This window comes from Erithacus rubecula (assembly GCF_903797595.1).
Source record: "Erithacus rubecula genome assembly, chromosome: 6".
Classification (NCBI taxonomy): Eukaryota; Metazoa; Chordata; class Aves; order Passeriformes; family Muscicapidae; genus Erithacus; species Erithacus rubecula.
Genome location: NC_136688.1, coordinates 16,624,480 through 16,695,791, shown reverse-complemented (window position 1 = coordinate 16,695,791; position 71,312 = coordinate 16,624,480). Strand labels below are relative to the sequence as shown.

Below are 71,312 nucleotides of genomic sequence, written 5' to 3'. Positions count from 1 at the left end.
GCTCACTCAGCACAGCCTCTTCAGTGGGGGCACTGGTGTAGGTCCCTCTTTTTCTATTGAGCTGCCAGCTCCTTGAACTTTGTGCTCACTCAGCTTTGCTGGGAATGTCATGTCTGTGCAGAATTTGGCTGAAACAGGTTCTGAGGTTGAGAAGTTATTTGAGAGACAGATGGACTGGCAGTGCAATCACACAATCCTCATTTCCTAGGGGAACCTGCCTTCAAATGCTTTGCTTGAACCAAGATAAAGTGGTTTTGCTTTGTTTTCCAAGACTTGTTAACTGCTTGGATTAAACTAAATGTGTGTATTAAGTGACACTGTGTGCATGTGAGTACTCTTCTGCTAGTTTATGCTTTTCTTTTTTTTTTTTTTTAATAGCAGTGGATTTATTTCTTTACATATTTTACAAGCAATGCATGGCACAGCTAGCCCTGCCTAGTTTATGTGTTTATGTTGGCTTCACATAACTTTTGATGTCATGATGCTATTTATTTTATATCCCCCTTCTCTTCCTCTGCATTTGATGGATCACCCAAACGTTGCTGTCTTTACAGGAGAAATACACCATGTCTTTGAGCACTTGCTGTTTTCTTAAAAGATTATGTATTAGTCCAAAGCTATTTTTCTCCCCACCTTTGAGTGGTTTCAAGTGTTTCATCTTTACCTAAAACAGAAGATCAAAAACTAAGTACACTTTAAGTATTAATAAACTTTAGAAATAACAAGCCCTAGTTTGCCATTTCCTTGAATAGGCATCATGTCCAATCACTCTGTTTGGACAGACACAAATGAATACTGGAATAAGTTTTTTGCACATATTCCCATATCATATTTAATGATAAAGGTATTTAGCTTTCCTCCTTATGAGTCTAGCAGCCATCAATATTAATAAATAGCTCCTCCTCATTTAAAACAAAAATACTCTTAAATTCATATCTCATTCACAAGACCCATTTTGTATCAAATGTTTATCTTCTTTTTCTTAACTCATTCTACAGTTATGGTCATCACTCTGTACTTCACTGCAGGGCATTAAGTACAGAAACACAACACAATCAGGGCTTTTTCTGACCAAGGATATCTGCACTGTAATATAGAAAGAAAAATTATACAAAGATAACTTCAGAGGGCCATCAATGTTATCATATTGTATCTAACTTTAGAGTAAAAAGAATTGTGCAAATTATAAAAAGGATGCAACTGACAAAATTATCAATAACTCAGAAGCGTTGAAATCCAGGTCCTAATTCCATAGTACCAGAAGTCAAACTAAGCTGTTAATATTTTCTAATTATCACTTTTCATCTGCTGCTGTTTTTTGTTTGTACCACTGAAGCACCTCAGAGCCCTGGTGGCAGACCAGTGCCATACTGTTCTAAACACTGTATAAACAGTACTAAATGAAGATTCTTGCATTTAAGGATTGTGAATTCTCAAAAAATAAGTCACTGCTTTGAAAACCCTCAAGTCATGACACTATAAACTATTAATCTATTCAGTAAACTGTATTTTGTCTTTTCATCTGTATTCATCTCCAGATCTCATTCAGAAACATTCTTCTCCTGCATATGTATTTAATTTTTGTCCTGTATTTAATTTAATCCATTGTTTAAAGGTAGTAAAAGAAGTTTTACTTTGAGAGAATGATGTTCCATTCTGCAGGTGAGTTTTAGTGCATTGGCTTTGCCAAGCTAAAAAGGAAACACAAATGTAGATTAGTAGGTTATACTGTCTTTTATTATTACTGTATTCAAATCCAGCTTTGACTGTATTAAATGCTTCATTGTGACACTGCTGGCTGCTTGGTGCCTGGTAAATGAAGTTCACAGGGTAAATCCTGCTCAGAGGAATAGCCAAACTTGATGCTAATTGCCAACTTTGTTGCCATGGTTATGCAGAACAAACATCTCCCTAACCCCCTGGGCAGGAATCAGGCATAGCACAAAGGTAGCTAATTTACTGCTCTGAATAGAAATGGGCTGAACAGAAAGCTTTGGTCAGCAAGGGTTTCTAATCCAGTTCCAGTCATTAAGCATCCCCATGTAGAGAAGTGATCTTACAGCTTACAAATTGTTAAAGCAGACACACAGTTGTGTTTGTATTTTCTCTGTTACAAATATCAAGCCCATTTGCATTTTCTGTTCTGAAATTTGACAAAGAGGAGACAAAGTTTGGCCATGAAATCATTTCTACACATCCTTTAGGTGCTCTTGTCAATGCATAGAGGGTTGGTTCAGGGAAAATATGTTTGTTATCCACCTGCTCAGCTCTACAATTTCTCCCAATGGGGCTGAACTTGTACAATGAAAACATCAGAGTTTTGCTATGTTGCATGTTCTTCCAGAAAACTACACAAAAATATATTTTTAATTAACTTCTTCAGCTATAAAGGCCATTTCAATGACATATGACTTTCAAAACAAGATATTCTATGGGGTCCATACATCTCTCCCCACTCCTATGTTTTCTTTTCCTGCTTTAGCATTTGACATTAATGTCTGTCATTGAACATCTCAATCTTTGCATCTTTCTCATGGGAGACACAGATCAGACTGTTCAGGCTTTGCAATTTGGTGTTGCTGGCAGGTTTTTTTTCCACCACAAATGTTTCTGATGGTCCTAATGACATTTCAGCAAGTTTTGGAAGAAAAAATCATTAGGAATAGAATAAAAAGAAAAAATCCCGTGTTGATCTGAAGTGCTCTCTGAATGAGTTCTGGGAAGTTTATATTCAAAATGGAATCCAACCTTTCCATTTGCATTAGAAGTGAGACTATTTGCAGTTACTGTTTAAGAGAAACCCAGTGTTGAAATCTTTAGACAAAAGGTTTCGGGTTTGTTCCATGGAGGGATGACTATTGATCAAAAATACATTCTATGTGTTTCCAGTTTAGTGAGGCACACTCATTTCCAAGACCAAAACTGCTGTCTTTTTATTTTTACAGTCTTTGTTTGAACTGAGATCCACATTCATTGTTACTGAGCTTTAATAATCTAAGGGTCACTTGAAGGGCTTTTGTTTGAGAGACCTTTCAAGCCAAGCCAAGGCAGCAGTTTAGAGAACGTTCCTTGTTTGTAGACAAAAATATATTAAAACAACCAAGGGAGCTATTACTCTTCCACATAATTATTTTTAATGTCTCATTGGACATGTATGAAATGCCTTTCAGTTCCTGTGGGAGAATTACTTTTTTGCCTTTTGCAGCACAGCTTTTGTTAAATTTCTGCTCTGCTTTTCCATTGAGCAATGCTCACCCCAGAAGACTTTATAAACACGAACAGTATCTCCAGGAATATGCTTCCAACATAATCCACACAAGTACTCAGAGATTTGTCAGCAGTCATGGGCCTGATACCTTGCATACCTTGTGCCATCTATTTTTTTTTTTTTTCTGGCCACAGACAGGAGAGAACGTGACCCCAGTTCACAGTGGGAGAAGTCAGAGAACAGCCAAGAGTCCTGCAGGAGGTGAGGCAGAGCCATGTGCTGCAGCAGCCCATGGTGAGGGCAGGAGGGCTAAGGCTCTCTTCACCCCTTTTTTCCTGGGAAATACATGCCAGGCAATCAGAGCACCTTGTGTCTTTGGAATAAAAATGATCAGCAAGTGTTCTGTGCTGTGTAGCTCCTTCCAGTTATCTGGGGAGAACTGCAGTGGTGTGCATCCTTCCTTCTTATGACTGGAATGCATTTGTGGGGAGGAGAGCAAGCACAGGAGCTGAGCAAAGAGGGAAAGTGGGAAATAATAGTTTAATGGAAAGACAAAAACCATCCTGCAAAACTGTAATTCCAGTAAAAATATTTTAGCTTGGCTTGGAAAGTGCACATTTAGTGACATTTGTGCTCCACAGAGGTCCAGGCTTGGCAGGTAAATGCAGGTACTTGGCTGGGATGTCTTCTGTTGAGCATTCATGACCCTTTAAATCTGCCAGTTGCCCTTTTCATTTTGAAGGATGCCCAGATGTTTCTTGCTCAGATGTTGGGAGCTCCCACAGATTCTTATTTCTGCAGCCATCGCCCTTCTCCTGAAAATGGTGAAACTTCCAGTAATCCCAAATGGACCTTACACAAACACACCTCATTATCCATGTCTCACCATAAAGCTCATAAAAGGGTATATAGACAACTGGAGTTGCTAACTGGATGTAAACCAAACTTGAAATATATAGTGCTCCCAGGTTTCAAAGAGCTAAATTACTATATTCATCATCTTCAGGTGGCTGAATTTGAAGTCTTTCAAACTAAGCTCATAAAATTTTAAGTTAGATGAGGTATGATTTGCAAAATGCTCTGGTTTGTAGAGTGATCTTGCCTTGTTTAGGGATGAAACCCACATTCTAGCAGTTTCTAGCAGGGAAGGGCTGTGGAAGCTGCATCTTTGAGCAGAATATGATGATAGGAGAAAATTATTGTAACTCTGTAACACAGTGATGTTCTAATGTCTGAAGCACAAATTGCTCAACAGTAAGTGATTTAACTGAGTAAAACGTTGCCTTTACATGAACTGCAGTATACATCTTGGAACAATAATTATGTTGTAACTCAAGAATATATTGTGAGCCTGTAAGGGTAGTATGCACTTACCAGTATCTGACTGATGTCACAGTGGCAGAACACTTCTGAAATATTCTCTGCATAAAAATCACTGCAGATGTGTACCTCACAAAATATTCCTCGAGACAAGGACTGTAAAGCAAACTTGGGCTTATTTTTTAATATATCTTTACTTGAGGGCTTCCTGTGAAGTTGATCTTTCAGTGTCATCCAAAGTTCCCTGTCCCAATTTGACAATTTTATGGCTTTGAACTCTCACTCAGTTGTTCAAGGTGATTTAATCATTGGTTTGCTTGTCTTCATGTTTAGAGAGTGCCAAATATAATTGTTTGTAGAATATCTGTTCAATTTGGAGTGTTTCTATTCAGCAGAGGTGCTGTTAGAAGCAAAGAGGGAAAAATGGGAAGGACTAAACATGTGCAGCCTGAATAAGGGGTAGGAAAAGCTTGGATGAAAGAATATAGGTGTCTATATGTAGCTGAAATATGGAAGCATGAGAGAGAGACAGAAGAATTATGTGGAGTTTGGCAGGAGGATGTAATGAGTAATAGATGGAATGATGAAGGGGAAATAAAATGAAGAAAAGCTTCCTGACCACGAGATCTTGTTTGATTACTGGGGTTTCCCAGGGGACTTCTGTGATTTGGGAAAAGTTGTACAAGACTGTTCAGAGCCTCACAATGCACAGCTCTTAGTCACCTAGAAACATGGCATCCAGGAGTGGATAGTGCTTCCCTCTTTTCACTGAGTTTGGATTTGCTGGGCAGCCCAGAGCATCTCTTGAGTGCTGGCTGGCCTCTGGCTTCTCTTTCAGTTGTTATTATCTAAAAAATATTACAGATCTTGAAGAAAATCTACCTCCTCTGAGCTTGTGCATGCAAATCTACCTCCTCTGAGGCTGTGGGGTTGATCCTGGATCTTTGATGCTGAGGGCAGGAGAGTGCAAGGTTGGATTGAGCTGTCCAAAGGATCTCTGAAGATGCATTAGGTGGCAATTGCAAATGCCTTTGTGAATGTCCTCAGGACTCTGAGCCCAACCCTTTACAATATCTGGATTGATATTACTGATACACGGTGTTGGAGTGAAGCATGTTGCAAGTGTTAAATACTCTGAAATCCGTATTTGGCCAGAGAACTTACCCAACTGATTCAAGAACTTTCATTCCATGATAAAGCAGATGTAGCTGTTATGGGGTGTTCATGTTACCCAATCATAAAATTATTTCATTGTAGATCTGGTGTCTGGCTAAAGCTGACTCCAGTAGTTCCTCTGAGAGAAGTTTATCAGATGAAAAATTAAGTGTTTTTAGCTGATATCCAACCAATTTGCTGAACTTATTTTGACTTCTGCCCATAGGCTCTGAGAGTATGTTCTATAACTGAGAGTCCATTTGGGTTTGAACATTCAAAAACCAGAGGCATTGAAGACCACATGGCTTCTATAAACTGGGGAGCTCAGATCATGAAGGCAGAAAAATGGGTGGACATGCTGCTCTCCTGGTGGGTCTCTTCTGCTTGCCTTTAAGTTTTCAGGCAGCTTCTCAGAAGAATAGGACTCATTTCCTCATTAACACAGAGAAACTGCAGAGGCTGCTGTTGCTCAGGGTGAAACTGAGCTAAACTGGGATCAGCCCTGTTCAACGTGGACAACTTCATGGACTGGAAGGTGTCCCTGCCCATGCCAGGAGGTTTGGAACAAGATGTGGCCATTTTCAACCCAAAGCATTCTGTGATTCTAAATATTGCTAAGAACTCAATTTTGAAACTGCACACATTCCAATGTCTACTTTGCTCCTCCAAGAACTTTCACAGTTTTGAACTGTGGAAGCCCTGAATTTTGAAACAAATGACACAGAAATGTGAGATCTTTCATGCAAATTCAGCCACAAATATATTTTTAAAAATTTTCTTGTGAAGATAGTCCTTCTTTGAAATATCTTCTTATTTGAATTTAATATTTATTATCTAATTGGGTGCATGATTAACTCCATATCAGTAGGTACATAACTTGTACATTCTGAGATCTGTCTAATGTCTACCAAAGGAAAAAAAATAAATCATTTAGATCTGGAACAGTGATCACAATGGAAGTTTCATTTGCAAAGGATTTATGAGGACTTGAAGTGAGCATTATGTTTTGAATAAATGCACCATTGACCAGTATCAGATTTCTGTAGGCTTTATCTTGTTTTTCCTAAGCAACTGCTCATAAACTTTTAAAATATCTTGACTAGCATGATGGTGCTACTTGCAAATCTGTTCATAGAGCTATTAATCTATGATACTGCAATCTAGAGAAAGGAATCACACTTACTTGCTCATTCCTTTCACTATTTCATTTAAAAAACATAAATAACAAGTTGACAAGGTTCCTTTGTGCTTCTTTCTTTCTGACTAATATGTGATAAATGTATCAGGAAAGGTTTGTCAAGACATCACAAAGTAGGTCTGAGTTCTGATCTGAACTTTATTGAACTCTGCTTTCATGTAATAGGAAGAAAAACAAGCGGTAGATTTGATCAGTCTGCGCCCATGACTCAACAGCTACAGCAAACCCTCGGTGCTTTTAATTCCTGTGTCACAGCAGTGCTCAGATGAATTTAGTGCAATCAAACAGACATAAAATCTGAAGGGAAAGGAATGTCCTGCAGCTCACGAAGAAGAAATTTGACTTCTAAGGCAAGTTCAACACGTGGGTTCCCTCCCTCCTCGCCTTTCTTCCCCCACCTCTCCCCAAGCTTCATCTCTAGCTGTCTGTTCTGCTTAGCTCATCTCAGCCCGAGCTTTGTGTGTGCCACAGTGGCAGTGGGGGCAGCAGAGGCTGCAGCTGGACAGTGACAGTCACAAACCTGAAAACACTGACAGCTGCAGCCCATCTGAACTGCATCTGATACTGTGGCTCTGTCCCTCCTTGCAGCAGACCTTTCTTGGGTTAATGCCCTGAAACCAGGGACTTTTCAGATGGCTTTTCACACTATGTCCAAACCAGATATCCCACACCCACACAAGAGAGAGAGAGAGAGACTGACTGTAAATCTTCAGGTTTGACCAAAAGCCACATTGAGTGGGAAGCCTCGGAATTAGGAAAACTCTTCTTTCAGTTGGGGGTACATTTTTGCAGCCTGTTGCTTCCAGCCATCCAGATGAGTAAAATGAACTTCTCTACTCGTGTATTGCTGCAATCCACACGTACCAGAACATGCAGTGCAGAGAGAGAAGAGACACACACACACAGACACACACACCTTCATGTAGCTGTGGTTAAAATGGGCTGGGTTTGCTCGGTTTCTAAGGAAGCCAAAGGGCTGTGCTGGGGGCTGGGGGCAGTGGAATGTCTGCCCAGGCTGCAGAGCTGTGGGTGTTGGCTGTGCTGTGCTGCTGGGGCTGGGAGGAGGGACTGGCCGTGTTGCAACAGCTCTCCAGCCCTGCCACCCCCTCACAGGTCACATCACTGACACATCACACAGGGCTCTGCTGCAAAATGCAACCAGCTGCCTTTCTTTGCTTACCCAAGCACTCCACAAATACTGCTGGAGTCCCCCACTTTTCTGGCAAAACTGCAGTCACCTCTTCCATTTCCCTGGGGTGTGCAGAAGGTGTTGAACAGAACTCAGGAGCTTTTTGGTTCTCTTCTGCTTTAGGCATCAGGCACATTGTCCCCACTGCTTGTCTTCTACACTCACCAAACATCCTCAGGCAGAGGGTGTGCTTGGCCTTCCCCACTGCATGGACTGACATCCTTAGGCACTGGTTTCACTGGGAACACCTGCCCTGCAGCCCTTTTAGTCAGGAGCTTACATGGATTAACTCCTCTGAGGTGTGTACAGTGAACAAAACCCAGTGAAAGGGGGTTTAGACCCTCAGCTAAGACAGCTGCTGGAGCCCTCATTTCCCACTGAGGGCAAGTGGGTGTCTTCACACAGGGCTGCAAAAGGGCTTTGCAAGAACAAAGGGAGATTTGGGCTTTGCTTTGCATTAGTGAAGTGTGTTTGTTAAAGAAGTAAATAGATAGATAAAAGGCGTGGATAGTTAGTGTTTAGGAAAACAGGTTCATGTCCAGTCTCTGAAGAAAATGGTAAAGGACAATTCATCTTTTGTCCCTATCCTGTAATCCCTACAGTCAGTGAGACCTGAGGCTGTGGGTGCCTTTCCTTACCCGTGTTTGTCCACTGCAGCTGGAGCCTTTCTAATTCTTTTGAATATATAAATGTTTGGTTTACATTTCCAGGACTTATCCATATTCAAAGATGTTGTTCCAGGTGGCTCAAAGAATCCTTTGAATCGGTGTCCGTGCCAGGTATTGTTACTGATGTGTTTATACATTATTATATTTAGAGTTCAATGGGTTCTGCATGCTACGACCTGGGAGTAATTAATTCCTTAAATCTCAGTTAACAGACACCCATTTATAATGCACTACATTTTAGAATACTTTTATTTTCTCGTGCTGAAATAATAATTTTATTACTTTTGAAGCCATTAGCAGAGCATATTACCTAAGAGCTTTTTCCCCCAAAATTTCTTTCGTACATAAATACAAAATACCTATAAAAATTCTATGCAATAGTTTTAGCTGCTCCATAAGCATATCCCATTGTATATTAAGACTTTAAAAACGTCACATACCCCAGATCAGAAAGATGTTACCGATACCCAGCTTTCCATGAACTCCTATTCACCAGAACCCCGGCGAGGGCGGGATACACAGGGATGCTTTATGGCCCTATACAACCCGGTGATTTATTCCGAGCCTCATCCTAGCAGCACGCTAATAAATTCCGCGCGGTACCTCGCTGCCGGCCAGCCCCGGGCACCGCCCGCAGGTGCGGGAGGCGGAGCGGGGCCGCCCCGCGGGTTGAACGCGGGGTCAGGGCCGCCGTCCCGGCGGGGCTGGGCCGGCCCGGGCCCATCAATTTCCCGTGCTCGGTGCCTGCGTCCCGGCGCGGCACTAATGCGGAACAAATTGAGACATATCCTCTCCGTAATTAGTTCCAGCGTTCCCAAGATTTACGGTACAGTAATGGCCCGGCGGTCTCGGCGCTGGGGAGGCTGCCCCGGCAGAGGGGAAGAACCCAGGAGAAGGGAGATGCACAGGACACCGCGGGGATTGTCACCATCCCCGCACCCGGGTCCCCGCCTCGGAGGGACGGCAGCGCCCTGCTCAGCAGTGCTCCTCTCCCATCAGCTGCATCTTCGCTTCTCTGTGCACCAAACCCCCCCTTTTTTACGCCCAGGGGATAAACAAAATGTCCTCTACGCAGCTCGAAAGCGCCCCGGAGCCCACGTCAGCCCGCACAGGGAAGGCTGGTCCCGCCTTGCCGGCGGCGCTCGCAGCGCTCCGCAGCTGATCGGGCTCGCCGGGATGGGTTCCTGCCCCTCTGCCCCCTGCGAGATGCTTCGGGGCTTTGTTTCTGCTGCTCTGGGCGCTGAAATAATCAAACTCTGATCTGCCCCCTGAGTGAAAGGAGACAGATCCCCCTGCGCGCTGTGAGCGGCGTGAGCAGGAGGGGAAGGGCTGGGGATTTATCTCTGTTTCAGTCAGTCTCGCCCACCTCCCAATCGCGGGGGGATCGTTTAGGAGTTTAGCAAGAATGACGGTCCCTAAATTGGTTAGCATGGCAGAGGGAAAACATCGGCTGAGGAGGTGTGGCAGCGGTGCGCAGGCTGATGCAGGTTCCCGAGCCCGTTTTTCTCGGGACTGTCACTAGAATAATCCTCCTCCAGCTATTGTTTAACCTTGCTGAGTATGCCTTCGAGCACAATCGAACGCTAAGCGTTATCAGGAATTACCATAGCTATGGAACAGCGGGCAAGGAAGCCTGTCAGAGTTTTGGATCGGGCCGTGTTTGGAGGGGACGGGGCAAAACGTTCCGGACCGCTCGGGTCTGGAAAGCGACAGAGGAGATGCTGTCCCTGAAGCGCTACCTTCTGGATTTGGGGTTGGCATCTCTGGGGAAGAGGCGGGCAAATGCCTCCTGCAAAGAGGGAGCAGCTCCTCTCGGCATGCCGTGCGCCCCCGAGGGAGCTGCTGCCCGCGCTCCCGGCCTGTGCTGGAGATTCCTCTCTCTCCCTGGCGCTGGCTAGATGAGAAGAGCTGAGGGAAGTGGCGCTGGCCGTTTCCCAAAAGTCCTCAGCCCATCCCTCAGAAGAGTCCGGGCTTTCCTCCCCTCCTCAGGCTGCCCCTCTGAGGATTTCTCCCGGGACGGCCCGGGACGCGTTGGCGGCGGGCGCGCTCCGTGCCGCGCACGGCTGAGGATAGCCAGGCAGGGAGCAGGTGCCGGCGCTCGGAGCAGGGCTGGGCTGGGCTGGGCTGAGCTGAGCTGGCAGCTCTGGTGTCCCCCCGGCCTCGCCAGCAGCCAAGGAGAGGAAGGATGCGCTAATGGCCAAGGGCTCGTCTTGTTTCAATGCTGCAAAGTGCGAGAGGAGAAGGTTTGGAAGGACTTCGGCAGTTCTTCCTCCCAGGTGGAGTAATGAAGAGCTGAGCGATCAAGAAAACATTTTTTTTTTTCTCTTTCGAGATGATTTATCAAGCTTGGTTATTTCAATAAAAGAGAAAAACCCCATGCTAGCTCGAAAAACAGCCCACTGCAGGAAACGCATTTTATTTTTGCTCCTAGAGAACTCTAGCTTTCATGGGAAATTAAATACCCTGCTTAGGCTGGCCAAAGACTTCCATTCTTTTATGTACGCTGTCCATGAGCTGGAGATGATAGAATCGATCATGAAATCGTTTAGGTTGTGAAAGACCTTTAAGGTACCGAGTTCAACCAGCCTCGTGTGTCGGTCCGTCCCCGAAACGAGCAAAGGCAGCAGCCGCCCCTCTCCCGATCCCGCAGCTCCCCGCGGGTGGCGGGCAGGGGTGACCGCGGTGTGCAGAGCGGGAGCCCGCGGTGTCAGCGAGGTCAGCGCCATCCTCCAGCGCGGGCACGGGCTGCCTTCACAAGCGCCGTCCGAGGGTGCTTTAGTTTGCGTGGATTCTGTAAACTTAGAGGATATTTAATATCAGCAAAAATAGTGAACAAATATTTCGAGCTTACGTTACACGTGGATATTTGTAACACATAGATGCATGCGTTAAAAGAGAGGTTTTGCAAGGGGTTTACCTGAAATAGTTTGTGAAAAAATAATTTTGCTAATAACAAAACCCGACTGTTATGACTAATTAGCTTTAAGAGAAAATGAAATTATACTTGGCTACTTCAATAACCACCTCTTTTAATTTCTTTTGTTGTAGCATTTACACTTTGAATCTCAAAACACCTCTTCAAGGCTGGCGATGCTGGCGACCTTTGATGCCGCGAGGGAAAGGAAACCCCGAGGTCACAGGCAAGACAAGGGGCTCGGCGTGTCCCGCGGCAGGTGAAGGTTTCACGGCGGCTCTGTCGCTGCTGTCGCTGTGGGGGTACGGGCTGAGCGCCCCGGGGGTGTCACGGGGCGGTGGCTCTGATAGCGATCGGTGACAACGCGCAAGGGACAGGGCGGCGGGGCAGCTGCGACCCGCGGGCTCCGCCAGTGCCCTGAGCTGGCAGCTGTACGAGCAGCACCCCGCATCCCCGGGGGATTATTCATCAGTATTTCTGAAGGAGGCGGCAGGATTCCCCTCCTTGCCCGCGACAGGGCAGCCGGTCTAGGTGGGCTCCCGCACCGCCAGAATCACGGCATCCCTCTCTCCCGGAGTCGATCCCAGAGCTGCCGTGTCTCCTGGGAGGAAGGACCGTCCGGGGATAACGTGTCCCTCCGGCCGCCGCCCCCGGGATGGACGCAGAGAACCCGCTGTGCAGGAGGCTGGAGAGGAAAAAGCGACTCCGGGCCTTCCCGGGAGCAGTGCCAGGTGAATCTCCCAAAAGCAGGTTACTCACAGCGCTGCTGTCCTACCCCGCCCGCCCAGCTGCTTCCTGGCCCTCGCACACAGGCAGGTCGGAGGAACAGGGCTAGGGCCGGGCACACGCCGACCTCGGGCCCCTTGCAAGCGATGCCCATCCTTTTCTGGCCGGTGGACCCCTGGATACCCCAGCCCTGCCCTCCAGGGACAGGCAGCTCGCACCCCGCGGGAGCTCATGGATACGCAGGTTCCTCCCGTAGTGGGAGAGGCACCTGGAAAGAAGCTTTCCCCTCTCAGGAACGGGGTCCGCCCGCCCCGGGTCGTGTCACTTCCCCCGGTTCCTGCAAGGGCGGAGGCTTCTCCGCGCGGTCCCCAGGGCCTGCGACCTCGCCGCCCTCGGGAATCCCCACGGACACGCACGGGACTGGCGGGGGAAGTCAGGCAGCACGTACTTACTGGCCACCTGGATCCCTCTAACAGTCCCGCAAGTCTCTCCTAAAGCGGGGAAACGTTAGGGTGAGATTTAGTGTCGCTCGCAGCAGAAGAAGGGTGGGAGTGATGTGTAGGGGAGATATATTCTCCCACAGTCACCTCTCCCCCTCCATCCCCGGCTGTCCTGGGTCTCCCCTCCCCCCCGCGCGTCTGGTCCGGCTGGGTTCAGCAGAGCGGGCTGTGGGCAGCCCCTCGGCGGAGGTTGTGTGAATGGAGGATCGGCCTGCCTGACTCCTCCTCCCCTGCAAGCGCCTCTATTTGAGCTTTGCAAAGTTAAGGGCGAGCAGGCATCCGAGGTGAGGCGTGCGCCTCGGCTGTGCCCCCCAGCTCGGACAGACGGACAATCGTATAGACAGACAGACACACGCCCGCCGCACCCTGCCGTGCGCTGCGAGCGGGTGCAAGCCCGGAGGCGATCCTGGAGAACAACCTTTCCCTGTCGCTGCTGCCGGCTCCCGCAGGGCTGGACCCGGGGAGCTGCGTCGCGGAGCAAACTTCCCCCAAAGGGCTGAGCTCGCCGGCCTGGTGCCTGCAGCCGGAGCCGGCCTCCGGCTTGGCGGGCAGGGGCCAGGTGTCCTGGGGCAAGTGCGGCCCGGGAGGAGACTGGCTGCCCGGCGGCAGGCAGAAGGTGTGCGAGCAGATGGGCTCCGACGTGCGAGACCTCAACGCGCTGCTGCCCTCCGTGCCGTCCCTGCCGGGCAACAGCAACTGCACCATGCCGGTGAGCAGCGCGGCGCAGTGGGCGCCCGTCCTGGACTTTCCCCCGGGGGCCTCCTACGGCTCGCTGGGACCGCACTCCTTCATCAAGCAGGAACCGAGCTGGAACGGATCGGACCCGCACGAGGAGCAGTACCTGAGCGCCTTCACCGTCCACTTCTCCGGCCAGTTCACGGGCACGGCCGGCGCTTGCCGCTACGGGCCCTTCGGCGCCCCGCCGCCCAGCCAGCCGCCCTCGGGCCAGGCTCGGATGTTCCCCAACGGGCCCTACCTGCCCAACTGCCTGGAGAGCCAGCAAGCCATCCGCAACCAGGGTAAGGGCCGCGCTGCCGGGCGCCCCGGGCTGGGGGGCGGCCCCCGGAGGCGCCCGCTCAGCCCCGCAGGGCCGCGCCTGCTGTAAACACCGAGGCCAGGCTTTCTCCGCCGCGGCCGAGCCGGGTTAGCCGAGCCAGCCCTGCCGTGCCTCTCCCTTCCCTCCCCGTGCGGCAGCCACGTCGCTCCGGGGAGCTTTAGGAGCCGCGAGTTGCTCGCCCCCCACCCCTCCTGCGGGGCAGCGGATGCAGCGGGCGGCTCAGCCAGGCGGGCTGGAACCCCCGGCCCCCTCCCCGGGTTGGAGCAGCCTCTCGCCTTCGCAAAGGTTTGTTCGGGCCGGAGACGGCACAGAATCCTGGAATGGAGATGGGGCCCGTGGCCCGAGACAATTCCCTCTGCGCATCTCGGGGGTGATGGGGTCGTGGCTGGGGTGAACCTCCAAACTTCTCCCTGAACCCGAAAAGCGCTGTCCGCACACTAGTGTGTACAATCCCCTTGTCGAGTTAACCGAGGGAGGGCTGAATATCCCCGGGCTGGAATGCACAAGCAGGGGCGCCTCGTTTCTTGTCAGCATCTCCGTGACCGGCTGCGCAGTAACTCCCTTCGGTCCGCGGTGCTCGCACCGTCCTGAGAAGCTCCCGAGATTGAACTGCCAATGGGTCACCCTCGTGTGGCACCGGGGTCGGCATCTAATCCCTTTTCTTCCAGTGCCTGCAGTATAAACATTTGCGGGTGCAAAGGCGAGGAAGAAGGGAAAAAAAGGGGCCAGCGTGTGGAAAACTTGTAAGAGACCTTTCGGGTTTCCTTCTCCCTCCTCCAGCTGGCCCCGGAGCGGCGGGGTGCCGCGGTTTGCCCCGCACTGCTCGGCCCGGGGGAATCGGAGCGAGGGGAGCCGGGCAGCCGAGGCTCGGGGGCCGGGGGATCGCCAGAGTGTGCGTGACCCTGCCGGAGCAGTGGCTTTTAGCGTGGGGTTTTCCCAGCTAAACCCAGCGGAGCTAAACCCAGCCCGCAGCTCAGGATTGCTGTGCCCCGCGGGGACAATCGCGTACCCACGGAGGGGCTGGACCGACCGTCCCGGGCGATTTGGGCGAGGGGCAGAGCAGAGGCCGAGGTCGGGGACGAGCTCGGTGCTGGCCGCCGAGGGGTGGCCCGAGGCCCGGGCGATGCTTGCAGCGAGGGCCGGGGGTTGTTCAGCAGCGTGGCAGTGTCGGTGTCGCGGTCCCGGTGCCACCTTCGAGCCCCGGCCCCTGCCCCTGTTCGCCCGGCTCTGGGCTCCAACTTGGGGAAGCGCAGAACGGGGCTCCTGGGCCGTGCTGCCGATCCCGGCTGGGGAAATGGGATCAGCTCATCCCTGGAGCTGGGGAGAGGCTCGGCCGCGCCGAGGCCCCGCAGCCGCTGCGTGCCCCGCGGGGTCCCAGCTCCAGCTGAGGGATGGGACACGAACGGCCCAGATCCCGCCGGGACAGGGACTCTGACAGGCACTTTTGAAGGGACACGGAGGGGATTTATGATCGCTGGGTGGAAATAGCGACGAGAAAACGGAGAGAAGGGCGAAGGAGATAAACTCGAGTTAGCGAGGGACAAAATAGCTGCTACCACGCGCAGTCCTGGCGTCCGAGTTTACCCATCCCGAGGAAAAATGGAGCCTTTAAGGCCCCAATACACGGAGCCCATGCTGGGGGTCCCACACACCCGCACACAGCCGCACCTGTGCGGGCCGAGAGCGCACCGAGCCCTCCGCACAGCCCCGAGCATCACGGCCCAGCAGGAGCCTTGGGACGGAGCAAAGAGAGATTCGGCAAGGGGTGCTTGGCTTTCTTTTTCTTTCTTTCTTTTTTCCTTTTTTTTGGGTTTTTTTTTTTTTTGTTTTTGTTTTTTTTTTTTTTGTGGATGGATAAAATGTTTTTTTCTTTGGCTCTCCTCAAGGTTGAACTCCTTTTTGTTTTTTTTTAGACGGTTCCTCCGACCGTGGGAAAGACGCTACCTTGGCTCTGCGATGACTTTTCTGCCAAGTCTGGGATGGGGTGGGGGATAGGAAACTAAGGCTTTGAAACCTCTGCCCAATTTTCCTCCTCTCGTTTGCCTGCCTCTTTTATCCAGCTGGGCTCCTCCAACAACTGGATGCCTCCAGCGGGCCCCGTTCCCCAGCAGATGTACAACTTTCAATTATTTTCAGCACATTTTAATCAGGCCTAGTTCTGATAACGCCCTAATTAAAGAGACCTCACTATCGGCAGCTCGGTTCAGAACTCAACTTTCTTATCACATTCCTGAAGCTTTGGGTCAGGCAACACCGGAAAATGTGGCCAAAACCTCGTCCTGCTCCGAGCTGAGTTTTGAAGGTCACCGAAACTCTGTGGCGGGCCAAAAGTAACGTAGAAAGTGTCAGTGTTTTCTGAAAGTTAAAAAGGAGACACAGGGAAACGGGGAAATGGGAGTTGAAGGTTGAGCCTCTACCCTGGGGGCTGAGGGAGGAGATAAGGAGCGAGAAGCAGCTGTGGGATGGGAGCCCGTGAGGTACCGGCCTGTCAACGCTGCCCGCGGCCTCGCCGAAGGAGCTCCGCTCGCAGGGTCGGGGGGATGCGAGAGACATTTGGGGAACAGCCCAGCCCCATTCCCATCCCATCCCCAACCTAAGGGCCGACTTAAAATCACCGCCAAGGTGAAGGTTTTAAAGTCTTCTGGAGTATTTTCATTCCTGCTGTGGCTCCCACCGTTTCTCCCGCGCAGGTTAATGAAGTCCTGTAATGTCTCTGGATCCAGCCTGTCGGCAGAGAGAATACAACGGAGAAGCAACATTCGAATCCCTTTGCTGCCTCTCTATTTTATCCTCTCTGAAACCCACTGTGTTCACGGATCGTGGGTGAAGCAGAGACCTGCCCAGCGCCGAGCACCCGGCAGCGAAAGGAAACTGAGACAGGAGCCTGAAAACAGCCCCGAGTGCTCCCTCTCGGCTGCCAAAATCACTCTCCAGCCGCACGCCCCATCCACACGGCCCGTGTTGGAATATGCGGGTTCGGGGAGAGGAGTGTGATGGAGAAAGCGCTCGTAGTCCCTTTGGTTTCTTTCCCCTGCCCGCGTCGTACTTTTTGTTTTGTTTTGTTGGGTCTTTGTTTTGGTTGGGTTTTTTTGTTTTGCTTGGTTTTGTTGTTTTTTGGTTTGGTTTTTTTTTTTTTTTTTTTTTTAAGAGTGACTCTCGGAGGAGCTTGATTCTCGGAGTAAATGCTGATGAGCCGAGAAGCCTCTGAGATAATATTACTTTGTAATTACTTTTTTAGCTGAAGTTGTTTAGCCAGCTCCAAGTCATTAATGAAAGTTGGTGTCCAAGCACCTGATTTACGATTCCGTGCCGGCCCGGGGTCAGCAGAGGTGGTCTCTTTCCATCTGAATCTGCTCGTTGAAACAAAACAGGCTGTTTATTATTTTGGAGGGCAATTTTCGCTGAAAGGAGGAGTTTTATTTTTGCACGTAACATTCCGCCGCTTTATTGCAGACTCTTCAGAAAGCCGCTCTTACCAAAATAAAAAAAGCGCAAGATTAAAGGGTAACTTCTAACTGGAAGCGCCAGATGAGTACACTGAGCAGATGGGAACCTTCCTCTTTTAATATGAGCAACAATTAATGGAAACATCTTTTTTATTGCCGAAGGCGATCTGTTCTCTTAAACACGAACGAGACTTCCGACTTTCCGCGCCTCTCCCCGCAGAGAGATGCTCGAGTGCGGAGAGGGCGGTGGCGGAGAGGCCGGGGGGGCTCGGGGAGCCTGGCCCTGTCCTTGTCCTCGCCGTGGGCAGCAGCCCCGCGGGGGGATCAGACACAAAGCATTCCGAGCCGGCGGTGCGTGGCCATGAGCCCCTCTCTCCCGCTCGGCGGAGCTGCCCTAACCCCGCTCTGCTCTCTCCGCCAGGTTACAGCACCGTGGCCTTTGACGGGACCCCCAGCTACGGCCACACTCCGTCCCACCCCGCCGCTCAGTTCACCAACCACTCCTTCAAACACGAGGATCCCATCAGCCAGCAGCCCTCCCTAGGTAATTCCTGCCTCCGGGCCAACCCGCAGGGATCCTCGCCGAGCTGCCCAAAGCTGCCCCTGGAGCCCCGTGCCCAGCTCAGGGTTGACTCTGTGCTCTCTCTCCGCAGGGGACCAGCAGTACTCGGTGCCTCCGCCGGTGTACGGCTGTCACACGCCGACCGACAGCTGCACGGGCAGCCAGGCGCTGCTGCTCCGCACGCCCTACAACAGGTACCTCGGCCGGCGGGGAGCTTTGCCTGCCCTCCGTGTGCGCGGGTTGCTGCTGGGACGAGCTCTCTCCCCCGCCTGCCGCTCAAACAGCTTCTTCTTTACATAAGGAAACACATTTATCCTTTCCCTCCTCAAAAACAAAACAAAATAACCCCAACCAAACACGAAAAAAAGAAGATTCGCACTTAAAACCAAAACCATGCCAAGGCTAAACCACCTCAGCCCCCAAACAAACTAACAAAAACAAGGAAAGCAACAACAACAAAATTTTAAAAACCCAAACATAACGACATCCCCAAAGCCCCACAAAACGAAAAAAGGTGTAGCGGTCCCCGCTGTGTCTTAGGAGGTTTCCCGGGCCGGTTCCCCCTCCCGAGCCGGGGTTGGCGGCGCCGCTCGGCCCTGGCGGAGCATCCCGGCGGGGCGGGAGAGCCGCGCTCCGGCAGCAGGTGCCGGCCACCTCTGGGAAACGGGAACCGGGCTGCCCGCACTCCCTGGGCCTGTCCCGGTGAATGAATTTGGGGTTTGCCCTTAGCCGCAGTAGGGGGGAGAGCCCCAGGCTGTAGGGCCCCCGCCTCTTCTCAGCTCCTGGCTCTGGGAGTTCCCGAAGCTCTTCCCCGGGGCCGGGAAGGTGTGGGAATGCTGGCTGGTGAGCAGCAGCCATGGGCAGAGCGTGGTACAGGCGATTAAAGCTCAGCTCCGTCCAAGGGCTTCGTCTGGCAGGCCAAGAGCCGTTCCGATGGCTCCCAGGAGTGATAGGAGCTGGACTGCGGGGAGGTTATTTATTGAAATGGGGGCAATAAACCTATCGGATTTCCTTGCTGGGAGAAAGGTGCGTCTGGAGCTTTGCTGCGAGCAACGAAATCTCTTTGCCAACAGACGGGCCCGTGGCAAGCGCGGCTTCCAGGGTTGTTTGCTTTTTATTCTCGGTCTGACATGGGGTCTGGGCGTTGGAGTTTTACAACGTGTTTAGTGAGTAAAAGAAGTTCCCCAAAATTTATTCCTCAACTTTTTGTGAACTTGGAGCCAGTCCCGTATCTTGGAGTTGCTAAGTAACTCTCGCACACAAAACAATGTGCCGCTGCGAAGGAAGCCGCGAGCGGCTCCTCTCGTAGGCCGCTTATATCACCTCAGATTAATCGACACTGGACGTGACAAAACAAAATTCTGTCACTTCCAGAAGCCACTTCGCTAATGAACGTGAGTTGACGTCAAGGGAAGGAGGGAATGAGGTAATGAAGGAAGGAAAGAAGCCTATCCAGAGAGATTAGCTTGCAGAATAATTGGCGGGGCGAACTCCTGCGCTGAAGTGCCAGAGATTGCTCCCCGCTCAGGGAAATCTATAAATATGGTTTGGAGGAGGCTTGGGGAGGGCAGCTCCGAGCGGCCGCGGGCAGCTGCCGCGTTCCCCGGTCCCCCCGGGCCCCGGGGCTCGGCCTCGCCCGCTCCGGGAAGCGGCAGCACCTGGAGGTGTGATTCCGATAGGAGATTGCTGATAGTGTGGAGAACTCTCTCTTCCATGTGCCTCCGCCGAAGCAGGGTGAGCACAGAGTCGCCTCCCTAACGCGGCCGCCTCCCACCCAGCGCTGGGGGTCCCGCACCCTGCGCCAGTGGGCAGCGCTGAGCCACGGGGGCGATTTCCTCCCGACCTCAGCCCTGATCCTGCCCTGCTCCCGGGGAGGTTCACGGCTTACTCCAGTAAGATAAGGATTTAAGCCTTTAAACCTCTCAGGAGCCAATATTGGTGTGTGGGGGTGTAAGCGAGGCAGAGCTCGTTCCACGCCGAGGGCAGCCCCAGCTGCACAAAGCCTGCTCCCGCAGCGAGGTCCGCACAGGTGGCCGAGATCGGGGCGGCCTCTTCTTGTCCCCTGTTGAACACGTTCAAAATCGCCTGGAAAATGTGCTAAGGAAAGTGGATGAGGCGTTGTGGTACAGGAACGGGCGGGACTCATTTGCCACATGGCCAACGCCCTAAAAACAACCGCACTGTCCTTGTCCATATTTATCTTGGTTTGGCAAAATAGTGATTATTATTTTTTTTTCCAAGACCGTACTTATTCCGCACTTCCTTCTAGAAGATTTCTTCTGCTTTTCGCAGTTCGGGTCAAGTCCGACAGCTCTGCTTTGTCAAGTGATTGCTCGGTCCAAGTGCCGGGGCTGGCGACCGTGCCCAAGCCCCACTGCGTACACGGCGCTTTTTGCGCGGAGCGCTCAGAGAATGAGCGCTCAGAGAATGATGCTGAGCCCCGGAATGCGGGGTTTGTAGGGATGGTGCTCAGCCCCGGAATGCGGGGTTTGTAGGGATGGTGCTCAGCCCGGAATGCGGGGTTTGCAGGGATGGTGCTGAGCCCCGGAATGCGGGGTTTGCAGGGATGGTGCTCAGCCCGGAATGCGGGGTTTACGGGGATGATGCTCAGCCCCGGAATGCGGGGTTTGCAGGGATGGTGCTGAGCCCCGGAATGCGGGGTTTGCGGGGATGGTGCTGAGCCCCGGAATGCGGGGTTTGCAGGGTTGGTGCTCCGCCCGGAATGCGGGGTTTGCGGGGATGATGCTCAGCCCCGGAATGCAGGGTTTGTCCTTCCTCGCTCCGGCTGGGGACAGCAGGCGCTCCCGTTCTCCTTTAGCACGGGAGAGGAGGGGATGTGGCGGAGGAGACGAGGCCGGGGACGGGAGGTGGCGTTGCCTCTGTCCCCGGCGGGATGCGGCGCCCGGTGTTTCGCTGCACCGGCTCCTCTCTGTGTCTCCCGGGTTTGTGGTCCCTCGCCCACTGCCCCAGCCGAGGCTGCGGGTCCTCTCCACCTTGCAGCGCCTGGCAGGGCTGGCCATCCCTCCATCACCCCATCCCGGATCCGCCGCGTCCAGCGGGACCCGAGGGATGATGTTTCGGCGGGCAGGGGAGGAGGGAGAGAGCAGAGGGAGAGGATGCAGAGGGCGTCACCTCCACCTGATGCTCTCGTTTCCCCCTTATCCCCATCTCCCCAGCCGGATACGAGGGACCTTCCCGACTCCCTCGCTCTCGGCGGGGCGCGACCCCAGCCCGACCCGCGGGGAACCGAGCCGGGTGCGAGTGGGTGTGGGCAGGAGGGTCCAGCCCGTCCGCAGCGCGGGGCTCAGGGAGCCTCGCCTTCTCTCCCGCACAGCGGCAAAGTCGGGAAGAAAGGAATGGCTGAAATATCGTAATTCTTAGGCTGGAAGCAAAACTATCTCTGAAATCTCTCGCCCCGGCTCTCTGTTTATGGCCGGTCCCTGCTGTGTCAGGAGCCCCAGCGGCTGGTCTCTGGACACGGGTGACAAACCCACGCAGATCGCAAATCGAGCGTTTGTGGGTCCGTTTAAAATGGTGATGTGAACTTTTCTACCTCGCGCTGTTTAATGTAGTAAACATGCTCGATGTTGAAAATTTACTGTGAGTCACACTTGCAAAGACTTTAAAAGTGGAGGAGTCTCGGTTCAGATTATAGCTCTTTCTGTGCAGAGGTCAAGAACTCGGTAATACTGCAGTGCAGGCCAAAACAAACTCTATATGATCTACTACTGGTTTCCTTTTAAGTTCCCTTTTTGCTCAGAGTTGACTTCCTTTTATTCCACTCCAACTTACATTAATCCCCGTTGTAGAAATGTTTTTCCCCCCCTTCCTCTGGTTTCTCTTTAAAAGCATCTTTGTAATGAAAATAAGTTATTTTTAGTGTCTTCTTTGTGGCCGCTCGAAGGGCCAAGGATTCAGATTGGAATCAGAGCAGGCATATCCCTGGAGACCCCGCTTTCCTCCTCCTCATTCAAACCCCATCCAAAGCCGAGATTTTGAGCGGAGCTGTTGGTTCCATGAGATCATCTCACGGCACTGTCAATTATAAACCATGGCGGGGCGTAAACGGCGTTAGGGACGCCCTGCTCTCTGTCACCTGTCAGATGTGAGATGTTTAATCCGAGCCACTGCCCGGTGGCCCCGGGGCAAGCGGCGGCCGGCGGGGCAGCTCTTATCTCCGGGTTTAGGGGGCGCAAAGCCCGGCGGTGCCCACCTGCCCAGCGCCGATTTAGCCAAAACTCCGGCAATCCCGGTTTTTTCGAGATTAAAACCTCGCAGCTCCGTGGCTCAGCACCCAAGGGCGGCACGGAACACAGTGGCTGCGAGCTGTGACAAGATGAATAAGTGTATTGCTTTATGAAAAAGCAAAGGGGGGGGGGGGGGGGGAAAGTGGATATTGTGGGGGAGGCTCTTATAAATGAACTGTCAAGCGAAGGAAAGTTAAAGGGAAATCTCCTGCTGTAAATGCATCGGGCGGGCACTTCTAATAAAAATCAGGGTCCTGGAGGAATTAATTACAGCAGCATTACAGGAAGAATTCGTGGAATTGCAAAACGTAGTTGGCACAGACCAGCACGGACTGCTATTGCAAATGGGGAAACTGCAGGAGAGTTTAACAATTCCTGAGCTGATATGCAGGACATTGTAGTAGCATAATAGCACTTCAGACACACTAATGAATAATAGTGTCCACTGATACTGACAAATGATATTACGCATACTTCGAGATTGAAGTCACTTAATTTGTTTCTATATGCAAAAGCTTCCCACTGGATTCTGACTTTTTTAGGTCGCTTCTACCTGCGAAGGAGAAGAAAAAAAAAATACCTAATAACAAGATGATATAAATTCACCGCGTAAATCCTGCGAATTTAGGTGTAATTAATCAGCGCGGAGACTGGCGTTTACTGCTCCCCGGCATCCATCACAGCGCTCGCAGCGGGGCAGAGGAGCTGCGCTGCGGGGACAGCAGCACCTGCCCGGGCTGCGGAACCTCCCCGGCACCGTGGGGACCTGTCCTGCCGGGAGAGAGCTCCCGGTGCTCCCGGTGCTCCCGCCCGCATCCCTCCCCCCGCACCGCGTTTGCGGCTCCGGGCGCGGAGCGGAGCCGCGGCTGCGGCTCTCCCCGGGCTGCCCGCCGTGTGTACCGGCGGGGAGAGAGCCTGCTCCAGCGGCGAGCTGCGTTTATCGCTCAGCCACTCCATTTTTCTCCCGCTTGTCAAGCCCCTCTATGTAGCAACATCCATCACGAGTCACGATAGCTGTTTCACTCCGTTACCCACGTGGTCTCTCACACTCCTGGTTAAAACAGTTAACAGATTTGACTTTTAAAAACAAATAATCCCTCGCGTTACCCCTCCGGGCTGCTTGTATTCGTTTCATTCGTTTCAATGTGTCAATATCGGATATTATTTTTCGGGAAGGAAAAAATTTTATGTTTCTGTTTCCAGCTCTTTGCAAATCGTCAGGCTTGCAGATTCAAAGTGTCTTTTCGAGCAACAGATTTCCTTTTCTTTAATTTCCTTTTATTTTTAGAAATTCATAATGCATCCATAAAAGGGATTATATACATTAAATCCACTTTTTACTGCTACGCATTTAAAACAAACAGCAAACAAATTGTTGATATTCTGATGTTTTGGTTTATATTTGATAGCTGCAAATTTAGTTCTAATTCTACATCTTTTCACTACAGTGACAATTTATACCAGATGACCTCACAGCTTGAATGCATGACATGGAATCAAATGAACTTGGGATCCACACTGAAAGGGTAAGAAGATTTATTCTCTTCTAGCCTGTTGCCCTAGCGAAGCTGCATTTCTGAGCTAACTTTGTCTTGGATTTTATCATTTAATCCGCTCATTTGCACCAAAAAAACTGCTGTCCGGTCCTGAGAGTGGCTCATCACCTGGCTGTATTTGCCGTGTTTTTGATGATCCTTGCCCAGCCCGGGCGGAGGGTGGGGCTGCTGGCTGGAGCGCAGCTCTGGGTGTGCCGGGGGCTCCGGTGGCCCCGGGCAGGGCAGGGCAGGGCTGTGTCCATTCCCGGTGCCCGGGCCCCTCCCGGGGGGGCAGCCGTGGCCACTTCGCGCTCTCCTCCTTGAGCCATCGCCTCTTCCCTTTCCCTGCCTTCTCCAGGCGTCCTCTGTCCCGGCCCTGCCGCCTCCGGGCTTCCTTCCTCCCGGCCATTGTCGCCCTCCCACCTGCCGGGAAGAGGCTCCGGCCCGCCTCCCCCGCGGGGCTTCCTGCGGCCGGCCGGGCAGGAAGGCTCCGAGGCGCCGCGGGGCCCCGCCGGGGTGGCGGCCGCTGCAGGGCGGGCAGCGCTCCGGGGCGGGCGGCTCCATCTCCGCACCCTCCGTGCGCGGTGCCGCCAGCGGTTCTGCCAGGGCCGGGCATCCCCCAGCGGTTCTGTCAGAGCTGAGCATCCCCCAGCGGTTCTGTCAGAGCTGAGCATCCCCCAGCGGTTCTGTCAGAGCTGAGCATCCCTCAGCGGTTCTGTCAGAGCTGAGCATCCCCCAGCGGCTCTGCCAGAGTCGGGCATCCCCCAGGGGCTCTGCCAGGGCTGAGCATCCCCCAGCGGCTCTGCCAGAGTCGGGCATCCCCCAGCGGTTCTGCCAGGGCTGAGCATCCCCCAGCGGCTCTGCCAGGGCCGGGCATCCCCCAGCGGCTCTGCCAGGGCCGGGCATCCCCCAGCGGTTCTGCCAGGGCCGGGCATCCCCCAGGGGCTCTGCCAGGGCCGGGCATCCCCCAGCGGTTCTGTCAGAGCCGAGCATCCCCCAGCGGTTCTGCCAGGGCTGAGCATCCCCCAGAGTTTCTGCCAGGGCTGAGCATCCCCCAGCGGCTCTGCCAGAGTCGGGCATCCCCCAGCGGTTCTGCCAGGGCTGAGCATCCCCCAGCGGTTCTGCCAGGGCTGGGAACCTCCCGCGGTTGTCCCAGAACTGGGAATCCCCCAGCGCACCCGGGAGCCCCGGAGCTGGGGCGTTCCCACATCCTCACCTCGTCCATCCGCTGCTGTGAGCGGCAGAGCCACCTTTGGATCAAAAGCCAGGTTGCCTGCTCTGCTCAGAGTAAATAATTCACTGCTCTGAGGAGATAATTTGCTCTGAAAACTCCCCCACTGAAGGCAGGTATTGCCAGCTCTGAGATGTTCTCTGTGTCCAAGCATGTGCAGTCTCGAGAGAGCAGCAGGAGAGGCTGATAAAAGCCTGCACAGATCTCTGCTTCCATGTGGTTGTCCATAGATGTGAAAATCTTGTTCAAGATGGACTTTGTGTACACTCCTGCACTGTGATAATGGAAAGAAATATTATGGGTCTCCTTGTAGCTCATAAAGCAATAGTGTTTGAAGGTTAGAGGGAGCAGTGTAGTAAACTATCTGTATTGAAGTGGACAAGGGAATTGAGCCTGAAGAAATCTGTCAAGGAGCTTTCTTCTGGTTAAAGATCCCAAAATCCTACAGCTGTGTACAGCTCACTGTCTTTGCTGCTGATCCCTTCTTTTTAAAGGCTATTTCCTACTTTTCTTTTGTAAGTCTTTTTGATTTCCTCTTGAAACTGTACCCTTTAAAGATCAGTCATTGCAATATTAGACACTGTTTTGTCTCTTCTGGAGAAAATATCCTGCAAAATGGAGAAACACATCAACCTTGACTGAGGTCCAAGTTATTAAAGCAAGGAAGAGGTTATTCTTTGGGGAACTCAGTGAAACAAAAAAAGGCACAATAGAAATATTAAAGGAGTACTGAACAAAATAAATGGCTTCTTACTTGTCCAGGAGTCAGACTGTTAGGAGTGTAAAGTATGTGACCTAGGATGCATGGAAAAGGGGAAAAGAATCAAGATGAATGATCTATGGTAAAACAAAGCTGAAAGTTTTGGTATAGGCCAAGATTGTAGAATCTGTGGAAAATCAGTGCTAGACATAGCCTCATCACTGGTAACATGAGCCAAAATAGTTATCTGTCTTTTCTGGCTGAGAGTTACAATACACAGTACCTCCAATCTCAGTTGCCATGAACATAAGGTATTCTTCCCAAGATTTACATCTTTAAAATATATGAACTGTTCATAAGTGATTCCCAGGCGTTTAGTGTTTCAGATGCTTTTCTCCATCTCCTAGTTGTAATTTAAGAATTTTGGAGTCAATCTTCCTGTTGAAATATGGAGCTTCTAGATTCTGTCCAACGATGACAGTCCCTGTTCAGCTCCTTGCCTTCAGTTCTCCCCAGCACTTCTTCCTGGCTTCAGGGAGACTTTTGCACATTATAAGAAGGAAGAAAATGTTGCCAGTAAGTTCTGCAAATAGTTAGAGAACTCTGCAGTTGCATAAAACTTACAGGTCATACACTTTATACTTGACAGCAGACCAGGTCAGTAGCTTCCTTTTCTGGGTTCATGTTTAGCATAACTTTGACACACTGAAATGAAGTTTTTGCAGTGCAATTTAGGTAGAATTAGTTGGCAGTTTCTGTGCTGAAGTTGTCTAGCAGTTTATCTGAGAGCATCCTGCTTCTAGCTCTTTGCAGCCTTGCCAATATTTGAGTGATCAGCTCCAGAATCTCCTCAACCGAGATTCAAAGTTTGAAATTGGGCAAAGAATACTGTCAGGTGGCCAAAGCTGTGTCCTTTCCAGTCATTGTGAAAACCATTCCCATTGAGTTGCAAGCTTATGAATTTTTGTGTCAGCAGCAGCAAGAGCCTGGCATCTAAACTTTTGAATGATTTCATCTGCTCAAAGCCTCCTTCAGCCTGTGGCTTTAAGGCCATGGGAGACTGTTTTTCCTGAATGCTTTTTCCTTCATTAATATTTTTATATTGGATATTGGAACTGAGAGCAAGAAATTTCCATACATCAGTGGAGTTTAGTCTGAGTGCTTTCAGGAGGTGTAAGCACTAGGAATCTGTGGAAGGCATGAAAGAAAGGCAGAGGTGGGCAGGAAAAGGTATGGAACAGAGATCCTGATTGCTAAATGGGGAAGAGAGACATCTGAAGTGAACTGAGATGCTGTCTTGTGTTCAGAATTCCAAATTGATAGAGCTCTGATTGAGCTCTTACAACTCATGTGAGAGAAGAGGAGTGCTTTGTTAATGTGTTAATTGTGAGGTTTGTTTGTCCAGGCATCCCTCTGTCACCTTCTGAACTTTGGGTGGACCAGAGGCTGCAAGCTGTCTCACAAACTGGCAACTTCTAGAATCTGAAAGGAAAGTTTCTTTGTTAAGGCACTGAATCTCACTGTGGGACTGGATTTTATCTCCTCAGACTGTTTGCTGATGATTTGTTCCTTGTTTGTGGTATTTTCTTTGGAGCTGCTGGGATCACATTTGTTCTGCTGCAGGAAAGTCAGTGGGTCCCAGACATCTCAAAATTCATGTTCCACATTAGTGGACACCTTTGCCATCAGTTTCTGTCCTTCATATTTTTGTGTTGCTTTTTCATTAGTCAATATGAAAAACACTGCTTCCTTCCATAGTGGTTCTAGAGGAAGATCCCAGGGCTATAAAACCCTCCTTTATATTTTGATGAGTTAAGTGTAAAAGTGACATGGAAATAACTGATACCAAGCAGGAAGTGATACAGCATGGTAGACAAGAAGTGTAGCTACATTCCCAACAGCAAAACTCAATGTAATTTTCTCTTCAGCTGCCTGAGTAAAAAGCTTTAATCCATATTTCTCACAGTCATCTGAAAATCAGTTATAGAACCTGACAAAATTTTGGTTTTCCCCTTTTGGTTTTGCTTGGACGTTAAACACTCAGCATGTTCCATGGAAATTGGTATTTATTGCTGTTTTCTCAGGCTCACTGTAAGGAATATTGGTATTATCTCTGTAGAACACTATTAAAATCACATTTAAAACAAGACAGTGAAAACCTTTCTTGTTTAGGAGTGGTTAGTAGAGGTTTTTCTGTTTAGCTTTGGTGGTTTTATTAGTAAAATTTGGAGGTGCAAGACTTGGGTTCAGTTCTGCAATTTGCAAGATGAGCTGGAAATGGGCAATAATTCAGTCTCTAATATGGAATTCATCCTTTCCCACCAACAGATGATGGTCTGGTTCTGAAGGGAAGGGTTTGGTGAAATCCTGATTCCACTCAGGGTAATGGCAAAAAAAAAAAAAACCCAAACCAAAGAAAGACTATTGAAGTCAGAAACACAAAGGTCTCCTGAAATTTTAGTGCCTTACCTTTATTAGCCAGCTGATTTTCCCACTGGCAGAAAATCTGTGAAATCACATTTTTTAATATTCCTTAGCCTTGAAAAGGGCAGATAAAAACACAGCTTCATACTCCACCCTCTGTAATAGTATTAGACAAAAACCAGGCAGAAACAGAACCTTCTATATAGCTAATCAGGAACTTTTTCTGTCTCCATACATATTTTTCCCAGGGTGCTAGGATGGTAAATATTTTAGCAGAGGGAATTAACTCTACTTCTCTTCCTTTATGTTCTCTTATCAACAGCACTAGCCCACACCCTCACTTTGCCTCATTTTTGGCTCTGTTTCTAAACCCTAAAATTCCTGTTCCTGCAGTGAAACACAATTAAATTGAAGCTTAATGTGGTGCCTGTTTTATGTAATCTTGCTCTCTGGCTTTTTTTATTCTTCCAAGTCTGAATCTCATGAATCAATGTGTATTCATGTTTCATCTGAAATTTTCTAGCTCTCCTCAGTGTGCCCTAAAGCTTCCCTTTTTTGGTTTATGAAATAATAATAAAAAGCTTAACTCTTCAGATTAAGTTGTAGCTGCTTTATACATTAGACAGGCAATTTCAGTTTTACAAAGTAAAAATGGTGTGAGAGAGAAATTGCAGCTTGATTATTTTTAAAAATATTCAGATTAGAATGTCATCTTTTATGAGTTTTTTTTTTTTTTATAACCACTTAGATTGATACAACTCTCTAAAGCTGCTCTGTTTTTCATCACACATTCTCATCTGTAAACCCTTCATTTTTATTAATCTCTGTACAATCTGTACAACTCTGAGATTAATCATTTTAAAAGAGCTACTCTGCGAGTGTTAAGGATTTGCTGGGCTAATGGTAAATGCAAGTGCTTCTAAATACTCTACAGCACAGAGCTCTTCCTTTCTGAGGATCAGCCTTTGTTTCCCAGTTATCAAGAATTACATTTTATGGCTGTGTTTCCAGGTCTGGCTGTCTAGATCCAGAGAACAAACTCTACTGAGTCCTTTATTTACCAACTAACCCAAACCCTAACTATTCATAGTCCATTTCTGCCTTGGAGCAGTTCTGGTTGAAGTTAAAGGGAGTTGCATGTTTACAAATAATGGCATACCTGGACTGGGAGGCCAAATCCTTCAGTCCTTGCTCAAATAAAAATTTGTGTTGGATCCTGGCAGGGCAATTTGGCTGCATCTGCTCTTGCTTAGTTTTGAGTCCTTTTAGGACCTGTGGAGGGAACAGTTCAGTGTCTCTCCTAAGGGTGACTCTGGGCCTTACTGGACATTTTTCTGGAATTTTTTTTTTCTCATTTGGTTAATTCAGCTGAGCTTATAAGGCATTGTCTCTTTGCCTGCCTAAACAGAGAGTGCCTGACTAGAAAAGATGAAAGTTAAGATGTCTTACCCTCTGGAGATTTCCATTTAGTTAATGTACTGCAGGTATAAATTCACCACTTGTATGTGCCTCAGGTATGTGGCATTGCATCTGCTCATTATCTCTTGCATGCAATAAAGCAGGTGTTTGAGTTTAATAATGGATTTAGATTTGTATCTGTTCTTCTACCCCTGCTTTTATGATGGAATATAAACTGCAGCCATATGAAACAAGCCAACTGTGCCAACTATGATGTGCACTTTGGGGCATAAATCATGGCTAAAGCATGAAGAGAAAGAGAAGAGAAAGAACTGTATTTCCCTGTGATGTTACTATGGATGCAGAGTGAAGGCTGAGCTTCAAGAGAGCAGTGGTGTAGGGACAGTTTATGAAAACTCCACCTTCAGTGTTCCACTTTCCCACTGACTGCTAAGAATATCCACCTGTTAATTTCTATCCCCCCCCAAAGGTCAGATTATTCCACAGTGCTCCATAATGAATAAATAGTGTTTTAACCAAGAAATCTCTCATGATCCATTTTGCTGTCAGCAGCCATATGGCCATGCTGAGTACCAGCCAATGCTGATGGAAATGTGCCCAGTGTAAAATGGGAAATAGGGCTCCTAGTTATTAAAGCACCTCTCCTAGGGAGCTGGTTAAGGACTCAGTATATTATGGGTCAAGGGGCTCAGAAAACAGGTTTTAATCTTCATGGCTTTGTATGTGCAGTTTTTAGTGAAGAAAATATGGGGAGGAAATATGTAAAAGGCTGGCTGTTGAGGAAGGCTTCCCAACTGTGCCATAAAAACTGAGATGGAGATCATCTGGAGGATACCTCTCATTCATACAGCCATTCCTTAGGGTCTTTGTTCTGCCTCTTCTTCCTGGGAAGAATTATTTCAGAACTGACTGGTCTTTACAAAAATGTTATCACTGAAGGAGGAAAACCATGAGAATTTGGAGGGAAAGTGGGGCTGTGTTTTATTGTATAAGATTTTACTACATATTCCTGCTTCTCCTTGCAAAGTTTCTGTCCTGGGAATTCTTATCTGCCTTTGTGTCTGTTGTTATTTGTAGTGTTTAAGGTTGTTAGGACAGGCGTGAAGGGGAGGTTACACTCAGGGTGACCAGTGCTGAAGTTCACATTTGCCCTTGATTTACTGCTGTGCTACAGGTCAGCAACAGCCTCTGCTGCAGAGCCTCCTCCTTATCAATAGTGCTTCTCATTCCATTCCTGTTCCAAGATGCACTGTGCAATTTGTGATCAGCATGGGTATCACCATGGGCTGGGGGGATTTCAGCACCCCTCTGCCCAGCTTCTTTTTTTTTGCTGCCTTTAAACAGAGAGGAAGATTTGGTGCTGCTGGTGGGGAATCTGTGCTGATCAAGTGGTAATTTGTTACTTGAATTGGGCTGCAAAAGGCCACTTGTGGGTTCTGGGCAGAGAGGAGACCCTATTTATTTGGGAATGGTGCACATCTACAGCATAGTTCAATCCACTAAAATCATCTATCACTATCTTCTTTATGTTTTCACAGACATTACTACAGAACAGAGATCCTTTCTAGCCGCCCCTCCATAACTTATTTCATTATGATCACCTTAAAACCGAATTAAAATTGAAATAAACAGAGCATACTTTCCCAGAAGATGTAGCCTTTGGTTTGAACAGGCAGGTGGAGCCAGGATTTGAAACTAGGACTGCAGAGCAGTGGAAGAAGTGAACACCTGTGCCAGGTGAATGGTGAGGGGTGCAGCCCATGCTCTGCAGGGAGAGCTGCTCCCAGACATGCTCCCCTCCTCTGCAGCCAGGCTCACTACCCCTTTAGACATGTCCCACATTCCAGCTCCACTGCCTGCTCTGCAAATCACTTAAGAGCTTTAAAACTTCCTTGTAATTCTACTCTGCACATGAACTTTGAGTGAAGGGAAAGGAAGGACCAGTGAAATGAGAGTCTGGACCTCAGGGACCCCTTCAAATTGCTATTGCAAGCATTTGGCAAAGGCTGGGATAACATCCTACATATCCATCTTTGTCCCTAGCTGTGTGCCCTGGGGTTTTCTTCTGGGCTTTCTAATTTCTGGTGTTATGTAAAACATGTACACTCACCATTGCCAATGTATACTTCTACAAGTGATAATGTAACATACTCATTCAAGAATTAAACACAAAGGGCATTTATGTGATTCTGACATTAGGAAGGCTGCAAACAGGAGATGCAAAAATGCTCCACCATTCAGGAGAGGAGAACAATTAGACAAAACATATGGCCACCCCAAAACACACCAAAACTTACAAATTGTTAAAATTATTGTGAAAATTTATACCTAGTAGGGACAGGCTGGGTTTTTTTTTAATTTTACTTTTATAAATGGTTACTTTGTAGTGCATCCTGCAGGCTGATACATGGGATAAATAGTTTAGACACTGATTTGTAATCTCTGTTTATGAGTACATGACTGCTATTCTTATAAATGTCATCACTTGCTTGGTAGTATCGGGTAATATCTGAGTCATGAGGTGCTGACAAAAATCCACTGCACTTAATGTGAAACTTGAGGCATTTTGCTCATTCCAAAAGATATTAGCAATAGCCAGCCCCACGTTTGACTGATAAATAATGTGAACATGTGCACATGACACCATTGTGCTGTTATGTGAATTTTTTCCTTTTACCTAAAATCTTAGTGGAAATACATCAGAGTTCAAATCATGACAATTTCTTTTTTTTTTTTCTTTTTCCCCTGGATGCCTTAATGGATATTAATAGAAGCATGTATGGAGTCAGTGCATTGTGCCAGTGGGAGCAGATCCATGTGAATGAAGGCAGAGCAGGTTTCCTTTGGTGAATTTTGCTTGAACTTGGATATCATGGCTATAAAAGTGAACTCTGCATATGTTACCCCTGACTTAAGGAAAGAAACCCCTCATATGGAGCTGAGCACTGAAAAATATTTAATTTTTTCACGATTCCACTTTTTCCTTACAGACACACAGCAGGATATGAAAATGAGAACCACAGTGCTCCCATGCTGTACAGCTGTGGGGCCCAGTACAGAATACACACCCATGGGGTCTTCAGAGGCATACAGGTGAGTATGGTGGGGCATCCTAACAGGCAAGTCAAACTGCCTGTTTATAGTCCTTGTAAACACATCTTTGTTTGTGCTTCCCCATGTTACCAAGAAATGCTTTAGGATCCTGTCCTGACATCACTGAAGCCACTGAACATTTGATTTCTTTCTGACACAGTCATTTAAAATTGCTCATCTCTTCTTCTAAAGTATTCCTGCAAGACAATATTCCTTACCAGCTTGTCAGGATGGTCCAAAGTATGTGATTCAATTTCCAGCTTCTAGCTCTGGCCATGTGAAGCCTCTGTGGTTATACAGGACTATATTTAATAACTACATACATGAAAATGTTAGATGACATTTTGCTTTTATGTGTTTCTGAAACTTTACTAATTCAAATGCGTTTCCTTAAAACAAAATGTGTGACTGTTTCCTAATAACTAAGTAATTAGTGAATATTTGGAAGGAACTGACCATCCATGGGAGTTCATTTCCTCCCTTTCTGAGACAGTCCTATCATTATTAAATGCCCCTGTAAAAGATAAACCTTGTTAAAACTGATGGCAAAGTCATTACTGATTGTCTGCCTCTTCTGTGTTGTTCTGTGTCGTCAACATACATCAGTGGTTTTAGACAGAATCTTTTCTCCTTTTCCTTTTCTCTGTAGTTTAGCAAGTCATTATTCAGTGGCAAGCTCTCAGAAACAGGCTCCTGAGCCAGCTTTTGTTGAGTGAATAAAAGTAAATGGTTGACATTGTTTAAGGAAGTTAATTATCCCAGAAGGAGGAGATCACCTTTGATGGAACATTGTGACAGTGGCCAAAATGCATTAAGGTTGAACTATTCACCAGCTCCACCTAGACAGTTGTTTTTGTTTTGTTGTTAATCAGTTTGTGTTAATCCAAGACATCCATTTCCTTGTCCTTTAACTTAATATTTAAAATATTTATTTTAATTAATATTTAAAGTATTTTAAACTAAATGGACGATACTCATCTGGCTCATGCTCTTACATCTCACCCTGGTATAAACTGTGAAAACTGTTTTAAAGCTGTTTTCTGTGGCAATGAGGGCTGTGTGTGGTTACACATGAGGTCAGTGCGGCCATTCAGCCTCACACCCAAACACTGGTGAGAGAATTCACTGAGCAGAGCTCACTGTGCCTCACCTTCAGAGAACTAACGCTCTGCAAGGAGCCCAGTAAAGGGTGATAAGGCTCTTGATAGAGAACACAACAAAATTCCCCGTTTCCAGTGTGACCCCTCCGAGTGTCTCCGTGCTGGGGAGGTGCTGGTGGCTGAAGGTGTGCAGCCCAAGCAGGTGCCTCAGCAGGTGTCTGTCTGTCTGTCCTGGCAGGATGTGCGGCGAGTGCCCGGAGTGGCGCCGACCATCGTGCGCTCGGCCAGCGAGACCAACGAGAAGCGCCCCTTCATGTGCGCCTACCCCGGCTGCAACAAGAGATACTTCAAGCTGTCCCACCTGCAGATGCACAGCAGAAAGCACACTGGTGGGTGCACAGAATGGCACAGCAGGGTGGGAGAGAGGGGGTTTGAGATAGCACAAGGGGCAAGAAACGCTCTGCCAGGTCAGGGAGTGAGAGGATCTGTCAGATGAGTGAGTGTGTGTTCTGTGAGCTGGGGAACCCTTCTGTGAGCTGGGGAACCCTCTGTGAGCTGGGGAACCCCTCTGTGAGCTGGGGAACCCCTCTGTGAGCTGGGCTCTCCTTTTGAGCCGATTGCTCTCTGGATCTAACTAAGAAAAACACACAGCAAGTAGATCACCTCCCTCCCTTTCTATTACAGGGCTATGAGTTGTTTTAATTGTTTTTCCTCTTCTTTCCCCTCTCATTTGCTACCATTGAATCTCACTCCAAATCTCATCTAATGTTAATTAATTAGAAGTTTCCTCTTCAAGAGGAACCTAGACGTTCAGCATCCTCTGGTTCTCTCAACCTTTTCTGCTTGGGGATGTAGGCAGGGATTGGCAAATAGTTCCCTGCTATTGGATTTTTCCATGAAGAAATGAGCCTGAAGCCAGTCCTTTGTAGGTTGATGTGGGGATTCTCTCTGACTTCAGGAAATAAGACCTCAAAATGTGGAAATCAAATGCTCTGCTGAACATTACCAAAGAGTAAAAAGTGTTATTTTCTCCTATTTATGGTGTTGAACATGCAAAGTTATGATGTATCTTTAGATATGTTCCTTATGAGGTTTTATTTTTTATTGCCTGTCATATTTTTATTTAGAATGTTCTTTCTGTGCTTACCCAGAAGTCTTTGGATGAAATCTGTAAATATGGATTTTCAGTTAACCACTGATAGGATGGAAGATCAAAGGGATGAAAGAGAACAGGAAGGCAGCCCATGCTGGGTGACCTAGCAAATTGTCTAACATTTTATAAAATATAGTTGCAATCCTCTCCTTTTGGAGACCATTCAGTCAGTTAATTGTGTAAAATGTGAGAAATGCACACAAAGCACTTTTCATTAATGAATGGGCAAGTCAGAAAATATTGAGACAGCTGTCTTCAGAGCTTCTGAAATTAAAAATTTAAGATACTTTAGACTCTAAGTGCAAGTTCATCTTTATAAAGGAAGGTCTACAGAAATGTTATTCTATTTTCTATAAATAAATTGGAACAAAGAAATAAATTTTTTCCACTCAAACACCTTTTCTATACAGGTGGGCACAGATTTAGGATCAGAAGGGACTTTTCCCCCCTTAGCAGGTGGCAGGGTTTTGTCCTCAGCCTGTTGAATTAGACATTTCCTATTATTATGATCTGGGAATTCTGCTTACCAAATTCCCAGCTGCTGTAGAGGTTTAGGATACGATGCTCTTCATTTCCTGTCTCCTCCTGTGGTCTGTCAGTCCTGGATTTTGGGACAGTTTGGTGACCTGTGGGACATCTAGAGGGGATAACTTCCCAGTAATCTTATTTTCCTGGCTGGTTAATGTGTGAATGGTGTGGACTTAGTGGCCGTGAAGGTTTTCCACTGCCATTCTCTTCAGGAGCCAAACCCACTGTTGTGATGCCAATCCATTTCCTTTGCAACTTCATGTGTTTGCCCGACCCTGGCTTGTTTCTCCTGCATGTCAAAAGCAAAATTTGGAGCCAGTTGTCTCAAAAAATAATGTCCTTGTGTTTGTCACACCTCTCCTAATCAAACAAAAAGTTGTACAAATCTTCCTGTAAGGTTCTGGACTTACCCATGGGTTTGGAGCTTTACCTCACATTGTCTTAGTGTAGTGATGGGTCAACGATTTTGGTCATTTTTAAAATGATGAGCACATGATTTGAAAACAAGCTGTTACACATATTTGATATTAAACCCACAGATTGTATCTTTGCAGGATATTGTTTGCTCTAGATTATGTTTTTTATTTCTATAATAGATACAAAGCACTAGCTCATCAGATCTTCCACCCTTCTTTCCCACTAGCTGTAATTGCAAAACCAAGCAAGGCCCTGAAACACAAAGCTGGGTTTTGTAATCAGTTTTTACCAATGTTTCAAACAGCCTCAGTTGAAAATATGTTAACACTTTGTACCCTCTGAGGCTGCTTATCTGTTCTTAACAATGCCTTTATTGAAACTTGGACAGCCAAAAAAGCTTTTTTCTTATCTTGGTGTATTTTGGTGCAGCAGATAGGCTCTGAAAGGAAATGCAGAAGCATCTAAATTTTCAACTTTGCAGCAAATAATGTGAGTTGGCACTCTGTGGCAGCTTCAGGCACTTCCTTGCAGAAACAAATTGATGTCTAGACCCCCATAAATTTCATTTCTGGTGGAAGCATCACATCTTTGCCAGAGACCCTTTGGGTTCAGTGCCATTCATTGGGAAAACTGGATTTATCCTAACACAAAGCTGAGCAGGTTTGCAGAGACAATACCCTCTGCCTGTTTGCCAGGGATAGTCTTTAGCCTAAAGAATACCAGCTGCAGGTATGAGCTGCAGTGGAGTATGAGAATCTGTAGGTCAGGAAGGCTGTAATTTATGGTAAAGTGTCAAGCTGTGTCCTTTCAGGCTGGTATTTCTACAGCATAAAATAAAAATACTTAAGGATCTAAAATTCCGTATTAATTTCAGTTTAGTGATGACAAGTCACAGCTGAGCAATGATGTGAAGACAACAGAAAACATTCATTGCAATATGTGTAAAGGCAGATTCATGCTTGTTTTACAATTCTTGACCTTCTTAAAAAAATTATTTTCCTAAATATTAAAGCCATGCCATTGCCTCTATCCTCTCTCATCTTTATTATTTCACTATGCCCTAAGTTCAGGCTTTCTTTTGCTGCCCTCTTTCAGCAGTGTAAATGATCATGTCCCATCTGCATCTCCTGTTCTGTTTTGGGTCTCTGTGTGTTCACATAAGAAGGTGACAGCATTACTGGATATTTTCACACATAAAGAGATTTTTGCCTTTTACTGGAGAGGCTTTGATAGGCCTGGGGAAATGAGACACTCTCACTGTGGGAATTTAGAGGGGTACTAACACTTTTTTTAACCTGGGATGTTTCTGTTGTCCTGTTCTGAGGAAATTTATGGGAGCTCACAGGGAAGTGACAGTCAGCTTTGGCAGCTGACACGGAAGATGTAGAAAGAAAGGGAAATTAGGATTTCTGTCTAAATGTTGTGCCTCTTTTTGTTTATTTGCTTTTTGTTTTCTTCCCAGTGTCATCATATCCCTTATGTAAACATTTCAGATTGATTCCTTTAATATCTGCATGGTTTAAATCTGCCTTTGATTCAATCAAGATTATTTTCCAAAGTATTTTAAAAAATACTTTCATGTGCATGCCATCAGACCCTCCATGCTGTTTTATTCCAATACCTCCTTAACCATCCTCTAAGTTTATATTGCAATTAGCAGACAATCATCCTGTCACTGCATTTTGCTCTGCTGACATTCCCCCTCTTAAATCTGCCAAAGGGCTGAATTCCATGGATGTAAGTGGTTTCTGAAAAGCAGGCACCCCCCCAGGGAGCCCTTGTGGTCAAAGTGTATGGAACTATTTCAAACACCTGTGGCAACTTTAATCTCTTATGCTAATAAATTAAGCACAGCAGACATAGAAATTGTCCACACCTAGGTTTGAGAATCAGTAAACTCCTTGGGGTGAGTGTCACAGGAAGTTAGCTTGTTCTTGCAGATTTAGTTGCTTTTGTAAAATCTTTATTTTAGGTACACTGGGATGAATTTGGAAAGCTCTCCTTAATATGCTGCTTGTTTGTGTCTGGTTAAATAAATAGAATTATATCTGAGGTTTCAGCAGGATTCCAGTGCTGTGCAAAGGCACCTTGGTTTAGAAGTAAGTCAGAGCTGGAAGATCAACAAGCTTCTCCTGTAACAGCATAAGAATTGTTTTGGCTTAACTTGGCCAAATTTCCCCATCTCTGTGCTCTGCTGGCAGAATTTCTCTCTTTCTTCAGACTCCTCACTTGCTGCATTTCTTTTTGCATGTTTATGTGGCTGGTGAAGTCCTTTGCATTGAAATCCACGTTCATTTGAGACACTAGAAAAAGGGATTTCTTTTTCTAAAAATCTCAGGATCTTACTTTTCATCCCAGGGAAATCCCACCCTGAGGATGTCTGCTGAACTGCATGGGAGGAGGGGAAGAGTTTATATTTACATGAGGCTCTGCAATAATTCATGGCTTTGCCTGTGGGAGCTGTGCAGCTATGTGAGAAATTTTATTTAATGGCACTTTATGGAAGAAACTTAAATTTTGTTTTGGGGAAGAATATATTTTTTCTGAGGTTGAATATTTTTTGCACAATTTTCTTCTAATCAATTTAATATGGTTAAAACTGTCACCTATGTGTATGCAACTTAGTTTTTTCTTTAAACCCAATTTAATTCCAACTGTGAATTATTTCCTCTTCTGATTCAGCTTGAATAATTTTGCCCCATGTTCTGACAAACTGTTTTTCCTCTCCAGGTGAAAAGCCTTACCAGTGTGATTTTAAAGACTGTGAACGAAGATTTTCTCGTTCAGACCAACTCAAAAGACACCAAAGACGACACACAGGTTTGTGTGCTGATCAGAGTTCATCTGGACATGGGAACTGGGATCCTGAAATTATTCTCCTCAACTTCCTATTCTTCTGATCTTATCTGCTCATAACACCACACAAAAAAATAATTTTGCTAGAAAAATTTTCCAATGTGTAGAATTTGCCCAAGACCTATGTGTAAAGTAAAGTGTGAAGTAAGTTAAACCTATTGGGAGCACATATTTCTGCACCTTGATTTTTCTTAGGTCCTATTTGCTCCTTCAGGATCCCCACAGTGCCAAAGCACAGGGTCAGGATTAGGAATGTTTGCAGATGCTCCTTGGTGCAGTGGTTTAAGTGGGGGTTTGTTTGTGATGGATGCTTCAGACCCAGGCACTGGAAGAGGAGGTTACAAGGGGTGGTGGCCTCATTAATGACTAACTTTCTGTAATGTGTAGGCACAGGGTTGGGAGGAGCAGTTACAGTAACTAGAACAACAACAAAAAAATAAAATCCAGGCTTTTGAAACTGCAGAAACATCTGATTTCATTCACCCTTCCAAAAATATTGGGACATAAGAATAGATTATTTTTTTTCCCTGTCTTTTAGGTGTGAAGCCCTTTCAGTGTAAAACCTGTCAGAGAAAGTTCTCCAGATCTGACCATCTGAAGACTCATACCAGGACTCATACAGGTAAAACAAGTGCGTAAACTTTTTTTCACATTTATATTTCTTTTTTTTTTTTTTCAATTTTAAATCAATGTTGTTGTAAATGCTATGATTAGAAAGTGTCTTAACCAGGATTTAAAATATTCAAAACAGCAGAAATAATTTCAGAGTGCACTGATTTTTCAGTGTGGCAATGTGATAGTCACTTTTCACAAAAGGGTTTAGTTGATTTCAGAAATTAAACTTTTTTCCTTCACGTTTAAAGAAATTTCAGCTTGGCAAGATAAATTTTGTCAGCTCTTATGAAATGAGCATCATGGTCTCAGCCCACAAATGTCAAGTTGATCTACTGCCTGTACTGAAAAATCCCTGCAAGACAGAAATTTTAATTCTAGCTTTAGCCAAAGGTCTGTAATCTAAAGTATTTGTGCCTACTCCTGCTTCTCCCAAGTGTCAGCTGAGCCTAATGTAGGATAGCAGGGCAGAGCTCTTGCTGTTGCTGCTTGTGCTGTAATCTCTCCAGCAGATAAAAGCAGTGCCTTTTGCAAACTCACACTGACAGACACTAAAGTAAAAGCTTACTCAAATATTCAAGGACTTTAAAAAAAAAAAAAAATTATAGAAACTGTAGTAATTCATATAAATGGAGGGGGGGAAAAAGAAAAAAAAAAGCCATTTTAGTCTACTCTGCCCTCACATAAATTTAAACATCATTAAGCAGCAACCTCTGTGTTTTAGCTGTAAGTTTTAGAATTAGTGTACTGACATTTGCTGTTCCTTCTGCCATGTATGCAGTGTTTTTACCAAATAATTGTTTGCTGAGCACTTTGGCATGTTGTTGGATGTCATGGTGTTTTCCATACTGGTGTTAACCTTTTAAATTCAGTCTCTGTACAGATGGACAAGGAGCCTGAAAATCTTTTTCTCCCTGCTAAGAATTCTTTTTTCTCTTCTGGACCATAAAAAAAACACACATTTCAGACTTCCAAAAAATAAAAGAGAAATTTTAATAAAGGAAATGATTCACCTGAGAACAATGGCATTTTCTGTGGCTCTGGCCAAATAAATGCTGCACCCAATGGCCATATCTACACTTGCAATCTGCAAATGGCAAAGGCTGTGTTCCTGGGGTGTCCCCATGGTCCTGCTGAGCTGCAGGGCCTGGGTCTCTGTGCATTTGCATGAAGAAAGATGTTTTCTTAACCAGCAAGAGGTAATGTTCTGGGAGAGACAAAATGGCAAGTGGTTGGACCACGCTGGCAAACTGGGATAAACTACATTCCCCATCCCATTTCATTGCTGACAATCTGCTAATTCAGGATTTGCATGACTCCAGTAAATTTTTTTTAGCCCAGATTAGTACAGTGAAGCACTTGCTGTCTTTTTTTGCATCTCCCTGTCCTGGTTCCCCCTGGCTCCCTGTGGCCCCACAGACTCAGAGTGCCCTGGGTTTGCTGCCTGCCACTGGCACAGGATGTTATGGGGCACTTTTGGATGTGTCAGCTCCTGAGGGGAATGAGCACAAGGGGTGGGTGGGGATTTTTCATCTCCACCTTGTTCTGCAGCTTCTTTCCTCCTTTTTCTTAGCCCCTAAATTTTGTGACAAAGCACCTAGCTCAAGTGAATTTAGATCTGCAGGAAGCAGAGCACAGGTGGCTTCCATACAATTCTATCCTGATTTTAAGTCAACTGCCAAACTATTTGTTAAGATTTAGGGATTTTTTTACATGTTTAGCAATGGAAATGTGATTCCTGATATCTGTGCCATGAAGCTGTACAAAGTAATAACAGAGATTTCTTTCCCTTGCTGGGAGAGGACAAGCAGGGCTGCTTGTGGAGCAGTGGAATTGTGCTGCTGTTCTGTGGTAGTTCTGTGAGAAGCTGGTGAGTTACAGATGTTACAGATACCTCAGTTCACAGGATGGTTTTGTTAATGCTGATGGGAGGAGACCAGTTTATACAACCTGAGATCAATTTTTTCCAACACTGTTCCATGCACTCATGGGATTTGGTTGATGCTTTTGCCAGCATCTATGTTAAGTGGATAAAGTAGATTTTAGGCATCCCCTTCCCACTTAAAAGACCTTGCATGGGAGTTTGCAAACAGAAATACACATTTAGCAAACCCCCTTCTGTCTGAATTTGGATTTGGTTTGTGAAATGCCCAAAGTGTGAGGTAAAGGAGAAGAGAAGATGCCTGGGTGAGGTTGTACCACCCCAGTGTGTCTGGAGTATGTTAGAGAGGATGAGGTGTGTGGACAGCACTGAAGAACCCAGCCCAGAGCTGAACATACTTCAAAATATTGTATTTATTCTAAGGGAAAAAAAAAAAAAATGGAAAAAAGAAGCATGAGTCACCGGGCACTGCTCTGAGCTAATGAAAGCATTCCATCAGCATTCCTGTGGCATCAGAGACACAGCCTGAAATTCCACTTACACATTGTAGGAAATCAAGGACCAGGCTAAACAGTTAAAAATGGTGTCATTGATTGTTTAATTTGAATGTGCTTTGCTTGGAGTTATTTGCAGTGAACATCATGCTCATGAAAACATTAGAAAAATGCTATTTTGAGTATTTGACATCTCCAATAGATGTGAATCCACTTTGTTTAGATTGTAGTGGAAAACTTTGAGTCCGGCTCAGCAGACTTTATGCTGAACTCTGCTGCTTCTACCATATTCACTTACACTCACCAGTTTTAAAGAACTTCAGCCAAAACCCCATTGAATTAGCTGGAAAAAACTCCCCTTGACTGGAGGTCAAGGTCTGAAAAGCCACTGATGATTTCCACAGTGACTAAGAGTGGCTGAAGCTTGTGGGAATGCCAGAGTGAGTTTGAAACTTGGTCATTTGAGGGCTCAGAGTAGCAGAATTGTGGCAACAGTGTGCTCAGCAAGGGATGCAGTGCTCCAGGTCACCTGCACAGGTTAAACATCAGCTGAGGCAGAGGGAGAAAAGCATTGAGTGCTGCTGTGAGCAGGAGCTGGGGCACTCCCACACCCTCCAGGACATCCTCCTGCCAGGGGCTCTGCCAGCTCCTCACAGCCCTGCAGAAAGAACACAAGCAGCAGTGTCTGGGATGAGCTGTGTGCTCAGCTAATAACAGGGTGTTTTGTTAACAGGTGAAAAGCCTTTCAGCTGCCGGTGGCCCAGCTGTCAAAAAAAATTTGCCAGGTCTGATGAATTAGTTCGTCACCACAACATGCACCAGAGGAACATGACTAAACTGCAGTTGGCCCTTTAGGCAGTTCAAACAAGTGAAAAATCCAGATGGGACACTATAAGCTACTGCAAACTCTCTCAGCCATCCTCGATCACCTGTCAGAGCTGCAGCTGTCTCCGCATCCTCTTTGACACAAGTTAACTAAACTGTAGGATTCTGCTCTGCCTTGCCTTCCAGTTGGAGCTGCACAAGTCCCCACTCCATCAGTTCAAGAGATATTCACTTGTGGTTTTGTACAAAAGTAGGCAAGATTGCCACAGTTTCAAGATTGCCACAGTTTCAAGATTGCCACAGTTTCAAGATTGCTGGCTTAGGTTTCGTGTCTGTCTCCAGCTTTTTTTTTTGGGTTGTTCTCACTTGAACTTTTCTAGGTGCAAATTGCTGTGCCTTTTTAATTCCTGCAGTGGGTAGGGTGATTCCTCCCTGTTGAAGGTTAGCTCTGCATTTCCATCACCCCTGCAAATGCTGAGGTTCCTGACTGCTAGTACAGCTTTCCTCACAAAAGGAAGGAACAGTCATCTGAGATATTTCTGGTAACCTTTGGGCTGCCAAAGGGCAGACTTTTAGAGTTGGAAGCTCTGCTTTTAAATTTCTCAAGTTCAAACCTTTTTCTAAAGGTTGTCTTTCTAGAGCAGCTAAAGCCAAGTGAATCAGAGCCTCTCTGTACAGAAAATAAGAATCTTACCATTAAGTTAACTTGGTTTTTAAAGAATTGCATAATTGAACCCTCAAAACTGTTTTGTTTGTCAATTAGCTCTCTCCTTTTCTCTCTCTCTTTTTAATGTATTGATTTAAATTTATTCTATCATGAGATGCATAGATCTCCTTTACACAAAACTAATTCAAATCATTGTAGACATTTGGGATTTGTTTACAATGTAAAGCCACACTGGTTATGTGGCTAGCAAGCTGTATAAACTTAAAACTGAACTTCTAATGGGGCTGGTCCAGGATCTCCATTAACAGATTGCTCTTAAGATAAGTAACTTAAAAAAGACTCTTTGTCAAGTATATGTGAAAAAGACATTATTAGTGTAAGGAAATATATTATTTCAGGGTTTTGGGAGGAGGGGTTTATTATTTACTTTTAATTGCTTGAAATTGTGTGTATATATATATATCTGATAATGTATTGCTCTTAGACATCTCCAATTAGAAAATGTATAAATATTAGAAGCATCACTGTTCTGATGTCGTTGCTGTTACAAACTATTGATAACACTAAGAATGTAACCTTCATTTTTCACTGAGCTTTCAATTAAAGCCCATTCAAAGAGAAACAAATGAGAGTCCAACAGATGTCTTGTTTCATGTCTGGTATTAAATTTCAAATGCCCTGTCCAATAGTATCCTTTTTTTTTTTTTTTTTTTTTTTTTTTTTTTTTTTTTTGTATATAAAGGTACCACCAGCACTGATGACCACTAGTTAACCTGTCCAGGTCTTGACCACAATTTATCCACCTCACTTGGGAATCATACTGGCAGCAGAAAACAGTGTCAAGTTTCATATTGTGCTATAAAGCAGTTGCCTCAATCGTTCGTCTTCTTACCCAACCATTCCTTCTCTCTCCACCCGTGAGATTTGTGTAAGAACTTTACAGAACAAGTAAAAATCCCATTTATAAATAGCAGAACTGGCCTTCTGTAGAACTGGGCTGAAACCATAAGCACAGATAACTTCTTAGATTAGGATGTCACGGGCTGACTTTTAAGTAAAAGTTAATTTAGAGTTGGGGTGGCTTAAATCAGTTCAGCAGGTTGAAAAAGACAGTCTTTCATAGATGATGAAGTGTGAAAAGGAAGATAAAGAAATATTACTGTTTCTTTGTCATACTGCCTACTTTGCTTTGGAAGTAAGTACAGCCTGCCTCTGCGCCCTTTGCCCTTGCAAAATATTTGTATCTCTTTAGCAAAAATCTTTAATGTATCTTGCCAAGCTTTTTTTCTCTAATGTACACAATGGAGTTCTGTGATGGGTTGAGCTTTCTCTCTTAAAGTGCAGCTGCATCGTCAAGAAAACTCAACAGTTAATTCTTCAAGTCCTCTTTTTCGCCTGGGTATTGCATCACTGTTAATTACTGTTGGGGTACTGTGACTCATTTGTATCAGTCAACTTTATCTTTTGCTGCCAAAAGACAGCATCTCTCTGGAGAAACTCATAACAAGTGTGGCAAACATCAAATATTTGGAGCGAATGGTGTACATAAAACTGCACAGAATTAAAAAAAAAAAAAAAAGAAATAAAGCAACTCCTCCTGCTTTCTTGAAAGAAAAGTTCAGCTGCAATAATAATGTCCTCTGATTTACCCAGCAGTTCTCAGCAGCTACAAAACAATCTGGTTTTCAGCCTGCACCCAAAATAGAGAGCTGCCATGAGTGTTTATACTAAAAGCCAAAAAAAGACAAATCAGCCTCCAGTTTTGCCTGCATCAGTCAAACATAAATAAAAGTATCTTTTTGTGAAATCCAACCAAAACTGCACTGCAGCACAGGCCTGACTTGCAGTGACCTGTAAATAGCTCCAGCCATGGTTTGCTGCTTGGGGAATCACATGCTGAATAATAATAGTAGATGGCTGCACAGAATGAAGCGTGGGTTGATGAGTGACAGAGCATGTCCTTTTGCTTTTGCTGTCACCACTTCCTCAGTGAAAGACTTACTGCTGCTCTGCTGTTTGATGATCATTATGCCAAGCACAGAGAGGACAGTGATAAATGTTGACAAGATTTCAAAAAATTTTATTCCCAGTTCTTTTACAGTGTTTGTTATGAGAGGCATTTCATGTTTCTGCCTTTGATTTCCCTGTTTTTGGGATTCTATCAGCAAGGCAATCCACCTTTATGAAAGTGTTTTACTGCATGAATTTCTCAGGAGCAGCCCACAGATGCTGGCTCTTGCAGCATGCAATTCCTCTTTTTGGGACACACAGGGATTGGTCAGCTGGCTGAGTTTCTGTGAGCTTGACCTCCTATGAGAGATGAGGGGGCTGCACTCTATTATATCTTACAAGTATCCTGGAAAATTTTCAATCCCACAATTAATTGAGCAAATCTTTTATTCCTCTGCCCTCTGTTCTTAAACTGAGAATGGTGACTGGTGTGATTTTGGCTGATGGTTAATGTCTTAGTGGGACTGACACACTCTTCCTGTCCAGTACCTTCTGAATTCCATAGATAACACTTCTCTTCCTTGCCCCTTCACAAGGTACAGTGTGTTGAGCAGGTAAGGGAATGTGATCTCCTCCCTCTCTAATTGTGTCAGCTGGAATTCAGGAGCTGACTTGCATTGCTGTAAGGGAAGGGGGGATGTGCAAAGCAGCAGCTCTTTCCTTCTCTTCCTGTGGTGGGTTAAGCAAGTTGTCCATTTCAAGCCACTCCAGCCAGGCCTATCTGTTTCAGGATGTCAGTAGGATTCATTTCACTGCTCCAGCAACCCACCTTGCAGCAGCTGGGAACAGTTCCTGGAGATGCAGGTAGGTGCCTCAAAGTGTTTGCTCCTCCTTTCTGCTCCCCAGACAGGCTCTGAGAAAACCCTGCTGTGTGCAGCCTGCTTTTGCCATCACAGCACCTGGCAGCAGATCCAGCATGGTAAGCAATCTGCTCTCTGCACTTTGCCAAGAAAAAACTCTGGAGCAGGTTGAGAGGCTCCAGGAAGGCTCCAGGTTCCCCTCTTAGGATGAGGTGGGGACCAAAAAGCCACCATCAGGCACAGGTGACACCAGCTGCTGAGGAAAAGTTCCACAGCTTAGTCCTGCTTGAGCCCTGTTTGTGACTCCCCTGGGACAAGGAGGGAAAATCCCAGAGATTTTCCTTGCTTGGGGAAGACCCTCACTCCCCTCCCTGCCCTCCAATTAGCAAAAAAAGTAATTAAAGTCAGTGCATGCAGTTCAAAATGGCACTAATGGACAAGAAAGTCCAGCTGCAATATTTGGGGAGATCCAATAAAAGATTCATTAGGATTCTTTGAGTTATTGGAGGTCCTGATGACACAAGGGAGCCTAATGAAACAGAAGACCTGGTCACAAGAGTGATGAGCTAAAAAAAGCCCAAACCCAAACCCCAACCCCACTGACACCATTCTAAAAATTAGACAATCAAGAGTAAAACCAGGAATGTAGCCAGAACTGTTCCACCTCAAATAATAAACACAAGGATAAGTTGCCAAGCGAGGTCAAAGAAGCAAATGGTAAAGTGAGTTTAAGAGACAGCTAGACACTTTTATGGGGAGAGAGGGGATTGAAGGATACAGTGACAAAACTGGGGGTAGAGTTGAGATAAACCCAGAGGACAGTGGTGGGCCAATAGAGAGTGCTGGGAGCTCTGCAGGGATGTAGAGCAGCTCTTGGCACTCAAGGGAGACTCTCCAGGGCTCTGGCAGCATCCAGAGGGGTGAAGGGAAGCTGCCAGAGCAGTTTGAGAGCAAGGTGAGCCTGGCAGACAGCCCTGGGTGGGCTCTCAGTGGGTCTGCACTGATCCCAAGTGCAAGTGAGATTCCCTGACAAACCTGCTGAAAAGCAGATTTCTAAAGAAATCCTACCCAAGCAGCTTGTCCTGTTGCAAGTTGCCAGTGCAAAGCACAGAAAGAGATACCAAAAAAAATCCCAATAAGAAAACTCCCTCTTTTATTTATTTTGTTTTTCCTGAAAGTCTACTTGCAACATAGGAAGGAAAAGGGTTGGCTAGAATATGATTGGAATGAGGCAAAGAAAAAATTGTCAGAGGTTATATTCTCTGTTATATTCTCTGTTTGCATGCAGCTTTGCACACTTGAGATGGTAGCATCCTATAAAACACATGTAACATGGACAGAGCTTTAGGTGCTGGAACAGGAACAGGACTCAGGACACAGATAAAGTTTTAAAAGACAAGTGTTTAAAGGCATGGAAAATCTTGAATGAGAAAGTCTTGTTGCAGGCGGGACTTTCCAGTTCCTGCTAATTAAATATCTATCCCATAGGTATAAATACAATTTAATTGCATCACTGTTTTATTTCAATGGTAAATAGACTTGGTATGTTCTGATGAACTCTGACAGAACCAAGATCTGCAAATCTGCAAAAAAAAGGCTGAGCAATAACAGAAAGACCTGGTTGACCATCCTGACTTGAATGGCTGGATAAATCTAATATAAAACCAACTGTTCTTCCCCAGCATCAAAAAAAAGCCCTTTTAAATGCAAAGGAATTGTAAGAAAACACAGGGCACTGAGACAACTTAGTACAGAGGTGCAAGGGAGAAATCCAACTGTATTTGCTCTCAGACTGTTTCTTTTAATGGCTCATCCTCATCTGAGTCATGCACCAGAACTTCCATTTATTTGAATGAAATGTTGAAAAACATGACCACAAAAAAAAAAAAAAAAAAAAAAAAAAAAAAAAGAAACCAAACAAAAAAAAAAACACCTTACTGCCTGGAAAAATCCTGCCCCAGAATTTCTTGGGAAATGGTGTGTCCTCATTCATGTGCTCTGTTGGTTCAATAATCACATCTGCCTCATGTTTGCTCCTAGGAAGATCTCTGACACTTTTAACTCTCTCAGTGAGGTTTTGACTTTAAGCTGTGGTGTGGCTGCACAGCAAAGGTGCATTGTAAACCAAACTGAGGGTTTTTTCTCAGCTGTATGGCCACCACCCAAGCCCTGTCCAGAGCAGGAGGGTGGTTTTGCTCCCAGCCACAAGATGGGATTGCTGGCTCTTGGGACAGCTGTTTTCCTGGGAATGTGGGGCCCCTGCTGCTGCTGGAGGAGTTTCCAAACTTGCAGCAGAAAGCAGCAGGCAGAGATTCTCATGTGATGGAGATCCAAATGCAGTTCAGAGCTCACATGTGCTATGGTTATGCTGTTACAGTCACAGATTCTATCCCCAGGACTCTGTGTGACTATTGACAACTAAAAAACCTCAAAAATCTGTTTGCTGAGGGTGTTTTCCAAAGGCCAAATCCTCTGCTGTCCTTGATGCTGCCTGGGGTGTCTCTTCATGCTCTGGAGGGTGAGCCCTGCTCTCCACCCCAGAACTGTGGGGGTGAGTTCTTTTGTTATTAGAAGGGGAAACTGCTGAGAATCAAGGATTGGTATGGCAGTGGTGTGGTGTCTGAGCTGTAGGGTTTCTGCCTGCCCTGCTCTGGAGCCAGGCTGGAAGGCAGAGCTCAGCTTGCAGCACTGAAGGTCACGGCACAGGACGAGCAGCCCAGCAGCACTCCAGTGTTTCTGAGCTGCAGAAATTCCTGGTGTCTGCTGCAGGCAGGATCCAAACACTTGTGTCAATTCTGTACCATGCCCCAGACTGCCAAAAAACATTAATATAAGCATATTTATCTGGGCTGCAGTGTGTTACAAGAATTCATTAGGACAATATGTGATATGGTGCTGAAACAGAAGGCTGGGTTTCTCTGGCCAGAGATGAGGAAGTCTAGTCCCTGCTGAACTTTTACTACTGATAAAGACAATGTCTGCTGGCAGCATTCATTTTTTACTAGGCCATCTGCATCTAGTCAAGGATAACTTGACTTTCTGAAAAAGTCATTCATCAGAATCAAGCCCGTACAACTTTCTCCTGATGAGTAAAGCAACACAAAGAAAGACCAAGATGGTTAATAAACTTCTTTGGGAGCAAAAGGTCAATGCTGGTGTAAACAAAGCAGTGTCATAGTACTATACAGAAGCATTGAAGTTCCCTGCCTGTTTATATGGCTGATGCCCCATTTATTTTTTATCTGTGTTTGTTATCACTTATTTTGCTCTGTTTTAGCTGATCTATAAATCTTTATAACAGTGTTCTTTATTTTCTTAATTTTTTCATCTCCCTTATCACCTTTTATCACCTGTTTGTGTCCTCTCTCTGCTGCCTGATGGCTGCTTTTTAACCCTTTAGTTCTCATCTACCACACACTTGAGTCTTTCAGAATTCCCTGTTTTTCCTAGAGCTGAATCAAACCCTGAAGAGATTCCCATTGTCTCCTTAGCAAATCATTAACTATTAAAGGCAAAAAATGAATGAGTGCACTGATGGGGAAATATTCCTTCACATCAGCCACAGGTCCTCCAGCCAAATATTTTATCATGAGCTTGGTCTAAATTAAAGGCAGCCAGCTAACAGGGGAAGTTTCCAGAGCCACAATGACAAACATGAAGCAGCTGATACCTTGGCAATGTTATCCAGCTATTCAGTGATGATTGCTGCAGAGCCATAACAAAACTTCACAGATACACAGGTGAATTTTGCCTAGAGAAAAAAATATTTTCTTGTACATTTCAGAGGGAGCTAAAACTCCTTGTGAAATAATCTCAAAGAAATAAAAAAGTGAATTTTTCTTAGTGAAGGACCTCTAGACTCCACCTTGCTTCCTTTGGTGTGCTATTTTGTTCTATCTAATTAAATTATGAAAAGCTTTGTATGGACTAGATATCCAAATTAATATAAAAAATTGTGTCACTGCAATCAGTTTTTGAGGTTAACCTCAGTAAAGCATATACTGCTCTTTTTAGGGCTTAGATCTTGAAATATTTTACTTAATAGACACTTGTGCAATGCAATGACTGATAGCACTGGAGTATTAATTGAAACTGGGTCCTACAGGGAACAAAAACATGATAATGATTCTGATTTTGAGACCAGCCAGTCTCCCTTGTTAACAAATGTAATATAATGTAATGCATTTCTAATAGTCTCTGCTGAAATTGCAAAGTTAGGCTCCTACTTAGAAATGCCCCATGTTCATGAATTAATACTCATAAGACTTTTACCTGAGGAAGAACATTTGCTGGGTTGGGTTCAAAAATTCAGTGGTTATTCCAAATTCAGTGTCCACATGAGTAGACAGCTGTCTGTCATGTTCTGTCACATGGACAGCAAGGCTGGAAGTTCTGTGTACTGGGATTCTATTCTGTATATTTTATAGTTCAAGTGCATTCCAGTACCTCTGGTATTTGTTTCTGCCTTTAACATGGCAATATGTTAATAATACATGAGTACAATAAAATTTCAGGTGACAGAGAAAGCTAGAGCAGGTTTTTTATTACTTTTGTTGTTGATTTGTTGGGGTTTTTTTAACCTACTCTCTCAGCCTGGAAGGAATAATTAAATTTAAAAAATAGGGGTGAGCTAATCTTCAGACCCATACTGTCCCAAACCATGAAGTCACTTTAGAAGCAATGCAATGAATAATCATGAAAAATATAACATTGTTCTTAGTCAGAGGATATTTTGTCAATTTGTATTGTTTAGCTTGGCCATTTGCTGGAAATAACTTAGAGCATTCCTGGCTCTTTTTGTGGAGATGCATCTTTAGATGCAGGGTTCTTTTTTAGATTTTAAATGTTTTGATTAAGACATATACAAAACTAAAAAAACCTCAGAAAACTTAAGTAAGCCAACAGTGTTTCTCAATTATACTTTAAAATCAAAGATTATTGTGATTGGATATTTTAGTGTCTTTTACATCACAGCATTTGGAATTCTGACCTTTTCTGAAAATGTTATCTAGTGAAAACAATTTTGCCTTCTATTGGAGACTGTTCTGTACGCTGCATTCTCCTTGAGCTGACTGGCATAAAATTTAATTTGCATTAATTAGCCACAGGCAAGGGCAAAATGAAATGACTGTGACCTGTAAGTGTAGGATTTCACAGATGGGCTGCAGAAATGTTGTCTGAGAGATGCCTGGGACCCCTGAGCTGATTTAGACATGAAGATTCCCACAAATCCCACTGCTAAATCCACCCAACATTTACCCTGCAAGCACCTGCCTGCCTAAACTGTTCCTTGAGAACTTATTCAACCACTCTTGGTTTCATTTCTGCACCTTACTCAGGGTCTGCACCAGTCATGAAGCAACAAGTGGTGGATAAAAATGGTTTTAAAGTCACAGAATAACAAAATCCTGTGTTTTGTTATCTAACTTTGGTTTCCAGCTCTGTGAATGCTTCCCATAGCTAAACATTATGATGATTTATCCTAAATTTCAAGTCAATTGGGTTAAGTTTGCATTTAATCTTTTGGGGCCTTTCTTTATTTTTTAGAAAAAAATGCTGAAAACAGTTATGTCAAGTTGAACAAAATGTTTCTTTCAAACCCCAAACTGAATGTTTTGTTCCAGTATCTTGAGAAAAAAAACCAAAAACAAACAAACAAAAAAACAACAACAACAACAAAAAAAAAAAAAAAAAAACAAAAAAAAAAGCAAAGGGATTGAAGAGTACAGATCTGCTTAACAAAGAAGTCTTGTATTCAGAAATATGGAATGAGAACTGCAGAAATTGCAAGTTCAATTTTCTCCTTTCTCTGGTGCAATTCCAGTGAATCATTTTCCTAAGAAACAAGTACAGCATGGAGATTTCCACCAGGCAAGCAAATCACATTTTTATCTACAGATACAGGAATGCTGCTGCATTTATTTAATTTTTTTTTTTTTTTTTTTTTTTTTTTTTTTTTTTTTGTTTCATGACACCAGATAAATCAGAGAAGCTGATCCTGCTGGTGCTTGGTCAGTGGCCACCAGTACAGACCCAGCAGGCACTGAATCTGTCAGGTAACAAGGCTGCAGGCACTCTGCTATCATTAGAGCATCATACCTTAAATCTCTTATTTTGATTTACTGCTTGAGGTCTCAGTCAGCACAAAGATGAACAAGAACTGCTGCCCTTTGCAGGGTGCCTGGGATGAGGCTTTTTGTGCTCTGTTCTGCAAGTTTAATTCTGGTTGAACAATGAAATCTCCATAACTGAGCTACAGAAGCCACCAGAATCTCAGATCACCTGTAGTTAAGAAACTCTCTTGAAGTTAAAAATGTAAGAGGTGTAAAATTCACAGCCATGGAACAGTCTCATTTCATGTTTCAGAGACCCACTGTTTCCTGCAATAAACTGACAAAATTAGATCCTGGTAAAACATGGGTACAATGGGAGAAGAATCTACTGCAGAAAATTTTAGACAGGGGTCACTGACTTGAGGGAAGTTCTTATCTCCTTTATTTGTTTCCATTATGTAATGAGCAGTATCCCATTGTACCTCAATGTTTTTTTTTTTTTTCCAAAACAAGGCTCAGAGGTGTACATCTGCAACAGTTCTCTGCAGAAAATAGATTATTCTTGTTTAGGTATTACATTGCATAGTGTATTTCAACATTTTAGTAAAAACTAGGGAATGATCTGAAAGGCTATTTCCCTTCACAATTAAAAAAAAAAAAAAAGGCATGGAAGCAAACAATTTTTTGTAAATGCCATCTCTTATTCCACTCTGCTCTGGTAATTCAAGGCTCACAGTCATTATTTTTTCAAAAGATTCATTCTGTTTAAAATAATCAATTGAGCAGAACAAGATGTTAGTGGGATAGTTAGCTATGTGTCACAATATACTAGATAAAGGATTATACCCCACTTAAGAATTAATAACACTTTAAACCTCTACATAAACTATTTTTTTTATCAATAAACATGTCTCTGACAGAGGGCCAGATGCACTCACAGGTCTTAATTGTTCAATCCAGTGACTAATCCCCACTTGATCAAGATTTTACTGACTTAGCAGCTGTCAGGAGAGTGACAAATTTATGATTCAATTGCAATTTCATCTTAAACTTGAAGCTGCATGATCATTTGTGGGAATTAGCTACCTGATAAGATAAGGAGGGTGGAAGAAGTGCACACAATTCCCTGCAGCAGAATCCCAGAACTCCTTAGGATGCACTGGGAAGACACAAATGGCCATTAAGGGATTAGCCCATCACTGAACTGAGTTGAGGTTTTTTAAATCACTGGAGTCCCAGGTCATTATCCTTGGATACAGGAGACAGCTGAATCTGTGTCCAAACACACCAGCAGTAAATTGGAGTGAATGGGTTGTGCCAAAAATGAAAAACAAAATATGCTGAACCCTTGTTCTTCAAGTGTTCAAATTTCCAGGTCATACCCCAAGTTTTTTCTTTCTTGGCATAAAAAATATTTTTTCACTGCCTTTAGTATCAGCATATTCTTGTCTCTGTAATCTCTTTTGAGTGTATTGCTTACCCTCACTATCAAATTTGTGCTTAGTTAACAAATGCTGAAACTTAGATAACATTTCAGAAATGGATTAGGAAAGCAATGTTAGGAGTTTCCCTCTCTGGTTTCAATGGCTTGTGCACAGTTACTGCTAAATATGTAATTAAAATAAATGAGTTCCCCTCATTTGGGTTTTGCAGTGATAACATTTTGGTGAGCCCCTCAATTGTTTTGTGTGCCATTGACATGTGAATCAATAGTGCTGCAACAGCTCTGTTTATCTTCAAGACTATGACAAAAGTGATGCTTTTGTTAAAAATAAATACAAATCCAACTGGTTTTTCTGAGGGAAGAAATACTAGGATTATTTGCAGGAATAGCACAACATTCCTGCCACCCTTGAACACATGTCAATGCAGCTGATGAGTAAAATTAACCAATGAGCAGTTCCACTTCAGGGCTCTGTAGCACTATGCCAAAGACTATTTGGCAATTCAAATTAATGGCTGAAATACGTCAAATTTTGGAATTTTTGCAATGCTGGCTGTGGCCTTTGGCTAGCCTGAATAAGCCCAAGGTCCCTGGGGGCTATTTCTCTGTGAGTTGAACTTAGTGATCTCTATTCCCAAGGTATAGATGCATCTAATATTGCTCAACTTATCTCAGTCTAGAGGGACACATAAGTTTAGAGGGGCTCGTTTCCTGAAGCATTTAACTAAAAATTTGTGAGCTGGTAGGTTGGAAAACTCACCTTCACAGAAATATGCTCGATTTTCATCATGCAATGAGCAATTTTCACTTCTTAACACCACAATAAAATAAGCAGAGATGGAGCTGGAGGCCAAAACTGAATATTAATAAAGAAGGAAGGTGAATGTGTTCAGCAATAAAAATCTTAGGCTAGGTAAGCTTGTTTAGCTGAGCCCAAAAATGTCCTTTTTGACCCATTATGCATCAGGTGGGTAATGTTTTGTTATTTTCTAGGTTTTTTTTTTCTCTCTACCAGCCCCAGTGCAAATGTCAAAAAACTACTGAGGTGCCTGAATCTTTGGGAATATGGTAATATCTTAAATAGAAATTAGGAGAATTTAGTAAAACTGGCTTTAATGGGAACAGGAACAAGATAAAACAGGGGCTAACATAAGTTTGGGGGAAATAAATTACAAGGAGAAAATTAATACAAAGAAAAAAAAAAAATATCACAGAGGAAGTTCCTGCTTTGTAGATTTGCACATCAGACTAATGGCAAGCCTGAAGGTTTACACTAGTTGAAAAGCTTTATCCACATTTCAAATGTTGAAATCCTTGGCCAGCTCTGCTTTCTAAGATTCAACTGGTGACCAGAAAATTTGGATGGTTAGTAGGACTGAGAGAACGAGCTAAAAGGAAGGAAAGTGCAAGAAGAAAATCAATCTGCCAAATTAGACAGAGCAAAGGAACAGGAAGAAAAACAGGAAATAACCTAATAAAATATAGTGGAAAATAAATAACTTCCAGTGCCCCAACAATTTCCTCTTACAAAAAGTATTGGCAGTATAAAGCAAATTACTTTCTGTCTGGCTGTGGAAAGTCCATTTAGGGACAGCATATGGCATTTCCTGCCCATCCACCAAAAAATGCAGATAGCAGTGTCAAGCCTGAGCCTGGGAGTCCCTCAGGTGAGGATCAGAGCACAGCTATGATCCAAGCAGAGCAAGCTGAGGGAAGAGCCAGATGGTTTGTGAAGGTGAACTTTTTGAGGTGCAGCCATGGAAACCTCCACTCGTTTTGATTAATCCTGTCTCAGGGGCTGATGGCACAGAAAACACAGGGAAAATGAAGGAATGAGGGCAGCACCTCTGTGCCACAGCATCCTAAGCTTCTCCTGAGCCAGGCTCTTTGGGACTAGAGCAGAGAAGGGACATATAAAATAGATTTAGGTGCTAATCCCCACTCTGATAGGCAGCAAAGGGCTCTCAGTGGTGGCATTTCTGTAGGAATGATGCCACAGCTGCACAGTGCCACCAAGATTTTGATGGATAAAGATACCTGACTGGGAACAGCAGCCCTCCCCTAGTGCAGGAGGTTTGGCAAACAAGTAATGAATCTGTTTTCAAGTGGAATCTCGTTCTGCAGTGTTTACAGTTTTTGCACTCTGCAGAGTGTGATTTTAGAGAGGCTCAGCGCTCACTGCAAATTATTAAAGTAAACATTGTAGCATTAGTTTTTAGCCAAAACCAACAGAAGTGTAATTAAGTTGAGTAACTCCGTGCTGAGCAACAACATACATCATTTAGTTGTTTCCCCGTGTTGAACTGACCCTCCGTGGAAGCAGAAAGCAGGTTGGAAGTGCAGCTCAGCCTGGTGGAAATTGAGGTTTGTGCTTTAAATGAGCCAGTAATTCCTATGAAGGATTCCACAGGTGAATGGAAACACAGTGTTAATGGTGTGGTTTATTTATATATGTTTCATCCTATACATAGATACTAGGGGGTGTAGAAGAAAATAAATTAATCACCAAGTGAATGCAGGCTATGGAATGTACTTTATAAAATCAGAATCTTTAAAAACACAAATGCGTTTTCAACTTTGAGTTTATCATTAAGTGGCATAAAATTACTGCCTTTCACAATACTAAAAAAGAAGGAAAAAAGAAAAAAAAAAGCTGCTTTTTAAATTTACATCATTTCTAGCTTTAGAATGACAAAATGAACCAGGGCGTACCATGCTACGATTTCCCCCGTTGACACAAAGGAAAAGGATAGAACAGACATAATACATCTGGTTTATGACTTTTAATTGCCTTTGTGACCCAGTTCATACCAAATCCTCTCAAGGCAAAGTCTCTCTTTGTATGCATCGTGGGGCTAAATCTCTATCTGAAATATGTTGCTTAAAAAAACATCACCACGTTAAAAAAGTAACAATATTTCTTGCTCACATAAATCTTTAGTGCTTGCAGGTGACCTGAGAAAGTGAGAAGTGGAGAGTTCAGTTGTCTGGTGAATGAGTATGTTAAACTTTCCAAATAAAAGCTACTCTTAAAGCACCAGATTCTTTCAGCAATTAATCACTATGCTGTTGTTTATTGGGAAGACACGCCTGGAATTTTTTAGTAACTCAGGTAACCTTTCATGGTTTGATGGATACAAAAGATAATTGTGTCTGCAGTGATTTAATGAGGCTCTCTGATGTAATATACTAGTCTGTGACTACTGGGTTGGTATCTCTGTCCTGGGAATAGGGAAGGGATATTGGAGGAGGGCATGTGTACAGAAACACACTGTTATCAAAACAATCCATTGCTAATCAGTTACAAGAAATATTTTCTGTGTCATGTAGCAAGCCAGGCTGCTGGGTTAACAGCTCTGAACTTCTCTAGCAGGCTGGAAATCCTGGGGCAATGCTGAGTGACTGCAGCAAAGCATTTGGATGAATCAAGAAATGAACAACGTGCTCAGTGCAATATCCTGTGGATACAAAATACTGAGACTTTCCTGGACTCTGAGTATTGACATCTCTGAAGGGATGGCAGCATGGATCCCCAAAAACTGCTGCAATCAGGGGGTCAATCACTGCATACACTACAGAGCTGGCATCAGGTGATGGTGATGATAGTTATTTTTGTAAAAATACGCAGGCTTCTGAAATGTAAACATTATCATTCTCGATTGTAACCACCCTCTCTCTGAGCCAGGCACTAAATCTCTCCTTCACACAGCAGAGATGGGATTTTACCCTGCCCTTGTCCAGCAGTTTCCTAACAGCAGTTTCTTACTGCTACTCAGGCTATTAGAACATCAATTTAATAATTTAGCAGAATCTTTCTGCCTCCTTGAAACATCCTCTCTAAGATTCCTTCTCAGCTCCCAGTTTTGTAAAGTCTTCATCCAGGTCACTGCTGTTTTCCACTCAACTGTCCCAGTCCTATCTGACTTTAAAAACTGAAAATTTCTCATTCAAGGAACCTGTTCCCTCAGTTGTATTTAGCAACTTTATTTCTGAACAATGTATTTCCTCTGGAGTTTTGTTTTTTTTGTGTGTGCCTGTGTTCTTCCTAGAACATCTAACCCTGGGAAGACTGGATGTAATTCCTTCTTGTGCTGTGTGGCAGTAAGTATCTAGTAGGTTCCAGCTGTATGGTTTGTAAGAAAACATTCCCATTCACAAAATTGCTGAATAAGTCTGCAGCCTACCCACAGTTTGGAATGATGGATTTGCTGAAGCACATTCTTGAATTAGAAGCAGAGAGGTTGAAATGAAGCTGGTGAGCTCTCACAAATGTACCTGAGCAATTACTGTCTGCAATAATGTGAGGAAAACCTCTTTTTCAAATATGAGGATCCAAATGAACTTGAAATCTGCCAGTAGAGAAAGATCACTTCTTATTTCCAAACTGACCACTGCTGGATGTGGAACAAGAAGCAGTTAGCAAAGAATCCACAGTGGTTTTGGACATGCACAACTTATTCGTGGTAGCTAGAAACTCTGAATGCTTCCATTTCTAAGCAGCCAAGTGGAGACACACCAAAGATATATTGTTGTCTAAAAGGAATTTATCTGAAACTACCCATCTGTCCTCTGAAAAATCCCAACCTTCATTTCATTTGTAGAACCAAAATCATGACCAGCATTAGGAATTTTGGCAGCATCAGGGAACACAGCTCATACTGTTCATATGTGTTCTGAGTTGCCTTTAATTTAACAATGGTTTCACCAGGAGTTTCTACACATAATTCAGTGTTTACAGATATTTACTGTGCATATTCAGAAGCAAAAGCTTAAAAAGCCTGCAAAATCCTAATTCCAAGAAATGTGACACACATCAAGGCATTGATATTTTAGAGAAAGCAAGGAGCATTAAACCTATTTGGATTAAGGAATTCTGCAGATTCCTCAGCTTCTCAGCATTTGCAGTATATCTGTCCCCACTTTCAAAGGTATTATCTGCCAGTGCTTTCTCAACTTTGCCATTTTAGAGCATTCTTACAGCCAAAAATACTAGTTTCAGATCTCAGTAAGTTAAGGATGAGTCTGAATATTTTGTAGAGGATAAACATCTGAAAAAATAAGCTGGTTTGAGAGCAAAATTGACAAAAATGTGTGCCCCAAAGAAAAAAAAAAATCCTAAACAACTAAACAACAAAATAATAATAAAACTTTGAATACGGTATAGAGTGAAATACATCCATCTAAACAGGTGGGAATATGGGAGAAATTGAAGATAAGTAATTGCAAAATTTGCAGGAATTCTTGGTATGATTTTACCATACAGCAGTTAATGTAGTTATATATTAAACAAATAATCATTGCTATATTTCCTTTTTCTTATCTCATTTGGATACTAGCTATAGATTTTCAATGCTGGAGCAAGATTTTTATTTTGATTTAAAGAAACACGAATTTATCCTGCAATATGCTGGGCACCATCCCTTTCCATCCACCATTTCCTGAGTTTTGCTGCTTTCTTGTGGGAGTGAAGCCTTTGCAGGCCTGGAGGTGACCTCAGCATCTCTTGTCAGTGTCTTTCACACATATTGAAGGTGCAAAGGTATTTTCTAGAGGTGCTCATCACTTTGTAGTTATAACCTGCTCAAGCTCTTTGCCCTATGCCAGGATTTTATTTGCTGGTATTAATGGAGCATCCTGCATCCTGTGGGTAAGGAAAATGACAGCCAGTCCCTCCTGCAAGCTGTGCACTGGAATTTCTGCTCTACACAGGGAAGTTAACCTAAATAACAGCCTGAGCAAATGAAACTTCTCTTTCCATGTGAACTGTGCAAGTGTTACAGCAGTTGGGAACTTGGCACCAGTGGATGAGCTGTTTGTACACAGGTCACCGTCCATGTCTTCTCCAGCATGCAGTTATGTGACAAAATGGTTTATATCTTAATGCAAGAAATTTATTTTTTACTGTAAAACAAATGATAGTGAGTAGCTCTTTAAACTAATGTTTTACTTCCAGTAGTCAAAGTTTTGGCATTAGTTTCATGGAAAAAGCATTAATCTTCACCATTGAAATAGAGAGCTGGTTGACTAAATATGACCTGACGAAATTAATTTTGAAAACCATTAACAGATCTTTCTCATCAAATTTTAACTGGTTCTCATTTGCTGTTGGTTTTTAGGGACTAATAATTATCTTTTTTTCTATTCAGTTTCAGTTGCCATGTCATTTAAAACATTGGCTTCCAGAAGCAAGAAGAAAGACATGTTTAAGTCTCTGCTGAGATGTTTGTAGATGTGTAAGGAACTGTCAGATGTAATATGGAACAAACATTTGTTACTTACATTTAACCTTTGGTTGACTAATAATGCTGTGAGTTGTAGTTCACAGCAGGAAGAAATGTTTGTTCCCAGCTGTGTAATACAGACAAGCCTTGAGGGCTGTTGGGAAGTTCTTTGAATTATTTTTTCTCCTCTGTCCTGCTGGGAAATGTACAGAAATTGATAGAAGACCCTGCTATCATTCATGTGGCAGCAGACTAGGAATGACTGCTAGAATGTCTGGGACATGCTTTATGTTTAGTGCTGACAAACTAAGCAAGACAAATATGATTTATGGGACAATAGTTCAGATGGGGAATGAATGGAGATGTCTTGGTGAAAATATCAGCATAAGTAGGCTATGAGAAGGAAGTGGTTTTAAGGAAGGATCTAAAGGAGATTTGGCATGTGGCAGATGGGAAGTTATTCAAACTATAAGAGGCAGAATGGAAAAAGAAGCGAAGCTGAGAGTGGGAGAAAAATATGAAAGGAACAGTAGGACAGAAGGGCACTGGAAAAGTCTGCTGTTCCTTTCCACATATCAAAATACATCTAATGAATATGCATATTAATACATGCTAATGAACTTCTGGTGGATTTTGATGTGTCCCCTTAGACAATAATTAATAACATTTTCAAATATCATCAGATTTTCCCAACCTGGATATTCCTCCTTAATTAACCAAGAATTTACTAAAATCTTAAAAAAATCTCAGGAATCAATATTTTCATTACTGTAGCACTTTTATGCAAGAGCCTGTTCTTGTTTGGAAGAGTTTATTGTGTGCTTGGACAAAGAGTGAGCAAAGGGAAATATTACCAACAGATTTCTATTACAGAAGAAAGAGAAAATTGGGTGATTTGCCCTAGGACATGAAGGAATCTAAAATGATGATGAAAATGAGATTCAGCATACAAACCTGCAATGCTTCCATCAGGTTATAATTGCAGTGCCAGCTTCCTAACAGCAAAAAAATCATTTATACCCATTCCTGGCTTGATAGCAAACTCACACTCCACTCATTAGGAGTCCTAGATCACTCTGGAAGTTTAAATGTGCACTTGCAGTGAAGTCTACAGGAAACTTAATGTAATTTTACTAATATCTTAGTAGACTTTTATTCTATTCTAATGTTATTTTGTTTTGTTATGTGCAGTTTTGCCTTTACTTTCCTAATTAATTTCCCCCATCTTGTCTTGCAGGTGCCACAACCCATTCATTTTCTGCTTCTCCAGTACATTTGAATTTTGCAGGGTGTGCCATGCTTTACAGACAGTGAGGAATCCTGTCTCTGAGCTGATCCCTGTTTCCAGCATCTCCCCTTCTCCCATGTGTTAATTAGGCCAAAATGTACATGGGTAGAAATCCTGCACACATAATGAAAATATAAATATGCCAGGAGTTACACCCCAGAGCAGCACACTGGGGCTCAGTTCACCCTATTACTAAAATAACTGTAAGAACTCTTCTGGCTTGAGGATATTGTAGCCATAAAATCTTTCTCTGCACTATTCTGAGAATGAACTTTATTCTGTATCTTATCTTCTGCTTGAAAATGAACATCCTTTCTATTCTTATCATGTTTCTGCTTTTTCTTTTTGAATTGTTGAGTGTCAGCCATATTCTCCTTGGCAGTTGTGCAAAGTTGTTCCTGCTCAGCTCTGTTGTGCTGAGTTACCTTTGAAATTCAGCCCTCTTTTCATGACTAATTTCCAGAGACCCTTTTAATAGCCAGCCCAGGGCTAATAACATTTCCATGAAAGCCACTCTTGCTCTGATACATCCACCACTTTTTTATTAGATGGTACAAATCCTTCAGTGGGAAACAATGGAGACCATAGAGAAGAAAACCCCAGGTAAATATGTACCACAGTTTTGTGCTAAAACTAGTCTTGGATGAGGTGATATTTGTAATAAATGGGCATTCACCTTCATGCCATCTAATCTGGATCAAACAATGTCTTTTCCCTTCAAGGGTGTTGTGTGATTTGGATTCTCTGAGTGGTCAGTGTTGCACAGGGCGTGTCATTTCATTCCTCCATCCTATTGATGATGCACGTGTTTAGAACAAATTATCCTTGAAATACCAAAGGACTGTAGCATTTTCCCGAGGTAAGGAGGTCAAATGCAAGGCCTGAAGAGGCTGCCCCTTTCCTTAAAACACACACTCAGGGGTCAGGACCTTTTCCCTACCCCCAGCCATTTCTCAGCCTCTCTGCCACCACAGGCTCTGGGTGGGTGCTCAGGGATCTCCTGTGCTTGGGAAAAAAAAAATAAATGTGTGTTTCCCTTGAACACACAGAATCCTTAGAGGAGAAAATGAATTCTGAGAGAAAGTGTATTTTTTCAAAAAAAAAACAACAACAAGAAAAAAGCAGCTGGATGGATTTTCCTTGCTTACTGGTGGAAGAACAGTTCTTGGCAAGCTGGACCCTGTCAAGGCTTTACTTGGAACTTCCAGCAGATACTTTGATTTAAAAAAACCCTTAAATCTTGCCTTGGGTTAACAACAGCATGCAGTAAGTGAAGAAACAAAAAGGAGAACGTGGATTTAAATAATTAAGCTTTTTCTTCCAGATGAAAATCTTCATGTAACCTACAGAAGTAAGAATCCAGCTTAGGTTCAGTTTATTCTGAGGGAAGCCTGTAACTAATTGGCCTATCTGTAATGTTTTTGGAGTGACTCCACTATAAATACACTCTTTATAATTAAACTAACTGGCTGATTTATAGGACCTGAAGTTCAGATGCTGCTGCACTTTGGGGATTTTCTTGCATTTCTTTTAATAATGATCATGGTCTTTTCAGCTGGAGAAATGTAACTTCAGCAAAGCTTTGGAGATAAAAATTGCTTGCAGGTGTTGCAGAGTAGTAGTTTTAAGGTTTAGCTGGGGTGATAATGCTTTCAATTTGTGCAAAAGCTTATGTAAAACTGATTGCAAGAATTGCAATTAAAAAAAAAAATAGTGTATCTTACCTGGAGTATTTTAATGGCTTTGAAAATGGTAATGGACAGATTGTGGTGCATTGAGCCAGGGAAACTCTCATTGCTTCTGTGGAGGGAGTCACACTGGCTTCTGTGGAATCTGGGTGGGGTTTTGTGCTTGTGGATTTATTTTATAAACTTATCTGAGCAGTGGAATAAGTATTTGTAGGAATAATCGCTGGGTGGAGGATTTTTCTCTCTGGTAATTTACAGTTTTCTTTCTCAGAGTTGTTATGGAGACTTAAATATTATAATAGGATACATAAATTACAAAATATATGTGTTATAAAAATAGTTATTGATTGAAGCTCTGGGTTAGAGTTGAACTCTGCCTCCTTCTCTGATTCTTATCATCTTATTTTTCTTATTTATTTGCTTGCTGGGTTTTTTAATCAGTTTTCTTCAGGACCTTGGTGTAAAAGATTACTTCTTTTACAGTGATAATTACATTTCAAGATCTTTTATTTATTTTTTTTAACAGTGTTTAGCTGTAGCTGCAAAGATTGCTAACCACAGACAGAAATTGGTGGTTGTTGTGTTTCACAAATATGAAACTAAAAGTTTTCAGAGTGCTTAGAGAGAGAGCAGTGCTGGGTATTGGAAAAGGTGGTTTCCAGACAGCAAACACAGGAAGTGCTACAGCTGTGCTCTGCTGGAAGAACATCACAGCAAACTGTGGCAACAAACTGGGCTTGAGGATCTTCCAGATTTCTGCAGAGGGATCACTTTAGTCAGTGAAACAACAAGTTCACAAGACTTAAAAATTCCTCTCAGTGTATTTCAGTGTGCACTGCAAACTACCAGTTTCCTGAGAATGGAATAGAATCTTTAAAAGATGATTTTCAGTATTTACTCACAGCATTTGAAGTGAATAAAAATGCAGGAGCACATATGATAATCTCTGATCTCTTGTAATTCACTTGATTTGCAGAGCTGCTGTATTACAAAAACAAAATAACTCCACAGAAATCCTCTCATTCCCACAAAAATTTGGATATTGCAATCGAGGGGCAGACAGCAATCAGACTGCAGCTGCCACTGCTGATTTTGCTTTTGGCCAGGAGCTGCAAACCTTGGGTGGGACAGCTGGGTGAACTGAGCTGTGGAGGGTGGGAAGGTTTCATTTTTTGGTGGGTGCTGGTTTTCTGAGAGATGAGACAATTTGGTGCACACATACACATCAACATATTTATTAAAATGAACAGCATATTGAAAAAACCCTTATTTTTCAAAGCAGGATGAAATGCTGTGAAGGTGTGTATACCTGCCTCAGTGTCTAGCTCCTCACTTAAATGACCTCATGTATTCCCAGACAGCAGGAATGGTCTTGGTGCATCTTGAAAAGGTGGTAATGAGATTATTCAGGTAAAAATGGCTAACAAGAAATTCCTCCTCATGTTTAAGGGTGTGTGTGGGATAATTAATGGTTATAATACCCTTATTCTACTATTGTAAGCATTAGATGAATCTTCTCTTTTTTATGACATTTTATTGTAATATCTTTTCAGATATTGGAAATATCTTACTAGTCCATAAAATATTACCTTTAATTTTTTCTTTTACTACAGGTTATTGAGGTATACAAGGTTTTTAGACCATATTTTACATACTTTTTATAAAGTTGATTTGAGTTTGGCCCCTCTTATATTTGAGCTGGTAAATATTTGCTAGACTTAAGAACTATTCGTGAATATGAGAGACCATATCTGAAACTATGGTTTCTTTTTAGACATTACTGGGGTTATTTATTTTTATACAAGAACAATTTCCTGGTTATTGTCATGTCTTTGCACTTTACTGATGTTAGTACACGTGTATTATGCTGAGCCATACACCTAATTCTCAAGCACTTTCATGAAAATTAATAGGCATTTATTTAAAGCAGCAGGATTTTAATTTATGTAAGTAGCTTTTAAATATCAATACAGTGACAGAAGTAGTTAAAGCCATCAAGGAGTAATGCTGGGCAGAAGGCAGAGCACACAGGTGCAGGGCATCCTTGGTACAGCACTTTTTCAGCATTAATACAGCATGTCCTGAAACCTGATGGTGTGTGGTTAACATTTTGATTCCTCACAGCTCAAGTAATTTGACAAGTGACAAATAGAATTCTTAAATGCTTTCAGCAAATTCATGCAGTGGATTTCTTTCCTGAAAGGCAAAAGGGATACTGCATCCATTTGGTGTCTTCACTGCTGTAAAAATAGTGACAAGCAGAATTTTTTTTTTGTGTTACCTTGGTAAAAGATCCTCTGGAAGTCAAACACTATTAACTTTAATGAAGTAGCTTTGATGGCAGGGAAGAGACAGCTGATACTACACTTCCTGAACAATAAACCACAGTGACAGATGAAAACAAACATGTGCACCATAACATATAGCATTTCAGAGAATGGAGCCAGAAACAAATGCCCACTGAGGTGATCTTTGCTTTCTTTAGCCTGTTACTGCTTTTGGAACTCTTCTTTCTGGAAAAAAAAAAAAAAAGAAAGAAAAAAAAGAAAAAAAAAAAGACTTAAAATTCAATCCTGCTTCTGTGACAAATTTGTATCATGCCTTTGAAATAAGCAAAAGCAAATGGATGTGGCTTATATTGTCCTGGGCTGCAATTTTTGTTTCATTGTGCTTAAAATTGTACACCATGGCTGATAACTTAATAGGAAGAAGCAGTCTGTTCTTTCATGTGTTTATTCCTTCCTATTTCCTGTCCTCTTTCCCTGAACTTGCTCTTTTTGCCCTCAGCTCTGGGCATAATAGAACTGGTGCTCATTATTTTTACCTGAGCTGGGGAACCATTTAATTTTCCAGTTATGTTTTGATACTGAGGACAAACAGACATAATGAGCTTGCTAATGTAAATATTAAGGAGGAGAAAACACTGGTTTTAGTTTCAGATCAGAACCTGTGTGTGCAGTGGTGTCCTCTCCTAGGAGAGGTGGCAGATTCCTTCATTGTCCTGCTGTCTGCAGCCCAGTGGTTAGGGCATTTTTATGGAAGGTGGAAGATATTTTGAATTCTTTTTCACTGAGGAGTTTTTTATTCTTGGGTTTCTTGTGTTTTGGACAACATGATTACTCTTGGATGAAGTGTGTTGTTTTCACTGGGCTTACTTTCAAGGAAAATTGAACATCCAACAGGCATAACTCAGGCATCTGCAGCCTAGGATGGGTTTTGGGTTCTGAGGAGGAGTCTCACCTAGGAAGAAGTTGAAGTTTCAGACCTGCAAAAAGCGTTTTGATGCTGCCATGTTAAAGTCCTGTTGTAAATTGAACATGCTCTCTGGTGTCTCATTGACAGAAGTGTCTTTCCAGTCCATTGCCTGCTTTTAAAAATTTTAATAGCAAAAGCAAAGTATTGATTCAGAGAAAAAACAGTATGCTAAGAACAACTGTGTAAAAAAGGTTTAAATCCTATGGCCAAAGCTGTTTGCAGATTGATGCTGTATCCTAGAAGCATGCAGCACTATGCCCCAGTGATGCCTGTATATTACAGTCATTTTTAGAGCAGATTTCCACTGCACTGTTGCTGCCAGCCCCTATTTTCATTTGCATGATTCTTGTGAGCTGCTTTTCAGGCTGCATCTTTCTCATCCAGAGCTCACAGTAAATTTCCTTAGGCTTTACTTTCCCCCTGAAGACAGGTGCTTTTAAACCAAGGAGACAAAGCAGTTCACTGCCTGGATGAATTGTCAATAAATGCAAACAGCAGGAGCTGCTTGGAGATTTAAATGTGGCGACTGGGGACAGTGTTTTTCAATGCATCTATTGCTTACCAGCCCTAGAGAGTAAATTTTTCTTTCTTTTTAACTTAACAAAATCCTGTTCAGTTATTGACTATCCCACAGGTTTTATAACTAAATTTTAAAATTGTTTTGGAATATCTTAGAGCACAAATGTTACATTTAAGTGGAACACCTGATTAACTATTGTAGAATACAGAAACTAGTAAGTCTTCCAACCTCTGACTTTTTTGAATAATCATTGTGTCAAAAATAGACTGATAAGCTTGGTCTCAAGGGATCAGTGCAGGGAAGAATCCTATATTCTCATGTTGTTTCCCCACCCTTATCAGACTGGTCCTTTTCCTGAGTCATTCTGTGTTTCCTTTTCCAGGATGCTTTATATTCAGAATCTTCAGATGTTAGTTGAATCAGTGTCAGATTTCCTGAAAAAGATCCTTTAACTTGTACATGCTACACATTGCTTTTGAGGCCCTGATTTACTTTTATCATATGGAAATCTTGTTTCACTTACAGTTCTCACACTGAAATTATTTGTGTGCAAGATTTCCTGTCTTTGCCTTATTTTTTGGATATGAGCTTTCCACAGGGGGCTGCTCTGCATATAAGAAGAATTGATTTTAATTTGGAATGTACTGGATATGAGTACAAAGTGAGATTGCACATGAGCTGTGCCCTCTTGTGTTCACTTGGAAAAGCAACCAAAATACAAGAAAATAAAGGAAACCTCCTGGAATTAAGTTGGTTGGAGTTGGTTCATCACACATCCTCCACCTCAGACCCCTGGAAAAGTCTCAAACTCTGGAAACACTGCATTTAGGTATTCCAGAATTTGATTTCCCCTCTTCCCAGTGTTGGGCAGTACAAGTTAGATAACTTCTCATTTCATTTGAAATTAAGAGAAGGCAAAGTAAAAGAACAAAAAAGACTAGAGTGCAATTATAAATAAAAAGAGATAAAAAAGTATTTAAATTCATATTTGGGTCATTTTCCTGCCCCCAAAAAGTAACATGCATTAACAGAACTTTTCCAAACTAAACTCTCATACTTGCATTCTGTCAGTCTCTTAGCAGGTGATTTGATATGTTTTATGCTTGCCTAATGAAACTGATTGATCATTAAGCATTCTGTTAATTAAATAATTATTGCAGGCTAACAAATATGGACACAAAACCAAAACACAGTGAATTGTGAGTTCAGCTTTTTTTCAGGTGTTTCTAGCTTGTCTCCATTAGGTTAAAATCTATGATACAGTAGCTATAAATAGATTGTTTTCATGTTTCTCAAAATTCTGATTTAGTTTATTCACAGTGAAATACACTTATATATTTGGATTTTCCAATGCATTTTTAAATACTAACATTATATTGATATGTATGCTCTGCCCCTTCTCTCATGGTTTTCAGGTTTATTTCCTGTAGAGATCTATGATATATGTGAACTGTTTCTTAGCTTGACCTCTTTTTTCATGTGGAGAATATATTCTGGTTTGCAGGGACCATTTTGCCATTTGCATTTTTTTTGATGAATCATTTTTATCAGCATTTTTGAAGCAGTACTGTTATGTTTAATGAGCATGAAGTTTTTAACTTGTGATTTTTTTTTGGGGGGGGGAGAATTATGATTGCAGCAGATTTTTTTTTTTGGGTGGATGTTGCTAATTATCCACATGGATGTCTTTATATGCAACACCTGAGTGAGGATTTGATCCTGCAGGTCATTTGTTACCTCCTGGCTCATGGTACCATGGAAGGGAATCAGCCTGGAGCAGAAACAGGGCTCTGCTTCAACTGGAGGGGCTCAAACAGGATTTTAGGTGCCATTAGAAGTCAGAAGCAGCCAGTTTGGCTGAGTCCTTGTGAACCTTGTGCTGAGTCTAATCTGAGTTTCTTGTCACCCTGACTAATTTCAGTGGTTTTCTTTAGCAGGAAATTGCATTGTGTGCTTGCCTTGTAGGGGCTTGGGCTCAGATAGAGCATGTGAGTATGAAATGAGATCATTTGCTGGCTTGCAGTGAATGTTGTTCCATAGCTTGTGTTGATAACGTGGTAAAAACTGGGATATAGCTTGCATAAATTTAGAAGTCTGAGTGTATTGTCAGATATTATGGAAAATAAGATTTTAGTTTAAGGAAGAGCGAGACTTTTGAAGTAAGAAACTAGAAATTTTGGATGCTTTTATAAAGAGTAAAATATTCATATATTCAATATCAACATTCTCATTGATATTGTGTGCATTTGAGCAATGTTTTCAAAAACACTTTCCCACTTTTGGAGAACAACTGAATTATCAGTGTGTAAAAATCCTTATGCAAGAATAAGAATAAAAACCCAGGAGGCATCAATTTGATAATTCACTTTACTAATTATACTCTATAGAAGAGAAACAGCTGCAGCAAGAAGAATTTTTAAAGAGTTTTAAGAGTTTTTAAAGGGGTTACCCTTTTTCCTTTATCTTGGTGAGTGTAATTTGTGCAGCCAGGTAAATGCTTCACATTTATTCACTTTAATTGTGGGATAATTTTGCTGTATCTTACTGAAGTGAGAGCCCATCTCTGAGAAATTCACTGTGTTTAGTAGAATCCTGTGCAGCTCAAATCCTTAGAGGTGATACTTGTAGAATGCACATGCTGTAACAAAAAATGACCAAAAACTTCAACAAACTCGAGGTTAATAATGAAAACATTCCCTGTGATGTTAAGGACACGCTGAAGTTAATATTTTGTCATCTTTGCTTTTGCAACTGAAAGAAAAAGGTAGTTTAAAGTGTCAATTTCCTCCCAAAGCCTGGAAACATGAATGTTTTGGAAAGTTCTGTGTAAGTTCTGTGTGAGCTTAACGTGGGTTAAAGTCTGTGCATAAACCTCAGAGTGAAACAGAGCAATGTGCCAGTCTGGGCTCTCTGTTTATATAATTTATGTTATTGGTTTGTGGCATATTACCCTAAAAGCTGGGTTGATGACAGGCTTCAGGATAGAATTGCAATTATTTATGTGTGACCTGTCCCTAAGCTGTGTCTCACCTGAGGGTCCAGAGCCCCCCATTATCTCACAGGTGCAAGGGCACCCACCTTCTGCAATTTTCAGAGACAACTTTTCCAGGAGGGGAAGAGAGATTCCCAAAAATATGTTTACTTCCACTCTTTCCAAAGCTTTGTACTTTTTGGGGAGGTGTAGGATTGCTAATGGCACGAATTTTTTCCTTTGGGCAGGTTGATATGAGATTATTTCCTGGATCCAGTGTGGGCACATCCCAGGATAACAACACCTGCCTGTCCCACTCTCATATTCCTCACCTTGGCTGCTGCTTTTATTCTCTTGCTTGAGTTGTCAGGTTCTGTATCTGAACAACAGATGTCTGTGTCAGAATGAATGGTGTGTTTTTGTTATTATTGCCAAGTTGTTTCTGCCTGAGATTGTTAAAGTTTCTATAAGTAAAGGCAGTGAATTGGTGTCAACAGGAATCCAGAGAAAGATGGGAGAGGAGTGCCACATAGTACCAGAATTTGGGCATTTAGAAAACAAACTGCAATTTCCTGGCTAAGTCTGCTTTTTGCCTCCTCAGCTGTTTCAAGGCACATCAGCTTTGGATAAACTTTTATTTCTTCATGTATCCAGCATTATCTCTTTAAGTCTTTATAGTTAAGATGATCTTACAACCTTTTGCTGTGAACTTCCTGATCCTGTGAATTACAGCACTTGGAATCACTCTGCAGTTGGGTGACTGACTAAAACTTCTGCACTGGATGCTCAAAAGACAAAAATGTTGATTCTGAGCACCACCACTCAGCTCCTGTTCTTTGATGGAGGGTTATCCTGTAAAGTGGAAATCCCTGCACTGTGGCCACACAATAATGCTGAGTTTACATTTCCACTCTGGGAGTTGAAATGTAGCAATGCTGCAAGACCTTGAGAAAGGATACACTGGGAATGGGAGATGAGGAATGCCATTGTTAAGGCAGGTTTTCATGGGCACTGGGGTTTTTGACAAGTTTAGGGATTGAAATGAATCCTTTGCTACCTGAAAAAGAATTTTGAAAAAGAGTTTTTGATTGTCTGTGAGGTGTAGTTAGCTAATTTGAGTAGAACTCTTTCTAAAGCCGAGGGAAAAGAAATATGGGCTTACTTATGGAATATTACCAAAGACATGGGAAAACACTTTGGTAGTTTGGGGCTGAACTTGGTGACCCTGCAGTCTATATATCCTTTAACAATGTGTGTGCTTTGTGCATATAGATCATTGCAGAGCTGATACTCAACATTGTTGCAAGTTTCAATAGAAGCCCCAAGGGTCCTTTTACTCTTTATGCTCTGAGACAACTTGTTCACTGCTCTAGAGCTAAGAGCTGGTTTGCTTGCTTTGTTCTAAAGGGAGAAATTCATATACTGCAACATTTTCTATTTTAATTTTGTGATTTTTCTTAGTTTTGTGGCACATTTTCAACCTCCCCAGAGTTCTTGGTTCATCTGAGCATGAATATAGAATGTAGAAGGAGCTGCTTTATTAATTGTGGTTGGTTTTCTTTGCCAGTGACACAGATGTGAGCCAGTGCTCTAAAAGTGGGACACTCCAGTTTCTCCTGCAGCTTGGCAGTGTGAGGTTCTAGATCTGGCTGTTGAGTCCAATTTTTCAATGGTTACTGCTTTAGTACCCAATTTTAGAGCATCTTTTATGGGATATAATTGTAATTCTGCTCCTAGTGTGCTACTGGTTTATCCTCTTTTCATATGTAGGCCTGTAAGAAATCAAAACATGTACATTAGTGTTAGCAGCAGCTTTCTTTTTGCCTGCATACCCAGATTTGATTTATCATCTTGATGTTGTCAGCATCTGACTCTAATTAACTGGATAAATGAAGCTGAGATCTTGACTGAATTAGCAGTTGAAGAATGCATCTTA

At 43.9% G+C, this 71,312-nt stretch overlaps 1 protein-coding gene and 1 long non-coding RNA gene across 10 annotated transcripts; both read left to right on the top strand.

Moving 5' to 3' along the window:
- The first annotated feature begins 10,886 nt into the window (after positions 1-10,886).
- On the top strand, positions 10,887-44,628 carry WT1 (WT1 transcription factor). 9 transcript variants are annotated; one of them, XM_079307776.1, is made up of 10 exons: positions 10,887-10,981; positions 11,787-11,911; positions 17,803-17,925; positions 18,035-18,137; positions 23,639-23,716; positions 32,490-32,592; positions 33,931-34,081; positions 38,521-38,610; positions 39,185-39,277; positions 42,368-43,752. In XM_079307776.1, exons 1-10 carry the CDS (start codon positions 10,932-10,934, stop codon positions 42,487-42,489), a joined length of 1,038 nt encoding a protein of 345 aa, XP_079163902.1. In that variant the 5' UTR covers positions 10,887-10,931; the 3' UTR covers positions 42,490-43,752. The 9 variants fall into 9 exon arrangements, with proteins under 9 accessions (XP_079163902.1, XP_079163901.1, XP_079163895.1 ...); XM_079307775.1 differs by having other exon boundaries at positions 10,917-11,014; XM_079307772.1 differs by lacking the exons at positions 10,887-10,981; positions 11,787-11,911 and adding exons at positions 13,153-13,587; positions 13,678-13,897.
- Positions 44,629-68,133: 23,505 nt separating this feature from the next.
- LOC306803799 lies at positions 68,134-68,827 on the top strand. The gene is made up of 3 exons (XR_013774707.1): positions 68,134-68,230; positions 68,340-68,393; positions 68,793-68,827. It is a non-coding gene; the product is annotated as an uncharacterized lncRNA (long non-coding RNA).
- The last annotated feature ends 2,485 nt before the right edge of the window (positions 68,828-71,312 follow it).

Coding starts and splice junctions, on each gene's coding strand:
- WT1 (XM_079307768.1), top strand. CDS start 13,507: ATGGGCTCCGACGTGCGAGACCTCAACGCGCTGCTGCCCTCCGTGCCG. Junction 18,138..23,638: donor CTCCGCACGCCCTACAACAG/GTACCTCGGCCG, acceptor TTTTCACTACAG/TGACAATTTATACCAGATGA. Junction 23,717..32,489: donor TTGGGATCCACACTGAAAGG/GTAAGAAGATTT, acceptor TTTTCCTTACAG/ACACACAGCAGGATATGAAA.